Genomic DNA, 71,938 nt, shown 5'->3' on the forward strand with positions numbered 1-71,938 from the left:
AACAGGTGAGGAGAGGGAATCGGGACAGAAAAGACACGTATAAAAAGGAACAAAGTGAGAGTGCTTAGAGTCACCAGCGATCGCGCGTACCCTTAACAACAATGGAAAGAATTACAGAGCGGATACCAGAGGGAGGGAGAACGTAGGTTGGGAGAGGAAAAGGGGACGGGGGGAAGCGTGCGACAGAGATAGTTAAAGAAGGAGAGAAATGAACGGGTGAAGACGGTGGCTATTCATGCTGAAGGGGACGCAACTTGCTCTTCAGCTGGACACCGGTGTCCAAAAAATGAGATGGACAAAGTGGACGACACTGAGAAAAAGAGGCTGCAAAGCCATCAGAACTGCTGACAACTTGGGCCAAAAGTCAGATTTTGATATACAATATTTTAAGAGATGTCCGATTTGACAGAAACATCAATTATAGTTTACCATTCACTCAACGCCACCGCTAAGTTTGGTCCAATCAGGCTGAACAGTGTAACTGAATTCCAGGCAGATCTCGTCTTCATTTCAATTTAATAAACATTTATCGACTGACTGAACTACTTGTAGTCATCATGAGCCCATCATTGGGAAGAAAATAGAAGTAACTACCTGTTTTTAAAAAATTGTGATAAGGAAATACAGCAACAAAAATATGACCCTTATTCAGGCACTAACAAAAGGCCCAGCTGAAATGGGTATGTATATAATCACACTTAAACAGAATTGTAAAATACATGCGTTGCAGTAAAACCAAAATAAATCGGTGGCTTGAAAAGACGGCTAGACATTCCAGCCCGTGCATATGGCGGGTAGTGTTTTAAAATACATTTATATAGTGTTGCGGCATTATTTTGTCGTTTTAAGAGGTCCTTCGTTGTGTTTGTGCATTTATGTATAATAAAACAAGTCAACCTTATCTTCCTGACCAAAGCCCTGTACTGTACAGCTTCCATGAATCGATTCTGAAAATCCGGGCTCGGAAACTAAGATTCCACTTTGGGATTTTTAGTCGACCATGTGGATTTGCTGATTAGAATCGACCTAGAGGTCAACTAGTGAGTCAAATCAGCTGGATCAGTGCATGGTTGGAGCAAAAAACACGGCAGGTTTTAATAATTTCTGAACCTGGAGCCAAAACTTGAGTGGATTTGCTTCAGGTGGACCCTGCGATGGCCCTGGCCTGGCGTCCCACCGGAGTGATCAAATGTCCCGACTATCTTTAAGTTCCAGTAGGAGAGTCCTCCATGATTTTGGGGGGCTGTGTCCAGGACCAGCGGTGCAGATCCATTGTGCACTCAACCTCTATTTTATGAGTTATTACTCATGTTATTTATCTCTCACGGTAAGACCAGTTTGATGTGTCAAATGAGCCAATTCTGTTTGGAACATGCTGCCAAACCCTGGATGAGGACTTGAGATCAGATTTACGGACGTCCTTCTGCCGATTCCAAAGGACACAAACCCGCTACTGTGATGAGGTGACACGTCTAATTGACTTACCACCGGGCCAAAAGTAACACAGGGAATGGGATAAACCACAGGGAGAAAGTGATAAGATAGACTCAGCGTGCTCAACAAACTCCAACCTGTCTCCTTTTAAGGTATTTAAACTGGACATCTCACATTAGAAATGTGTTTTCTCTGGTTTTCCATCAATAGAAGTGAAGGCAAAGCAGATGATTATCACTGCTGGTTCATTATTTTGACGGTTGAGTTCGACAGACTATGGGTGATACATTTTTTCATGCCGTCCTGCACCTCCTGTTAGCCTCGCTTTGCCCGGTACAAGGTAGCAGCGAAGCAAGGGGGAAAAAGTCACTCGGTTTTCCCAACCAGATTTACTCAGCTGGTCCCCGGGATCAACGCTAGCGACTTCTCAGCTCTAAGCGACCTCTTTAATTGTTATGGTCGGCGATCACCATCTTAAATGTGTCATGTGCCAAGTGACAGTTTGACACTTGCTGAATGCGGCCTCGCTGTCCCATCCCATCCACCGACCTCTAACGATTACGTCCATCCTTTGGCTTTGCGCCGTGCGCAATTAAAAAAGTTGCCGAAGTGGCGTTGACATAATTTTTTTCGAAGGGAAACGTTTGAAAAAGAAAAATGTCTGCCGCTTCTGGCCTGAGTCTGTTTGTGGCTGACGGATTCTAAGCAGCTCTTGGCACGTCTGTGACCCTTGCGATTAGTGCCCCCTTTTAACACTTATAATTCACAGCCTATGAAAATATTATCACAGAGGGCCAGGTCCCCGCCTGGGGGTGGGGTGGGGGGTGGGGGTCAGGAGGTTCATTTAATGGCTCTGGGTCGGAGACGGCACGGTGCACAGGATTGGCGGGGCCCTAAATCACTTTCAGAAGGTTGAGAGCGTGTCGAAAACTCTTCTTAAGCCGAGTCCTCCTATTAGGTACGTATTACAGTTTGCAGAGTGTCCGTAACGCCCTGTCAGGCTTCACAAATTCAGCCCGATTTTGACCCGATTTTGTCGTGGCCGACAAACTTCCAGCGTCGGGCCCCAATATCAACATCAGGAACGACGAACGGGCATCTTTACCCTGTGCCGCGTGACATAATCGGTGACCATCAAGGTCTGGCATGTCAGATTTCTTTGTATTTTTCTGCCTGGTCTTGACAACTCCTACGACGCGTCCCTTGACATTGACCAATAGGACGACAGAGGGCTCTCCGGTGCACACACCTGTATGTAAACATGGCGAAGAGAAGCGGGAAGCGAGTCCGTCCGGGAGGCGCGGGCCAGAGGGTGAGGTGGAAACCAAAACCCATTCAGATTGTACGTCAGGTTGCCGACGCAGATTGTCCAAACGATCGGTCTGCACTGGAATTTTTCTTTCTTTTATTTTTATTTTCGGAACGCAACACCATCACACCCAGCGCTCCTGTAGTCATGTTTGTTGATAGTCTCTTGACCCCCACCCCCCGACAACCTATGAACTCGTGCGACGATGACTGGTCGGGGTCATACTAGTGTTGCCAGTCTCGCGTCCAAGAGACGGCCAGAATGTATGGCACTATGATCGCCTAATCTGACATGGTGACCAACGTGAAAGTCAAAAATATGTGTAGTGATCCGGCATGAAAACAGACAACAGTTTTTCGGGGTTCTGTGGGGTTCTGTGAAATGCAGCACGAGTTAGTTATTTTCTGAGTTTGCATTGAACGCGGCATTCGGCATTCTCTAATTCCTGCTCCAAATGTACATCGATACGGATCAAACTTGAGCCACAAGATGTCTGAGACGTTCCGGTTCCAGTGAGACCTCAACCATGTCTGTGTGTACTGCGGTTGCCGTGTTTCAGATACTTTTAGACCCAAAAATGCCAAGAAGATTAATAATAATAAAAATCAGAGCAAAAACAATAGGGTTCTCCAATAGGGACCCCTAATAATAATAACAACAGTATAGAAACAGTAAACAGTAAACAGTAATAGTAGATACCATTTTAATGTGGGAATTGTAACATTCTCCTGAATTGTCGTCAAAAAATTTTGATCTAACCTGCTGGAAGGGTTGTGACTCTCTAACAAATACAGAAAGGAGAAACAGTCACACACACACACACACACACACACACAGACACAGACACATACACACGCACACACGCACACACACACACACACACACACACACACACACACACACACACACACACACACACAGAGCCTGTGAACAGACTGAAATTTACTGGGAATTAGTTTGGGGATGTGAAAGTGAAAGGTTTGATAGGTGGTTCACTTCAACTGACAGTTTACACCGTGAAGTTTAAATATCAATAAATACTTTCTGTCACTCTGGAGTTTCTTTCCGCTCCCAATCCTAAAACAACAGTCTACTGTTCTGAAATAAAAGAAAAAATGAACAAAAATAATAACCACAGTTTTGGGGGGGTTTTTTTACGTTTGTCTGGAAGGCACTGTAGATTTCACAAAAACGATCTTAAAAAAACGATAGACTTTGTTTTATTACTTGATCGACTACAACAATTTTGTAGTCGAGTGAATTTTGTATTTCTGAATCATTCAATGTGTTTTTGTACCATTTTTTTGCTTGCTTAAACAGCGTAGACCTTTTTCATTGCATTGTGCTGCATAGATATTCCCATTCTGAGGTCTATAATGACAACAATTTTGTTGGATTTATTTGTTACGATAGTCCCCCCACTTCTTTTTAATATATAACATTTTGGGATTCACAATGGGTTAAAGCAAGCTAAGTGAGTAAAAATTATAATTATATTTGTATTCCAGTTGGTTTACCCTGAAAATATTTAACAAATAAATAAACCATTTTTATCTATTTTTTTAATTGAAAATGATTGGACCAGAAAATGAATCACCCATCCTATCGCCCAAACAGTGTGTTCACTGATCAGGACAGTGTCGCCCTCTGCTGGACAAAGGAGGGAAGAGAAGACATATCCTTCACCCCCCCTCTTTATATATATATATATATATATATACCTATATATATACCTACCTATATATACCTATATGCCCTATATATATATATATATAAAAAATTGGGTATATATATATATATATATATATATATATATATATATAATTGGGTTGCATTTCTTCAAACACCTGAATAGAGAGTGAGAAATTAAAAGGGCTGTACATTAACTTTGACAATCAGTCAGAGAGAAAGTAATGATGTGCATAATGGTTATAAAATCGCACAAGCATATTAGTGTATCACTAATATCGCTTTATTATTTGTGGTCTTTTGACACCATACTTTGTGAAATTGTATTCCAATGTATTATGACTGAGTTGAGGTAAGCAATTTATGTGCAACAATTGTAAAGTGTATTTTGTTGAATTTCATTTTGTAACCATTACGTATAAAGCTCAGGTATTCCGAGTAGTTAAGCAGTTTATGACTTAATATTCACAGGCCCTGAAAAATTACTTGCAGAATGTATATGGTATAATAAGTGTTCTTACAGATTAAGAAAAACTATGAGCTGATAAATGGGAAATATTTATTTGACAAGTTTGCAGTACTTATATGTATTTTAATACTTTACTTGCATTTAAGAGCATATTCTTGAAAAGGTCGATTTGGTACTTTTACTAGTCATTCGGTGTCATGGTATTTGTAGTTGTACTTCTTCCACCACTGAACAATATTTTAGATGGGGACGCTCCATCGGCTGAATGACAAGGTGTCCAGCAGATGGCGCTGTATCTTGTCAGGTAGTTTGAAAAGTAGTTTAAAATAGTTTAAAAAGAGTCAAGATTAAAAAAAAAAAAAAAAAAGGTTGGATTTGCAAAGAAATTTTGAGTGACATACAGTACATACAATTTTTGTTCCACTAGTAAAATGTTGTTTTTTCAATCCTGTGAATGCATTCAATTACATATTTTAGACAGCAGATGTGATTACTCAGGACTTGTTTATTTATAGGCCTGCTATGTATTACCCAAGCGGGTACACTTTTGAAGAGGGGCCTAAGACGAATAAGACAATTCAGCTACAGCCACTTGGCCGCCGGGCGCGGTGGAGGCGGCATCAAGGCCGGCGATGCCAGCAGGCTGGTCCAGCTGCTGAGGAGGGCCGGCTCCGTGGCGGGCATTGAGCTGGACGGTCTGGAGGTAGCGGCAGAGAGGAAGACGAAGGCGAAGATCGACGGCGTCCTGGAGGAGGCCTCTGATCCTGCCTGCGAGGAGCTGGGGCTGATGGGGGTCACTTTCCGCCACGGTGGCATCCCTCTGCGGTGCACGTCGGGACGTTTGAGGCCTTCCTTTGTGCCGGCGGCCGCCAGACTGTTCAACACAGTATTGCTATTATTAGGACCGGTGTTAATACTGTGATGCCCCTGTATAATACTGTAACGCTATCTCACCAGACGATACACGTTACAACATGGCTGTACGCATATTGATTGAATTGGTGTATTACCGGATGTCTGAAATGATGTATGAACTCCCTCCCTGCGGATCAATTACGTGTTTTTTAGTTATGGTTATTTTTGCAGCAGTAGGTCCAGGGTTGGATTCCGGCGGGTTCTTTTTCTGTGTGGGGTTTGCATGTTCTCCCCGTGCTTACATGGGGTTTCCTCCATGTAACATCAGTAAGGACCCCCCACCAAAAACACGCACAACATCGTTGCCTGACCAGCGATGGGCACTTGTATTTGGTTGCCTCGCTGTTTGCTGCCCGTGTGTGTGTGTGTGTGTGTGTGTGTGTGTGTGTGTGTGTGTGTGTGTGTGTGTGTGTGTGTGTGTGTGGGTGTGTGTGTGTGTGTGTGTGTGTGTGTGTGCGATAAAGACTCTTCTCATCCTGGAACGACGCTCATTCGGCCACTTGCAATTACGGCATCTTGGTCGCACGGGGGCGCCCCAAGCCGCGTTGTGTCGGCCGCATTGGAGCGTCCGTCAGACGCTGCGGACTTTACACCAGTGTCTCGTCGACAATACATCGGATCGCTGATCGCTGATCGCTGATCAATTAGCGAAAATGTATGCATAGTGACCAAAAAAAAATGACCGTGACGAACGACGCTGAATGAAGCCACGGGCGCGCCAGGATGTCGTCGCGCGGCACGTCCGCAACTTCTCTCACGCCGCGTCACGCCGCGTCACGTCGCGTCACGTCGCGTCACGCCACGTGCCGAGGAAACCGGGACAGGGAACCGTCGAACGAGCGCGGTGTGGAGCAGCGTAGAAAATGTAGAAAATGGAATATAATCTGCTTCACGTCTTAACATCTTACTCCTCGTGACAAACGAGCACTGTGGGTTCAACCCCGGCGTCAGTAGCATATATGTTCTGATGTATAAATATGGTTATCATGACCATTCCATGCTGACCGGCTCCAAACGTACACACACAATGCTGTTGCGTTCATACGATCCATGTCAGTCAAGAGCATCTACATTTAATAGACGACAAACTTCACATCAGCTGTCACGCCACTCCCCTTATATGTGCTCAAGATGTTCCACCGGCACTGTCCCGGCACCAACACGCCGCATTTTATTTCCTCGCCGTTTGAACTTTGGGGTTCAATCGTTCATTTTCCACTTTCGCTCCGTGTGACCGCTTGCGCGCGTCTATTGCAGCCTCACGCGGCCGCGCGCCTCCTCCCCGCTCACGGGGGCACGAGTGTCTCACCGCCACACCCCGCGCAACGGTGGCGTCCGCGCCATTGCGCGCGCGGCGGACGCGTGCCGCCGGTCGGGGCCCGCCTGCCCTGCGGCCCTTTCACAATAAGGAGCGTTACATTCCGCTGGGGTTTCATTTGGCCCTCGCTTCAATGCAAATAGAATGACGCCCCCTTAAATAAGGCACCGTTACAGCCACGTCCCGCTTTATGTCGTCAGTGTTTCATCGCATCCAAACTTCTAACGTTCACTGTCACTGAAAAAAGAAAAGAAAAGAAAAGAGGACAAATTGCTCCATCACCCCACACCCTTTCCTGTTCACCTCTCTCTTCCCGTTTATTTTTTACATGAATACTATTGTATTATTATACATGATTTTTTTCTTTTCTTTCGGTGTTTCACTGATTTTGCGTGTCGTTCCATTGGTTCTCAGCCCTGACAGTCGCAAGGATGACTTTTTTTTCCCTAGGCCTGCGGGCCTTGTTAGCATTAGCAGCGAGAAGCACGTTACTAACTTAATGCTTCATCATCCCGTCACCCCCACCCCTCGTCCCTGCAGCCGGCCGTTGCCATGGCAACCGCTGAAGGTGGCCGTGACTAGGCCCCCGTCGCAAATGGATCCTCTCGCTGCGTTCCACTGCGCTCGGAACTCGGAAAAATCGGAACTCCTCCTCGGAAAGGCGCAATGGAACGACCATTTAAGTCGGAATTTCGGTGGAGATCGCTCGGGCCCAAGTTTAACCGCGATAACACAGCCCGAGGTCACAGTAACATGACGGCGCACACCGTTAACGGTGGGCAAGGTGTCCTTTGTCGGAGTTTTTATTTGAAACCCCCCCCCACATCTAACTTAATCGAAATAGTTGTTCTGGTTTTATAAACCTACATCCTGCAGCTTGAACAATTCACAAGCTTGCCAAACGCGCACGCATTTACGGCGGGCGTCCATGTCTTCCCGAACGGAGACAGCGGTGGGGGGGGGGGGGGGGGCGGCCTCCTCGCCCTCAGCTCGGGGCCCCGGAGACTGCCGCCTGGGAACGGCCGGAGTCCGCGCTTTATCCGAACGCGTCACCCGAGCGGCGGAAGATGCGACGTCACGTCGCCGGGGCAACGGGGGCGACCGCTGGCGCGCGCCCCCGTATAAAGGCAAGGAAGCCGGAGCCGGAGCGCGCGCGCACCCAGACCGGAGCAGCAGCATCGCACGGTAAGCACGCGCCCGGGGCCCGCTCTCCCGGGGGGGGGAACCCGCGTTGGGTACGGAAACGTCGCGTTGATCGGCGCGAGTATCTCGGCAAAGAGCTTCGGCGTGGACGTTGGAACGTGTGATGGTTGAACTGAAAACGGAGCGCCGCACCGCCGCGCTCCGTGGTCGTGCACGACTCCGGTTTTTTCGTTTGCACATTAAAAACATTCAGGGAGGTTTAGGGAGGATGAGGAGGAGGATGAGGAGGAGGATGAGGAGGATGAGGATGAGGAGGAGGAGGAGGAGGAGGAGGGCGACGACGCGGCCTTCCGAGTTCCCCCCCATCCACCTTCCTCGCAGGGTTATTGCATCACCTACGCGTCAATCGGCGCCTAGATGATGCATGACGCCATCGAACGCGGGGCGAATGTCAAAAACGTCAAATAAAAATAAAAATGCGACACGGCCGCGATAACTCATTCATTCGGTGGCGCGTCGGTGGAGGCGAGAGACCCACTTTGCGGAAGTGGGTCTCGCGTTACGTAACGTTGCGCGTCCACAGCCTTGTCCTACGTTCTACGTCGCGACGTGCAAAAAACGAAATTGATTTTCACATTTATTTTTTTTTCTCCAAGGCATTTTTTTTTGTAAGATCGGAGCAAACTGTGTGACGTAATCTCTACGCCGAGAGACGTTTTTGACCGCGCCGTACAGTTAATGGAAATGACTGTGTAGACTTATTAGGCGACAATTTTTGTTTTATTAGCCTGGATGAAATCCTAATGTATATGTAAAAAAATGACAAATTTACAATACTTGTAAAAAAAAAAAAAAAAATGCGTCGTTTTTCTTCCAAATTATATTTGTTTCGTGTTCAATTTGAGCACGTCGCGTCACCGCCCGCGTGTCTCGTCGCAGCCAGAGAAGCCGGACGTCCCCAGAGCCAACAGACAGGTGCGATTTGTTGAAATGAACACCATACCACAGCGTCATAAAGTTGGAAACCCATCGTCATCCACCCCATCGGTCCACCCACACCGCCTTTGAAGGTAGCGGTGGAGGTCACTCGACGCGATGCTGCTGCGGAAGGCGAGCGATGACGTCACGCCCGACAGTGCCGCAGTTCGTGTCCGGACAGAGCGCCGCTTGGAGTCATTGGATTCATTTAAACAATTGCTTGAATTTGTTATTTGTTCAATCTCTCTCTCTCTCTCTCTCTCATAAATGCATCTTACTTTCAAGCTGAGAACACCTAAAAAAAACGTTTTGTACGTTTTTGAGCATTTTTTTAAGTTGATCCAATGAGTCCGTTTTTTCCAGTGTGCCGTTTTGTTGCCAGTTAAAACGATTTGTTGTGAGTGTCTTTATTTTTTATTTTATAATAAGGAGCCTCTTATTGGGTTTTTTTTTTTTTTATATATAAATAAAGTTGTTGTTCTTTTAACACAGGAATCAGTTTTAGAAATGGCTCCACATTCCCAAAGTATATATGATGTACAGTTTTATCACTATCTTCAAAAAAAAATGTAATTGATTATACCAGGGATAGATGATCTGTCATCTGGAAAGTACACAAGTCATTAATATATTATTATATAGCAACATTTTCTTTTGGATAACCTGGGGGCTGCGATGCGTTATTGCTCATAATCTCTGCCATGGGCTGCATAGCATGGCTTCTTACATGTGGTCGACGTAGATGCAGAGAATGTTTCATTTTGCACGACTAGGAAAGGTCATACTCACATTTCATACTGTTTGAAGGTCAAAATGGCCCAGAGCTAAGGAGATGCTGGCTATCAGGAACATGCTTTCCCTGCTAACCCACCACGCGTGAAATAGATAATGTTTTTTATAAACTAGACAACGTTTTACTTATCGGCTGTAATGTTGCCCGTTTGAAAATATTTTGTCATTATGGTGAATCTAATCATGGGGCCAAAACTTTTTCTGATTATTCAGGTGATGGTTGTCTGCACTTGAGGTAAATGGCAAAATAGTAAAATAGTTGGTACACTAGCCTATTTAAATGCTTTGCAGATTATAGGTGGACGTGGTTTAATAGTGACAAATTATGTCTAAAAATATGCGTGGGTGTCAATGTGACAGTCTTTCCATCCACAGGATGGGCTGAGCCTGTAGTCGGCACTCAGCCGGTTCAAACCTTCCACCTTTGCTATGGTAGATTAACTTCTGCATGTCTTATTATTGCAGACTAATAAAGACCAAAGCGGCAAAAGAACATCTTAAAGGCTCATTCAAGTCTAAAATCTGTCTGCTCCATATAGCCAGCACTGTAGAAGGAACCAGTTATACGTTTACGTTGTATCCTATTTGGACAAATAAGTAAAAAACATTTAAAGGCCAAGTTTTAGGTCCTATATTGGTAGTGTAGGCCTATTTAGCAGTGGCATTTTCGATAATGAATTATTCCCATAAATACAGATATCCATCCTTTTTTCAATTGTAGACCCACCTCACCCCCTACAGCCATAGAACAGACAGCTAGAAGACGCTGTGAGGGGAGAACGCAAAAGGCCGTCAGCCCAGTAGAGGAGTCCTCTCTGGTAGATAAGCCGCTGCTGTTCCAGCCGGAGGATTTCCTTAGTAGCTTGGGTGTTGGCTTCTGGCCTTGCCACCAAGGGCGAGATCCTAAGCCCTTTTTAGACCTGCTAAACAGGTTCCGTCCATGTGTTTACTCTGCAGCCAGCGACCAGTTTCCCCATTTTCACGTTTGGGTGTCTTGTCATTTGGAACCAAATATCTCTTACCGAGTTCCACCTTCATCCATGTGTCCCTCAGTATGTTGCCGCTGGATAGGGTTGATAATATCTGTGTTCTGAGTGCCGACAAGTCTCAAGAGAAAGGGAGGAAGAGAGATTGCAAGGTCATGGACCTGCAGGGCCTCGCTGGGAGGAAAGATACCTGTCAGGAACGTGCCGACACGAGCTCCATGGAGAAGTCACATGTCTGTCCCATTGGCTCCACTGCGGGTTGTTGCAGCACGCCTATGACTAATTCATTCATGGTGGTGTGTGCGTGTTTCCCCCTAACCCCCTAGAGATGCATTTCTTCAAACCCTAAGAAATAAAATGAATCATCGAATAGATGGAGCATGTAAGAGCTGGTGCGAACTTGCAAAACTGCATCTCGTACAATTTGAAAATGCACTTTGATGAGTGGACACTGTGGGTCGTCAGTCTGCCACGGTCAGCGGGAGGCTGTACACCCCGCAGTGTTGATGGAGTGTTTTTGTGGGTGGTGATGTGATGGTGTCGGACGTTTAACTGACTAGTCTAGAGCAGCAGAATGACATTGTTTGACGAAACCCGACTAGAGATACCGGGGGGGGGGGGGGGGACAAGGGGTGTGACGAGAAAGAGGAGATCAGGGGTGACACGGAGACAGAAAAGGAGACTGGGTGATTTACCGGCCGCCTGAGTGAGGGTTCCGGCACGAAGTTGGAGGACAGGGCTGGCCTCATTTAATTCTACTTCCATTTGTCATAGGTAGCTTACATTCAGTGTATAGTCACAGTTCCTTTAAACAAGGTTGTATTGTGTGTTTCAGTGAGAGGGAGCCAACAGGCAAAACAATGCCTGATCGGTTGCTCCGTCCCGACTGGTTCTGGGCTCTCAGCCAATGAACCCACAGCACCAGCACTGAATAGAAGTGAAGTAGGTGGCCATTTAGGAAATGGGAAGGACTAGAAATGGCATAAGAGAGGAAGAGGAAGACTGCACAAGTTACGGTTAGACAGTTGGGACTTTTTCACACTGCAACAACTTTCCCCTTTCAGTTTGAATTTGGACTGTTTTGGGTTGTTTTTTTTAACTCTTAATATATTCAGAAGTCGAAAGGTCACCCACCCAACAAGTGCCATATTGAATTATTTCGCCGTGTGCGTGTTGAGAGCATGAGAAGCGTGAAGTCGTTTGCGAAATGGTGCATCGCTGCAAGAGGTGGTGAAAGGAAGACGGGAGAGACAGATAACGGACAACCTCAGCTCTTCTATTTCCTCTCTTTACCAGAGCCCACCGATGCCAGATTTTCAAGTCTGGTGTCGATCATGAGCCCACCCCTTACCGATGTTTTGTACCGATGTTTTGTTCAAAAGTACGACATTTCCAGATCAGTTTGACAAACTCGAGATTGTATTAACGTTTCTATATTTGAGAACGTTTAACTCATAAGCATACAAACAAATACAGATAAACACACAGATAACTTTTTGATAGATTAAAAAAAAAAAGTGAAATGATATTAAATTAAAAAATAATTTCAAGAGTTCCAGTGAACCCATCATCACTTCCGAAACAGGTTCGTTTTCCCAGTTTCCCATGAACGCAACATTGCTTCCTGCTTGGAAAGCCATGTCTAAACGCGAGTGTGAACAAACGTGGACGGATTTATAACACCTAGTCGGACTTCTGAGCATATTTTGGGTGAGTCACTTAAAAGTAGTGTAGGTACAGGATAATTAATCAATGTTTTGTTGTTGAACATACTTATTTAATAATCGGGACACCGGCTGCATCACTGCCGATCTTGTCGTCAAAAAAGTCAAATAATGGCCAGACTCTACTCTTTACCAAATATATCCCATTCCCTGCGGTGCAGCTTGTCCTTTCCTCTCATCTCCTGTCCTCCTTTCATGTCTTCTCTGGTGAAAAGAGAATGTGAAATCGCGACGGTTTTTAACCCTCTGAGGTCGATAATTGTGCTCGCGCGATCCGCAGGTAAAAAAAAAAGTGACTCTGATTGTCAAATCTCTCCCTGCCTCCGCGTGATTTTATCATAAGCTTAGGATCGCGACTTTCCGTTTTAGAATCGTTTGATAATTACTAAATTAGGTTAGATTTGGCATTAAGTTAGACCTCGCTTTTGTTCCAACATCTATTTATCATGTCAATGGATTCGTGGCTCCGGAATCCACATCCTTTCATTCAGACCTGATGCTGCTTTGCATAATGACGCGTGCCACACTGTGACGTGTGGACAGATTGGATAAATCATTATGTCCTGATACTGAGGAAGAAAGACAGCATTTTGAATCCAGAATTGACCCAGCTGAGGACCCAATACCTGATAATGAGTAAGTAACATTTTTTTTTTTACTAGCACAAGCCAACGCCAAAATGAAAGCCAATGTTGAAATCGTTCACTAACGCTAACGTTAGCTAGCCAGAGTACTAGGTGGATGAATAGCTAGCTAAGCTAGCTAGAGACGGTTCATGGCATCCTGTTTGCCGTAACGATAACGCTGTCAAGTTAGCTAACGTTACCGGCGGTAGCTACAGGGTACAGAGATGGGTATTTTCTTTGCTAAGCAAGCTTAGCATTGTCCAGGTGATAGCTGCAAACAGAAGCCTTTATGCAGCTCTGCTCTCCACTGAGCCCTAGCCTGCGTCTCACAGCCTTTTTGTTTTTTCTTATGGTGACCGTGACAAACACAAGTTGCCACACAACAGCCAGTCCTCCTAGGCAAAGTCATCTTTCCAATGAATTTGGTATGTGTAGGTGTGCGTGCGTGCGTGCGTGCGTGCGTGCGTGCGTGCGTGTGTGTGTGTGTGTGTGTGTGTGTGAGTGCAGTCCATAAGCTGGTGAGCTGTATGTCATATGTGGCATTGCCCTGCCAGGTGTGATGTATGTAGTCTGTAGAGATATGTGTGATGTCACATTGCTATTGTCACAATATCACATTGCTTTACACTTTTTAAATTTGTTTTTACAGTATGAGAGCACCTCTACAGGCTGCCACAGAAAATCATCTTGCACCTACACCAGCTAGCAGGCCAGGACCGCAAGCTCCTACTTCTCTATATACTGTATTTATATATATTTTGTTCATGAATTCAAATGTTCATTTGACTTGAAAGTGATTGTTGGTTCTAGAGTTGCTGTTCTCCCCTAAAACCATTTTTGGGGGTTTTTGTATATAGTTTGTGTGACGTTCTCAGTAAATCTTTCAAAAGTAAAAACATTGCTTACATTTCTTGCATTGCCCCACTCCCACTCGCCTACAGCCTCATTCCTTTGAGAGTGTGCCAGAGAGAGGGCCCAGCCTGCTGCAGAGCCACACCTCTAATGGCCCCCACCAGGGGGTCGTGCATTTTCAGCTCGTGGCTCATTTCACACCTTGGGTCAAATAAAATAAAGTTGTGATAAAACCTTGTTTTTACCGATTTAGACATCAAATTTGATCAACTATTTTGACTTCATTGAACAACATGAACAACAGTTTGTTAATATATATCGTGTGTTGCTATGACAACATTTCTGGCGGCAGCACAAAATACAAAAACATACTCATTATGTCTTGTGTGTTTTAGATCTACCCAAAAGCTGCATAATGATACTGACAAAACTATTGATGGCACATCAATGTAGCTGTGGTTTTTCTTAATATAGATATATCAAGCACTTTTGGAGTAAGAGTGTGTTAAGTTGATTATGTTTAGATAAATATATGACCACATCAAAATCACAACGCTTCTCTGAATTCAGCTTGGTCTTCAGAGGGTTAATTTGTCAACCCTGTTGTCAGTCAGTATTTTTCGGCCCTCTCCGGCCGGCCCTGCCTCCACTACTGCTCAGCCCTGTAGGAGCCGCTGACCCACATACACACAGTGGCATCCTGCTTTTGAACCTGTTCAATAACACACCCCAACCACACTGCGGGGAGAAAATGGGTCACCCAGAGGGAGGGGAACAGTGGGGGGCGCTACCATCACAATAGTAGGGAGCAAAGTTTGTGATGGTTAAAAGAAAATGGAGGAAGAGAAGAGGGAGATAAATAGCATTGGAGAGAGGAATGAAGGAAAAGTAACCACAAGGAGGTGACGGAGACTGTGAATATGTGTGGTTCCTGGCTCCACTGATTGGTCAGCAGCTATGTTCTCTTGCCAACCAATAGAAGAGGTGGTTGCACTGCTAATATCTCTATTTTAAGGGCACCTATTATACTTTTCCTTATTTTCTGTCATATATATATATATACTGTATATGTTACAATGTCGGATGTTCATATTAGACGTGGCCAACGTGTCAAATAATGAGGGAAACTAATGACAGGAATCGCTGTGAACCAAACACTAAGGCTTCCGACCGTTCTGAACGATCAGGGTTCAAACGTTTTATTCTACTCTCTGCACGAGCTGACGTCAGCTTGTCACGGATTTCTTTCTACGGTCATCTGCTCCATCCGATCAGCTGTCCCATTTCCCCGAACAAAGCCAATAAAAAATGGTGTGTTAATATTGTAGAAAGTCGGCAACTGGATTGCTTATTCCTCCCCTCAAATTTGTTCAGAAGCATTTTGGTGGACTGATAAGGGGAAATCAGTGAGTAAAACAAAATCCAGAAGCCATGCTCAAACGCCATTGGCTCACAGAACTCGGGCCTTGGGAGGGTGGCTCCTCCCACAAAAAACATCCCGTTTTGGAACACTGTGGTATATAGGCATATTAGAACGTCTCAAATGCCTCTAATAGTATTTTCAGCAACAAACTTTAAAGACATGTTTTGGGGACCTCAGAGACCTATATTAACTTAACTAAAAAGGAGCATAATAGGTGTCCTTTGAGCATGATGAATAAAATATAACAATACATTTCATTTGTTATTTATAGTCAGTCATTTTCCGAGAACATCACTCCCATGCTCTAATGTTTTCTGTACTTTTTGGAAGACATTGTTCTTCCAGAATTAGTTCAATAGGACTGTTTTGTGGTACAGATAAACTTGGCTAATATTTAATAAATTGTTAAAAGTTAGAGAAGCCCAAATAGAGAGTTCGAAGTCACCAGCTTTCGACTTCCCATACACAACATGTTTGCCCTCTGCTTTGCCCTGCACAATACCTTCTTTGTAATTCTGTGTATGTGTATTGAAGGAGGAGGAAGGTGTGTGTGTGTGTGTGTGTGTGTGTGTGTGTGTGTGTGTGTGTGTGTCTGTCTGTGTGTGTGTGTGTGTGTGTGTGTGTGTGTTACCGGATCGAGGTGGTCAGAGCTTAATTTCTCGTAGCCAAGCAACGATGTGAAGGTTTAGAGATGCACCTCCGAAGGGTTGCTAAAGCAAAGTCCCACAAGCATAACAGCTCGCTTCATAAACTGTAAGCGAAAGCAACTCAGCCAAAGTGGTTCGGGTTGACGGGTGCATGTCCATTTTGTGAAACCCCAGGCTCAAACTTTAAACCTAGTTTATATGAAACGTCGTGAGCAAAGTTTTGAGAAGTGACCAGGGAAAAAGACAAGTGTAAAACAGTAAAGAATACTGACAGAAGAGAACACAAAGCCTGGTAAACAGAATGGAGTTGTGGATGACCAACTCATTGTATTTTTCCAACCCCCTCCCCATTTCACGCTCAGTGACCTTGCATAAATTGGACAGGACGTAAATTGTTTTCCCTAGCGTGAGTGAAGGAGTGTTGATAAATGGTACATGAGAAAGGAAACAGGCCATACATGCTGAGGCACACAAAATAGTGAGTTTACACTACAAACAGCCAGGCTGTGATGGAAATAACCCCCACCCGCAACAGTTCCAAATACATTCTGACTGACTTGGGGTGGGAATCCTTGCACCATAGTAGAGTTAACCAACTTGAGCAGTCAGACATATGGGATGTCCAGTGACCTTGCAGAGGAAATGCGACGGTGCAACATTTACATTTTTTCAGGCTTGCCTGTCTCCAAGCTTTCTTGGCTCACGTTACCCTAGAAACCCCCGCTAAATAACCCGTCTGTGCTTACATGCCTCTAGAGGGGAATGAATATGTTTCCCAAGGCCTGAGACCGCCAACTGTAGATCCTCCAACTTGAAACATCCCTAGCAGTAAATAACCCCAGAACCATGATTTGTGTCCCTTGCTGTCTTCCAACCAAGTAATTAAAAAGAAGTTAAGTGCAATGGTCTGACAAGATATTTCCATAACAAAAATATGGACGAGTTTACTTCAGTCGAACGGCAAATGAACTAAGGGGAACGTTGTTTTTAAACAGCATCCCGGCATGTGAATTTAGGAACGGCTTCACAAATGAAAACAAGATAGTACTCCACCTCCCGACATACAAATGTATAGTTGCAAAGGTGTCTACATAAAGAAGCATGTGGATTGGGACAAAGAGAATTCCGCTTCACCCTAATCTGGTTGTCCTCGTAGTCTATTTAAAGAGATCCCACAATGCACTGCGGCAGCTTGATAGTGCGCCTACGCTTCCGGCAAAGATGGTGCACAACCTCACACGGAGAGACGCACAGCAGGAGATTATGCTGGACTAAAGTGACAGCCAACCAGCTCCAAGGGCAATCTGCCATGCCTGTACTTACAGTACCCGCAGCTGACACACACACATTTTATCCACTTCTAAGAATATTAAAGGACTTAAAGTCTTACGGTTTAGATGTCTTAAAAAAGTCAACTCCTCATCCATACAGAAGAAGTTAGTGAGAAATATACATTTTCATTAACTCCCACAAGTTCTCTTAAAATAATACTACTAATAATAATACTAATAATTTGTAACTATAATTTTTCAAGTCAGTTTGGGAATTACATTTGTATAGTGCAGCATCCTTCTGTGGTTTGGTATCATCAAATTATGACAATTTCGATCATTATTTGGAATCCCGTCTTAATGATAATGCCCATGACTAAATAATGTCCTTAGATTTGAAGTCTGTAGTTTTAATCACATTACTGTAGTTTTGGTCTTACATCAAGACATTCAATTACCATATAGTTCAGTGTCATAAATCTCAGATGGATTATTTAACATGGGATTTTTTTATATTAAAAGCCATTGTGAGCCCTAATTTTAAGTATTCTCAGGTCTAAAATATTTTTCAAAACCCTAGGTCCTAAATTCATTCACATTTCCTAATGCAAATCCAAATAAATCAGTTCCAGAAGGTGTCATCTTTCATCCATTGGGAATAGCATTTAACTCCATAGCCCAGAGTTTAAAATACCATCTCTTGGAATAAGGTGGAATTTGTGTTTATTTGATGCTCAAACACACAAACTAACATACATATACTGTATATGCTGACACATCCACAGAAGACATCTGCTTCCTCTGTCCCCTCTTGACCTCTCCCAGACTGCTTAGGACCGTGTTCCTGCTTGCATTAGCTAGTGTCTAATGGACACACCCAAAAATACACGGTGCACAATTGAACTACTAAAAACACTTGGCAAACACCTTATCTGCTCTTGGGGCACCGGTAGCGGTATCAGATATCAGTTTTGAGCCAATACAAAATACCAAGATCCATTTTAAACGTGTCTGATATGAAGGAAATGCAACTTGGTTTTCTGTCTGTTAATACTTAGAAGTATGTTCAATGTCTCTTAATGGGTTTAAAAAAAAAAAGATTATATACAAATCATTACATTAAAATCTTGTACTGTAACCCAGTATCGTATCAGATTTTGTCGCATTGTGAGAAAGTGGTAGCGGTGTAAATCCAACGTCTATGTCTGAAATATCAGTATGCATGGATTGGATTTGTGCTGCAAGTGGGGTTTTACCACACTGCAGCCACACCAACTTATGTGGAAAAGAAGAAATTAAAAGATGGGAGGATAAAAAAAAAAGGAGAGGCAGGGAGGGAGGACAATGGAGGTGAAACCGAGCTAGCGTTCCGAGGACAGCCGTTCCAAGTGAGAGGAGGAAGGGGGGAGGGTGGAATAGTTGACCTGCAGCCAAGCTCCCTCTCGCACTGCAGTCTCTTAGGCTCTCTGTTATGTAACATCACCAACACACTTAAATCTCTCTCTCTCTCTCTCTCTCTCTCTCTCTCTCTCTCTCTCTCTCTCTCTCTGCTGTTTTCTAAACATGTTCATGCATGCAGACAAACTCTCCCCATGCCATGTCGCAGCTTGCTTATACTAAATAAGCTGTTCCACGGCCTTCTTTAAAGAAAGACGCACCCTAGCTCTTCATACTTATCCCAACACCCAAGTCCAAACTCACCAGCATGTATTGGGCTTTTTGGCCAAGGAGTGAAGAGAGGACAAATGGAAAACTCGGAAGCAGACATTTGTACATTCTAGGCAATTCAAATTTGTTATTTTCCAAGCAGGGGGAACAAGTGTTTGGTGCACATCCACAACACACACAGTTTGTCGACCAGATCAATGGCGTCTCCTGCACCAGGCTGATGATTTGTCAGGTCACTTGGTCATAGATCTTTCCATTCCAGGATGGATCCAAATGAGAATTTCTCTCCAGGAAATGTAGACATTATTGATACATGTTGGGATGCAATGTAAAATCCCATTTTAAAGAATTTAACCAAAGTTGACTAAAGACTGGAGCTTTAGTTTTCCTATGAAAAGAAAAATGTGATCCACAATTGTGTATCTTGTGGCCATAGGCAAACCATAATATTGTTCATCTATTTGGCAGGAAGTTGCTTTTGTTGTGCTGTCTGTCCGACTGATGTTCAAACAACAATGTGAACAGGAAGGGAAGGGATTCCATCCGGCGAAACATTCTGGAGACAAAATGTGTGGTGAATGTTGATCATATTCCAGCTCCATGTCAGAACAAAGACTCAAATTGCTCATTGTGACAGCGTTTTACAAGAATGAGCAGTTTATTCCTGTTCCTGTGGTATAGTCATTGTTCTACAGTGGCCAGTGCTTTGTTCGTCGCGCTATTCCTTTTAGTTCCCAAGGCACATGCGCAAAATATATCAAAACGACGACGGTTCACAAAATACTACACTGTGCAACAAAGAAAAGTCACGATGGCAGCACATTAAACATATTAGGGGATTACCCAGATAGCCCCGCACCCTGGTAGCTGCGGCAACTGGTCGGCATCATCGTGTGATGACTTGGTGATGTCACAACTGCCCTCCTATCAAGATGAGTTTGGGGGTTTATGCCAAAGGCACATACATACGCATACATACTCACAAACGTATGCACGCGCACACACACACACAGGGCGCGCACACTTTTAACAATTTCACCTGGAATTGTCTAGTTTTATCTAACGTGCTTTTGTTTGCTCTTTGCTCCAGGTGATTCAATCCCCACAGTTCAGCAGCAACCATGTCAGATCTCTGCGTTGGAATCAATGGGTACGACTTACGCTCACTCACTAGGACATTTTATTATTTTCACAAATATTTTATGTTCATCCCTATTTCCCACTTGCCAACTGTCCCACTTTCTTGAACTCATCTCTCCATGATCTCCCCGTAGCTTCGGCCGTATTGGTCGCCTGGTCCTGAGGGCCTGCCTCCAGAAAGGCATCAAGGTCGTGGCCATCAACGACCCATTCATTGACCTGCAGTACATGGTGAGAAAAGACCTGCACATTCAATCATCCATTTTTTTAAATCCTAATCGATATTTTTTTGGATAATGAGGGTAATACAAATCAGAACACAGTTATGGTCAGTAAAATAAATTGAAGCGAGCTGCAAGGTTACACAAAAATGTCAATCACACTTAAATGGTGTCAAAGACAGTAAATTTTACGTGAATAAAGATTGTTTTGAGAAGTGTCTTTCAAATGTGAAATTACATCTTTAGCAGGTTCGGTCAACTCTGCTGCTCAATGAACAATAGTAATCTTTTTTATTAACATTCTTTAAATTGGCCATAGATTAATTTATAGTGTACATTCCGTTCTTAATAGCTATAAAGCATGATGGACTTTTTACCCTGTACGGGTTAACTGAAAAATATTATTTCCCGCCCTCAGGTTTACATGTTCAAGTACGACTCCACTCACGGACGCTACAACGGCAAGGTCGCGCAGGAGGGCAACAAGCTCATCGTCGGCGACAACGCCATCTCCGTCTTCCAGTGGTGAGCATCGAAGGGATTCTGAGTGGGGTTGTCGTCGGAATGGACCCCAAATATCATGGCCATTTAAAAGATCTAGTCAGAGAAGGAGCTTCTCAAGTCCCCCGAGGTCCCCAAGTCACAATAGTAACCTTGTTTACCTTGACTTTTAGGCTAAAGTCTATTTATTTAGGACTACAATGTTTCTCCTCCCAGTTCCCAGTCAGAATCAGAATCTAATTTATTTGCTAAATGCATATGAAAGTAAAATGGATTTGATGCCAGGGATTGGGATATCAAATGAACGAAACTCCAGATAGAGGAGGACATTGAAGTTGAGACAAGAACGGCAAAATAACATTATTTAACCCGTGCCAGCAGATATATTCACTGACATAATACTTACCCATCACAGCGACGGCCCTAAATGGTCACTAGTTAAAGAGTTAAATATAGATACAGATGTGGGAATATACAGGAAACAGTGTAATTCTCTGGAGGAATCTCTGGAACATGGAATCAGTCGCTCCACTGGCCCGATGCTAATCCCATTCTGTCCACCCCCGTGCCCACTATTTGTTTAGTCCATTAAGGACTGGCGCCTCTGAACAGCGCAGGGCAAGACCAACACACACAATGCGCAGATTAAGGTTATGGATGACATAACACTTGTTTTATTAACAAGTTCACCAGGATCCCAGGAGAATGTGTTTTTATTTGTCTTGCATGGATCCCATGTGATTTTTTATTTTTATTATTTAAATAGGTTTTGTTTTTTCTAGTATGTCAGAATAACCTGCCTCTGAAGGACACCCTAGTTGGATGTACCTGTCGTTCGAGTTTAATTGTACAGTATACCATGAAGCACTTATCTTCAGAAACTGAACGTTTTGGTGTTTTTCTGTCTGTGTTTCTAGTATGAAGCCTGCGGAAATCCCCTGGGGCGATGCCGGAGCTATGTACGTCGTCGAGTCCACCGGAGTCTTCCTCAGCGTGGAGAAGGCCTCTGTATGTACCCAATACACACATAAACGTACAGAAACCTATGGTGGTAGCTAAAGGGTTGGAAAGGTTAAAAAAGGAGATGGGTGTTTTGCTTAAATACCTTACCGTACTTAAGTGTATTTTTCATAGGTAATGCATGCATTGCAGATAATAAATTAAAATGATAGAGGACTGAATGTACCATCCAGGAAAAAAAATACTCAGTCCCCAGTGTAAATGCTCCCCCAGCCTTCACTTGGATTATTGAAGGTCTAATAAAGTTAGAGCCGTACCCGATTGTCAGTGGAATTGGGTTTGGCTGTTCAATGAAAATATTGGACTATTCGGCAGACAGACATCTCTCTTTGATGGTACTGACGAGGCCAGCGATGGGCTGCCCGCAGTCGCGGCGCCACAACAGTGTTGTTATTTTAGATGTAGGTTATTTTAATTTACGTCTGCATATGGAACAGTATGGAAAGAAACCATGCGTACCGGGGACACTTTCTCCGTGACTGTCTTCCCGATCACCCCCTCTCCATGCGTTAAGCGCAGAAATTAATCTTAACAAGTCTACGAGTCGTGCCCTGTTCCTCCACGCCCCACACTGTTTTTATTTGTTTTATTTGGAGGAACGGGCTCGGCATCATGCCGTACAGAGAGCTGTGTTCGCGTCCCTGTCTGGACGCGGACAATTTAGACATATGAAAATATATTTATGATTCCCCTTATTTAAATTTCCTCATCGCAATGTCATCCCTGTGCATTTAGTAAGCTTCTATCATTTTTATCCTGTTACTGTAATGCACCCTGACTGGCCAAAAAAAAACAAGACTCGAGGTTGGGGTTGGGTTGGGCTGCTTGGGACTGTTGATTCACCTTGTCGACTTTCAGGGGACAGCCCTAAATAAAGTATACATTTCTTAAACAGAAATTCAATAAATGATTCTATTTGATTTATTTTGTGGATCATTTGGTGGATTGGTAAGTTCTGTTTAATATAATTTAGTGAAATTATTTACAAAATTATAAATACTTGGATATATAATTGTGTGTGTGTGTGTGTGTGTGTGTGTGTGTGTGTGTGTGTGTGTGTGTGTGTGTGTGTGTGTGTGTGTGTGTGTGTGTGTATGTATATATATATATATATATATATATATATATATATATATATATATATATATATATATATACACACACACACACTGGATATCCAACTTCTGACCCTCTCGCTGCGTAATATGAGATTTCTGAAATATTTTTGGCCCAGTTTCCAACATGTGTTCTCCCTTTTGTCTCCGCCCAGGCACACGTTCAGGGTGGAGCTAAGCGTGTGGTGGTCTCCGCTCCCTCACCCGACGCTCCCATGTTCGTCATGGGTGTCAACGAGGACAAATACGACCCCTCCTCCATGACTATTGTCAGGTAAAACCCATCCACCCCATGGTGGCGATATTCTAAAAAGTCATGATTGTAATTATTTGGCTTTGTTGCTTTATGACGTGGCTATTTTTCTCTCTACCCACAGTAACGCCTCTTGCACCACCAATTGCCTGGCCCCCCTGGCTAAAGTCATCCATGACAACTTTGGCATCGATGAGGCTCTCATGGTAAATAGCAATGATCAGTGACCAGGGCTGTTTCCAATTTAAAAGATTCGTTAACATTGAAAGATAACCTTAACTGCTAGAACTTGAAGGGAAGGTTCACTATCTTTCAACCAAGGCCTTATTAAAATGTTTTAAAATAGAATTTTACAATATGTGGTTGTAAAGCACGTAAACTTTACTTAACAAAGTTGTTTTCAAATAAATAGACTACAGCTACTCATTACTAAAGCAGTGGTTCCAGGCTCTCGTAAATACAAGGCTTTCAATGTGCTCAAAACCAAACTGCTTATTTTCCACATTATAATAATTTTGTTTAGGCTATTTCAGAAAAGCCAGTTCTGTTCACAGCCACCTGATGCATGCATCACTTCCCCGTCTCCCGAACCGACCCCCCAACTCTTCTCGTCCCGTGTCTCCTCTGTAGACTACAGTGCATGCCTACACAGCCACTCAGAAGACGGTGGACGGCCCCAGCGCCAAGGCCTGGCGTGACGGGCGCGGCGCCCACCAGAACATCATCCCAGCCTCCACCGGGGCCGCCAAGGCCGTGGGCAAGGTCATCCCCGAACTCAACGGGTCAGTGACTTCTAACCCCTATCGCATACCAGTGGCGATATTGCTGCTATGCCTGAAATAAAAGGTCCTCTCAGAACCAGGCAGATGGTTTGCAGTTCACATCATTGGATGTGATGTTCCAACTGTGGATTGACTTGACGTGGTTGTGGTGTCCTCCTCCCCCCCCCCCCCCCCGTCCCTCCAGTAAGCTGACAGGCATGGCCTTCAGGGTGCCTGTGGCCGACGTCTCTGTGGTAGACTTGACCTGCCGCCTGTCCCGGCCCGCGTCCTACTCTGAGATCAAGGATGCCGTGAAGAAGGCCGCGAGCGGCGACATGAAGGGGATCCTTGGCTACACTGAAGACCAGGTATGGTTTACTTTTTTCATATATGCCAGTATTTGCCACGTAGCATAGAATCACTTCGCCAAATGTGACCGTTCATCTTGGTTGGGCTCTTTCAAGGTTGTGTCCTCTGACTTCATTGGCGACACCCATTCCTCCATCTTTGATGCCGGTGCTGGAATCTCCCTCAACGACAACTTTGTCAAGCTCATTTCCTGGTGAGTGCCTTGATTTGTTTTTCTTCCCCATACCAGAGCTTCAATGTGGTTGTCATCCATAGGCTTCACATGGAATTCACATGTAGAGTATGAAAAATGAGACTTGGATAGCAATCAGTAGAGAAATGTTAAGAATAAATGAAATGATTCCATTCTGTACTTGCAATTGGCAATATATGATCCAAATGGGTTTTAATTATGGCTATAAAATGGATTTAGATAGTGTTATGAAGCTTGTACTAGTTTTGGAGGCATAAATGTTGATGTTCTTGCTGTTTATAGGTGGCGGTGTTACTTGAAAAGCCTCCAATAACACTGACACCCTCTGTCTTCTCCGTCTCAAAATTGTCCTCAGGTATGACAACGAGTTTGGCTACAGCCACCGTGTCGCCGACCTGCTGCGGTACATGCACTCCAAGGAGTAGGCACTTCCTGTCCAGAAGAGGAAGTCAAGAAAGGGACCAGCCCAACCATCCTCCCACCCCCTCTTTTACACATAGACCCACAGACAGGTCGCACCATCACAGCCCTTAGCTCTACCCCATGCATAGGCAGCAGTCACAGCGTGTTCGAGTGTTTCTCTGTTGTTTTATTTTTATTTTTTCTCTACTGATTAGATGGTCGGTTGTTGACAGTATTTGTTGTGTCCTTGTGCCCCCCTCCTCCACCATCTGGCCACCACTCTTACATAGATGGAATATATCCAGGTTTAGAAAGTCCAAGTCCCCAAAGTCAGTCGAATCTTGAGACTAATTAGCAAATCCATGTCGTTGACTCAAAACACCAGGGAGGACTTATCGTTTCTGAACCCGGCTTTTCCACCTCTGCCAATCTAGATGTGTTGTTATGGCTGATAACTATCGTAACTACTGTATCCATCCCACTATTGGTGTGTTTTAAAGGCTTATTAACCAGCGGGAGGTGGAAGCTGAGAGACAGCGCTACAGTAATGCCGCTTAGCAGTGCTGAGGATAAAGAAATAAAACTTGAAAAAAAAAAAAAAACCTTTCCGTTGTTTTGTGATATTTTCATATTCAGCTTGGGTGGTTAAGGAACTGGGGAGAAGGGCTTCTCCAGTTTGTGTTACTGGACAAAAAGTTCACAAACCATGCACTTTATCAGGATTTTATGGACTACAACTCCATTCACATTCAAGTATTTCCAACCTAAGCTGCAGCTGCCATTATGGTCAAACATGTGCCCCATGTGTAATAGATCCATATTATTTGCTTAATGCACCACTATTTGCAAGTCTGACAGATATTGACGGAGGAAGAAAGCATCCATCTGCCCAAGGAGAAAGAAACAAATCTTGTCATTTGCCTGTAGCATGATTTGTTACATCCAGGCATAATGGTCAGATTTGAATGATTTAATAATCATCATTTAAATCATTCAAATTCAAGTCTGACACGACAAGTCCACTTTGTATCTTTCTGTTTTACTCATCCATCTCTATGAAAGATGTACTTTATTTATAGAGGAACCACAGGCTGCAGCTGCCATAAGCCACCTTGTAGCCACAAATTGCAATACTAAAACCTTGACATTTGTATTAACTTATTTAAACTGAATACTACGGTCTGGCATGCTAATGTCTCCTGAAGAAAAATTAGAAACGACGTGTTTTTTGTTATACCATTGTAGGGTCAAAAAGCTCTGCTGTTTAGTTATGAAACACCGTTTTAATACAACTTACCTTTGTATAAACCACTGCATAAGCAATTGCTTCATATCTTAAAGACATCAGCCAAACATCAGATTTAACCTAAATATTTGAAAGATACTTGAATGGGGAAAATGGTCTGAGAACGACCACACCTTTTCCCACCACACCTTCACCTTTCACCTTTTCCAACTGGGTGGAAAAGAAAGGAGTGAGAGGATCATACATACTGTAGAGGGAAAGATAAATAACTTCAGAGAGAGAAAGAAAGGGAACACGGGAGATTTTAGGTGTGATTTATAAAAAACTGCAAGAGAATAGGCATCTGAGCTGCTCTGCAGTAGGAAGAAGAGGTGAAAAGGTGATGTTTACTGGCCAGCTGAGTGTAGGTGTGGCTCAAGGTGTAAGGTGTCAAGGTGTACTCCACTTGAACGTCACGGTGAACCAGGGCAGATCCCAACACCTCGTACTCGCCCTTCTTCTCCATATCGCTGGTCTTGGCTCAGAGGCGTCGGTGACAAGGTTGTTTTACCAGGTGGAACAGGCCAAGAGCCTGAGAGAGAGGCTCGGCAGGACTGTTGGCAGAACTTCCATTGACCTGGCTGGCGTTGAGACAAAAGGTTAGGCCAAATCCTAGACTAAATCACTTCTCATCTGGACTAACGGAAAGGGCCTTTCTCAGTCGTGGTTTAAAAGAGTCTCAGACTTTCCCTAGTCTAGAAAATCTGGTTTCCAGAAGGACGATAATTGCTAACCTAGGTCTGAGCGAAGTCTTCAATTAAGCCTGGCCAGAGTCAGGTTTATCCTCCAGGTCGACCCCGACAATAGAGAACATGGATTAGAGTAGTCATTGGAGTAGTACCTTAGTCTAGGACTTCCTAGTCTAGAACAAATTAATCTTAAATTAAGCAATGTCTCAGAAAAGCATTTTTTAATTGTTTAAATACGTTTTTTAATAGTTTCGTAAACGGTTGGATGGGCTTGCACCGGGACCTGGGTAACACCTGGAAGTGGTCCGGGAAGCTGCCCCCCCCGTGTTGCAGTGGTCGGAGGGACACCCGAGGAGAGGCGACTGTGGCACTTTGGAAGTCGTCTCCAAGGGCTGGCACAGCTATCTGTGCTCCGAGCGGTTGGGCTTCCTCTGCCCCACCGACAACCTGATCCTGGTGAGGGAGAACAGGACGTGGGAGGAGGCCCTGGTGTGGTTCAGAATCAGAATCAAAATCGAGTTCATTCTGTACGAGGAAATTGTCTTGGTGGTTTCGACATTGGTGTGTTTCGTCAGGCGATAACAATTTTAAAAAGCTTGACAGTCTGAGAAAGAATATTAAAATATATATATATAGTATATAAATCGTCAAAGAATTACAAACAGCAAAACACAAATAGGAAAATACATAAAAAATATACACAATATAGAAATGCAATTCTATGCACAGGACAGGTTCTTGGTATGGGTATAAATTATAAATTCAAAGGCTTTTGATTGAGTTGCATTCCAATGGTAAATACTGGAAACGACTTTCTTGAAAGAGCTGGGTTTAGAGAAAATAATATTCTCATTAGATCAGAACAGTAGACTATTGCACTATTAACATTATGATCGGCAGTTATCTACCGATGCATCACGTTTTCTGTTGAGAAATTCAAAATGTGGAATGAGAACGCCGTCGCCTCAGCTCTGGCTACATTTGAACGCTGAAGTACAGGTTTTCGGTACTGTGGGACTTCTACACATGGAAGAGTTGGCATACTAGCATATTATTTAGTACGCCAAATCAGCATTAAGTATGTCCGAAATCATAGTATGCGCAAAGAGTATGCAAAAAGTACCAGCATGACATACTAAATATTGTAAATATCTCAATCTCACTCTCTTACTCTGAAAAACGACGGTAATAATACGCACTGTGAACAGTTTGCCTCTGTGTCACGCCTTGCCCTGGCAGGTTTGGACAGGCCTGCGCTTCCTTGCGTCGCAGTGGGTGTGGAGGAACAGGAAGCAGCTGCCATGCCACGACCTCCCGCACGGCCATGCCCAGCGGCAGCGCTGTGGAGCCTTACCCCGGGAGGGCAGTGCCAGCTGGGAGCCCAGGGACTGCACGGAGAAAAGGAACTTTGTCTGGGGGGGGGGGAAAAAAAAAAAAAAAGGAAACAAATTAAATGTAATATTCGAATGGATTTTTTGTTTTGTGTGACTGTTGGCGAAAAAAAAAAAAAAAATTATTTCACAATAAGTTTGTTTGTAAGTGACTTTAGTCAAGATTCAAGAATCAAGAGGTTTATTCGTCACATACGTATACATACTTTCATACATATATATGCAGTGAAATGTCAATGAATTTATACAAATAACATTGCAGTGTGGCGATTACAGTACAGGGCTGGTTCCGGAGGCTTGATGCAAAACCCTTTCCTGCCTTTTTGGAAGCGATTAATGGATTTTAAACCCTATTTTACATTTTTTTTAATATATATATATAGGTTTATATAGGTTTATACATTTCACACGTTTTGGGTTTATTTTATATTGTCATTATTTTCTATCTGTAATTTTCATTATTTCCTTATTATTGTCTGTGTTTTGTGTGTATTGCTCTTTGGGTGCGGAACTGTGGGTGGACATTTTGTTTTCATCTGTTTGATCAATAAGCGTAACCATTTCAAACAGCAAGCGATTGTTATTTGAAGATATACCTACATATTATGTAGGTATTTGTAATATATGTTGATATTGGCTTTAATATCGTTTGTATATCATCTTGTTTCATCTTGCGACGACCTTAGCGGATCCTTTGACGATGACGCGTGGGACCCTATCGGAGCCATTTCGAGGTGGGACCACGTCCACTTCCGTTTCGGGTCCACGGCTTCTGCGTTCGACGTTATTCGACTGGAAATAAGGTAAAAAAAAAAAACCATGTCATTCCGTTTCTGAGTGGTCGCCTGTTTATTTCCGAGCCTATATCGGTGATTCATTGCCAGATGGGTGGGGTTGTAGAGCGAAACGCGTTCACGTTCGTCTTCAGATCCGGATAATCCCGTCATTAATGTCACACCCGGCAGCGTAAGTGTCAGGGGACGACGCCGCCGCCGCCGCCGCGTTCTCTGTGTCAAATCACCGCTTGACATTGACGCTTTACCCATTTCAGTTGAGATGAATTCATCCCATTGCCAGGGCGTGTGTCCGCTCATGTGTAATAATAAATCTAGTTTTGACAGATGCTCGCCTACTGCCCAGATTTTTGTAAAGCGGTGCATATCCATTCAAATCTGGTGTTCTTTACCCTTAACATGATTTTCGTGCGTGAATACATTTTAGCTGTGACTTGTTTTTTGTTTTTTTTATTATTATTATGTTTTTTTTAATCTTAGAAGTTCATGAATAAGTTACGGAGTTAAAGTTAATTGTTGGGTTCATTGCACATTGGCATTTTTTTATGGATGAATACAGTATCTATCTATCTGTCAATTCATGGGTTCTTTCCTGTCCAGCAGGGTGCCGAACCAGACATCATGACACTCTTTCACTTCGGGAACTGTTTTGCCTTGGCTTATTTTCCTTACTTCATCACATACAAGTGCAGTGGACTGTAAGTGTTGGAGGTTGTGGAGTTTTTTAAAGGCTATATCATAACAATATGGTTAAGTTGTATATCTTACAAATAATTGCGGTTCACCATTATATTGTCTATTTTTCTTGCGCCTGTCATATCATAAGCTTCCAACAGTATAATAATACATATCCACCTTATGACGCAATGACATGTATTGACGCTGAACGTCACTACATAACAATTTGGGTTTTACCATTATTTGGTCTCAACTCAACTGATGGAAACAAACCTTAAATTCACTTTATTTTTATTTATGACATGTCTAATGTTGATTTAAATTTGGATCGAAACAGGTGATTATGTAAACTTACGATTTGACAAAATAATCTCTGTCCGCACAACTAATCACGATCATCTAATAATTGTGAAGTCTCTCGTGAAGAGGTGATCATGTATTGTGGTTATGGTATGGCCTTAAATGTATAATGTAGATATTTATATGTGTTGCGCTTGTTCCACAATCTCTCCAGCTCGGAGTACAATGCTTTCTGGAGGTGTGTCCAAGCTGGAGCCACTTATCTCTTTGTCCAACTTTGTAAAGTAAGTGACAACGTAACGCGAAGTTCAATTACAAAGTCACATTTTAAAATGTGTGATTATTATTATTTATTTTTTCTCATTTTCTTACGTGTCTGTGTATTGGAGCATGTCAGCGGTGCATCTCTTGTGTCTGTTTCTGTTTTAAGATGCTGTTTCTGGCCACCTTCTTTCCCACCTGGGAAGGGGGAGCTGGGGTTTATGACTTTGTAGGGGTAAGTATGCAGCGACAGTCAGTGAATACAGTCAGTGACAGTATTTAAAATAAAATACAATTAAAAAAAATAATAATTTCATTAATGTAAATTTAAAATCCATGAAGACATGATATTTTAAGAGATCTAGACACTGTCATTTGTTTTTTATCTCTCATCTATCTGATCCAGGGATCTTACCGGCTTCTTAAGGTGCTTGTCCTCAGAAATGTTCCTGGAAGCCTGGAATACCCTGAAAATAGCCCCCTTTGTGCTCAAGTCCTTGAAAAGTCTTTGAAAAAAAACACAATCATTGAAAACCTGTGATATTCCCCCTGGTTTTGTTATTCAAAACGTAACTTAATGTAGATTTTTCAGAATCACTTTTATGACATAGATTATGGCAGAGAAATGTACTTTTAAGACACTTGTAGTAATAGATGACAATGAGATTAATAATAGATATATCGATTATTGATATACGCATAAATAATAGAGAATGAGATGAAGATTATATCATATTTAAATTAATAAAGATCATATTGAAAATGTGTTATATTTGCGTGAACCTCTTGAAAATGGAAAGAATAGTGCTTAAAAAAGTACTTGAAAGTCCTTGAATTTCATTTTTTTGATGCCAGAATGAACACAGGCATGATTTTTAATTATACAATTTTATATATATATATAAAAAAAAAAAAAAAAAACATTTAAAAAATATATGAAATAAAAATACATATTTTTGCCTTTTATCATTGCTCACCCTATTCTAATAGTACAAACAAAGCCACAATAATGTGTTTTCCCATCCGTCATCCAGGAGTTTATGAAGGCCACAGTTGACCTGGCAGACCTGTTGGGTCTTCACATGGTGATGTCCCGCAACGCTGGGAAAGGCGAATACAAGATCATGGTGGCAGCGATGGGTTGGGCTACGGCTGAACTGGTCATGTCAAGGTAATTCTGGGAATTTATTTTATCTAAGATTTTAACTTAATTTCAATCACAACCCACTGCCTTGTAAGGGCTATCCGTCCGCCTCTGTATCGTTGATCAAATGTGCAATATGTACATCTCCAAGGACATCCTTACACTTACACTGTGGGGACTTTCCAGTGATTAAAAAATGAGCACTCATTCATATTTTCCTGTGTTCTGCTTTTGAAATAAAAGCTTTGAATAAGATATTGTTCTGATTCTATGATGACCACTGAGGATCTGGTTTATCAGAATCAGTTTATCCCACCTTGTGCATTGAGATATACTAGAAATTGAATCTGTTCTGGTTAGGTTTGATGTGTAACATTGCAGACCATTAGCATAAAAAAAGCTTAATGGTCTGAAAAAATGGAGAATAAAATAGAATAAAAAGTGACGTGTAAAAAAAAAAAGAAATTGTCAGGACCAGCCGGCCATTCTAAGTGGTTGCATCTGTAGCCAAAATTACAAAAACAGAAGTAGTTTGATATATAAATATACAGTATACAAATAATAATAATACACAATAAAGAATTTACAATTAATAAATAAAAATACATGTTACGCAATCACTGATTTCTATGCATATAACCAAGTTCAACACCAGTGAGTGGAAGGAATTCTCAATACAGCTATGCATTCTGCCCTTTGTTTATGTAGTCTGCGAACGTTGAATTTCATCCCAAATAATTTTCCCGAACAAGGCCAGCTTGCCGACCCACCTCTTCATTGTCCCCTGGAAAATACTTTGACTTTTTCCATAAACATATCACCGGTTTCATGTATCGGCCTGGCTGTAGCACAGAGCAAAGCCTCTGCATCAGTCCCAGAGCAGCAGCAGCAGCAGCAGCGTCTTGTTGCTCCTGTGCTGCTATCGCCATCCTGTGGTGCTGACAGGACATGACATTAGTAGCATCTGCTACTTCTTCAGCAGGGGTCTCAAAACTCAAATGAAGATGAAGAAAAGATCGGTCTAAGGAATTGAATGTAAAATGTAACTAATATTCCACAATAGCTACACATTTCGGCATGCATATGCACATTCACCCCAGCTCAAGGCGGTATGAACGGAATTTGAAGTGGTCTCTACCTCCGTCTCTCGTTTAGGTGTCTACCTCTCTGGGTGGGAGCCCGAGGAATTGAGTTCGACTGGAAATACATCCAGATGAGCTTCGACTCCAACATTAGTTTGGTGAGTTTTATCCTATTGTCTGGAGCTTGTTTTAGAATTTGCCTGTGCTGGAGTATTATTTTCCAAAAAATGAAAGCACCCTAAACCACAAGGAAAAACTGAACTAATAATAATCATGTCCGCCTTTTAAAGAACCCATGTGTCTATGTGCTGCAGGTGCATTATATCGCCATGGCGTCGGTGGTGTGGATGTTCACGCGCTACGACCTCCCGAAAAGCTTCCGGCTGCCGGTCACTGTGCTCCTAGGCCTCAGCGTCTACAAGGCTTTCCTAATGGAGTAAGTGCTTTTCACACGTACAAGCAAATACAGAAGGACCGATTCCCCTTTGTCAATGCAGGTACACATTCTGAATCTGAATCTGAAACTTAAAATAATTCCATAATTCCATATAATTGTATAAAACATAACTGACCTATAATCCACCGGAGACATCAAACCTTCTTCTATGGTTCAAAAAAGATGAAAATGAATTGGCATTTCTATGATATTGGACATGTTTGACATGACTTTGTGGGTTTTATAAGGTTTTTTAATATATATTTTTTTCTTTTGAAGGTTTTCCACAATACGGACACCCTATTTTGGCCTCCCCTTTTTACATTTTAAACTATACTCCCTTTAAAGTACTTCATAAGGTTGGGGAAAAAATTAGCTACAGGTACTCCTCACTTAACAACCTACCTGTTTAATGACCGTTCGGACTTACGACCAGCTCTCTGACCAGTCTGTGTTGTACGCTGCGTACAATACCACGATGTGCACAGCGTCTCAGCGTCTAGCATCTCATCGTGCATCACCCTTCATATACTACAGTATATACACTATATATATTATATGCACACGATATACACGATATACACTGTATACATCTCATCACCGTTCTCAGTTTCATTCCCTCAGTCCGTCAGTATTCACTACACTAGCGTTCACAATGGCCACACCCCCTTACCGTGAAATAACACGGGTCCTCGCTTATCAACCAGTTCGCTAAAGGACCTGGTCCTAGGAACGGAACTCGGTTGTTATGTGAGGAGTACCTGTATAACATTTGTCCACTTGTAATACTCATCATCAGAATTATAAGGTGCCCATTTTGGTGAACAAAATAAAATGTATGAGTCGAGGCACTGATGATGAAAGAAATGATCGCAATCATCAAAGGAAGATTTACAGAATATTCAGACGTCGATTTCTGAATATCAAATTCACAAGTTCACTCCCAGTGTTGAACTTAAACAAAACCCTGGAGGGGGACACGGCATCAAGAGATTCGATCGACAGTCTGAGCAGCAAGGAGCCTTGAATCGAGCCCTGGGAGCTCAACCAGAGTTTAGAGCGCATGTTCTGGGAGGGTCATAGTGAACCATATCGCATGGAGAGTATCAGCGCCTTTTGTCTATTTTTTTATTTTTATTTTTTTATTACACACATATTTGTCTATTTTGAGGATTATTACAACTCCTGTACCTCCCTTTGTCTTGTCTCCTTAGGTTGTTCGTCCACCTGTTCCTGCTGGGCAGCTGGACGGCATTGCTGGTGAAAGCCGTCCTGACGGGAGCCATCTCTCTCTGCTCGCTGTTCCTCTTCGTCACACTGGTCCACAGCAACTAGAGGAAGAAGAGCCCGCATTGTTCCCACCGAGTCTGAGAGTCAAACCAGCCTTGTCACCGGGCATCACTCCCACGTGCAACAAGTCCACACCAGAGACTACTGAACACTGTTAACTTGTTAAAAGAAAAAAAAACAACAGATCATTTTATCAGTCTTGGTTATGGAAACGGGCTCAGGATCCCAACTGGTCATATATGCCAATTATTACTCAAAATGGACTTTTATTTCAGCCACAGATGCCACAGTCCATTCCACTCTCATAGTATAAGCTATTTTATACTTCCAATAACATATAAAAACGACCTGGTGTTTTTTAGGGTATCATTCAACTATACTGGACCCAGACTGGACTCGAGACACAAAGCTGCAGTGTGACTTTTTTTCTTTTTTTGTAAGCATTTGTATTATGGTTTGATTTCCTAGGTTGTGTCGACGTAGTTTAGCGAAACTGACTTTTGTATCGCTTCAAAAATTGAAGCAGGTAACTAATTAAATTATTTCAGTCTTATAAATAACTTTTATAACTTTTTGTTTTTGTTTTTCTATTTGTAGCTCACACCAGCCGTCATGTGTGATTTGCCGTATGGAATCCAATCCTCGATGTGGAAGTAAAAAAGTAAAAATAAAAAAGGGGTCAAAATGTCTATTATTATGCACGTTTGGTTTATCTCCCAAAAGCCAAAACAGCATACTTGCAGGATATTGGAAGTGGCGGGGGTACAAAAACATTAAACTATGCTGAGACTTTAGAGATATTCCTGCACATTTGAATAATTAAGTAATGCTTTTGTGAAATAAACTTTAGCAAGGCATTATGGACTTTTCGACTGGGGTGTGATTATTTTTTTATTTTATTTTTTTTTCTGTTATGTAACTACAGTGGGGCAAAAAAGTATTTAGTCAGCCACCAATTGTGCAAGTTCTCCCACTTAAAAAGATGAGAGAGGCCTGTAATTTTCATCATAGGTTCACTTTGACTATAAGAGACAGAATGGGGGGAAAGAATACAGGAAATCACATTGTAGGATTTTTAATAAATTAATTGGTAAATTCCTCGGTAAAATAAGTATTTGGTCACCTACAAACAAGCAAGATTTCTGGCTTTCACAGACCTGTAACTTTTCTTTAAGAGGCTCCTCTGTCCTCCACTCTTTACCTGTATTAATGGCACCTGTTTGAACTCATTATCAGTATAAAAGACACCTGTCCACAACCTCAAACAGTCACACTCCAAACTCCACTATGGCCAAGACCAAAGAGCTGTCAAAGGACGCCAGAAACAAAATTGTAGACCTGCACCAGGCTGGGAAGACTGAATCTGCAATAGGTCAGCAGCTTGTTGAAGAAATCAACTGTGGGAGCAATTATTAGAAAATGGAAGACATACAAGACCACTGATAATCTCCCTCGATCTGGGGCTCCACGCAAGATCTCACCCTGTGGGGTCAAAATGATCACAAGAACGGTGAGCAAACATCCCAGAACCACACGGGGGGACCTAGTGAATGACCTGCAGAGAGCTGGGACCAAAGTAACAAAGGCTACCATCAGTAACACACTACGCCGCCAGGGACTCAAATCCTGCAGTGCCAGACGTGTCCAGGCCCGTCTGAAGTTTGCTAGAGAGCATTTGGATGATCCAGAAGAGGATTGGGAGAATGTCATATGGTCAGATGAAACCAAAATATAAGTTTTTGGTAAAAACTCAACTTGTCATGTTTGGAGGAGAAAGAAGGCTGAGTTGCATCCAAAGAACACCATACCTACTGTGAAGCATGGGGGTGGAAACATCATGCTTTGGGGCTGTTTTTCTGCAAAGGGACCAGGACGACTGATCAGTGCAAAGGAAAGAATGAATGGAGCCATGTATCGTGAGATTTTGAGTGAAAACCTCCTTCCATCAGCAAGGGCATTGAAGATGAAACGTGGCTGGGTCTTTCAGCATGACAATGATCCCAAACACACCGCCCAGGCAAAGAAGGAGTGGCTTCGTAAGAAGCATTTCAAAGTCCTAGAGTGGCCTAGCCAGTCTCCAGATCTCAACCCCATAGAAAATCTTTGGAGGGAGTTGAAAGTCCGTGTTGCCCAGCGACAGCCCCAAAACATCACTGCTCTAGAGGAGATCTGCATGGAGGAATGGGCCAAAATACCAGCAACAGTGTGTGAAAACCTTGTGAAGACGTACAGAAAACGTTTGACCTCTGTCATTGCAAACAAAGAGTATATAACAAAGTATTGAGATGAACTTTTGTTATTGACCAAATACTTATTTTCCACCATAATTTCCAAATAAATTCTTTAAAAATCAGACAATGTGATTTTCTGGATTTTTTTTCTCATTTTGTCCCTCATAGTTGAGGTTTACCTATGATGAAAATAACAGGCCTCTCTCATCTTTTTAAGTGGGAGAACTTGCACAATTGGTGGCTGACTAAATACTTTTTTGCCCCACTGTAATTAAGGTGTCTATTAACTACTGTCTTGAAATGTTTTTGCTAGAAAAGTGACATATTTTTTGGAGGCCCTGGCCCCCTTGTTGGCTTTATTCTTGGATCAATAAAGGCTTAGATATCAAAGTAGCAAGTCACAGGTAATTATGGAAATATTTGGGGTCCAGCACAAAGTGCGGGAAGCCCTATTGTTTTTGTTCAGATTCAGGGCAGTTCAGAAAAAACGTTGCCAGTCTACCAGAAGTAGCCGAATTCTGTATTCCTTGGGAGCTCAGAGAATTGTAACTCGTGTCGGTAGGAAGTAACGCTGCATTCCATGGGAACTGGGAAAATTAGTTTGAACTGATGCTGTGTTCCATGGGAACTTGGCTCGATAGTGATGCTGCATTTCACAGGAACACAGAAAACTAATTTGTGTCTAACGTGACTAGCCTGGACCCCCTTGCCTGCAATATTGCCTGCAGCTATATTTATTATTAGGGGTCCAGCCCCGAAGGGTCGTTCAGGTCCTTCGTCAGCATCGGGGCATTCTGAGGGTGGACTGGGAACAGGACTGGCCAGAACCCAATTTGTTGTTTCATCTTCTTTACCAACCCTTATCACCACCTCCAACATCTGGCCTCATGTCCCATCAAGGCTTGACTGAGTTCCCTTTGTGAATAATGATTCAATGTCCTCGTGCTCCTACTCAAGTGGCAGGAGGTTGCAATTCACAACCCTTTCATGCCGACTGCTGGTGATCTTGATATGGTAGGTATGACACCTCGGGTCTCTTGCAACCACCACGTATGGGAGAGACTACCACTTGTTCACCAAGTTCCTGCATCCTCCTTCACCCTTGTTGGACAGCAGAACTTGATCTCCCTCCTCGATGTCATGGCCTTTTGTCCTTGTTACGGCCCCAGCCATAGTTTTATTGTCTTGTTTTGTATGTTTCGTTTTGTTTTTAATTTTGTCTTTGTCTTTGTTGTTTATGTACCTGGGCAGAAAGAAAACCTTATATTTCTGTTACGTCCTCCTACCACTAGACAGGGGTGTAACAGTCCTCCTGTTGTACACCTCAGCCTGGTGCTGCTGGCTTGTGATGACATTGACCTGGGCAGATGATAATACCTCCCTGCGATCCTCCATCAACTTAAAGACATATTTGTAGTAGTCGATGAAGAAGCGTTGTAGAACATCACGTCGACTGGGAGTCTAGGGATTCTTCCAACCATTAAGTACAATGGAGCGTAGCCTGTTGACTCATGGGCCATTCAGTTGTAGGCAAAAGTCAATGTCAGTGTCCAGTTGAAGCATTCAACAGCAGCATTGACCATGGGGTGATACCCCATTGTCCTCGACTTCTTCACTCCAGCGATCAGCAACTCTTAAATCAACTGACTTCCAAAGTTGGCTCCTTGATCGGAGTGCTTCGCTGACTGATCGTGACAGTGAAAGGCATAAGCCATCTTTGTGAAGTGATCACTTATGACCAGAACATCCAAGTTCCTTCCATTTGGGACTTCAGCCGACCAAAAGTCAACAGAAACCATCTCAAGACGGCTTGTTATTTTTATACTTTCGAGAGGGGCTCTACCTTTTGGTCCTGATGTTTTACTCACAAAGCAGCGCCTGCAGGACTTGACATATTCCCGGACATCTTGTTTCATGCCAGCCCAGAAGAATCTCTGTTTTGTCAGGTACAGGGTTCTATACTGTCCTCTGTGCCCAGCCTCATTGTGAAAGCCTTGCAGAGCTTGATTTACCAGTGCTTCAGTGATGACTTACTGGTAGCGCCTCTTCCCAGTCAACAAGTCTCTGAGCACTCTGTACAGGATGCCGTCCAACATCTTTAGCTTGTCCCGCTGCTTTAGTGTTTTCTGGACTGTGAGAGTCTCCTTGAAACGTTCTCTCCTAAATGGTGTCTTGTCATGCATTGGATTACTCTTGCTCGTACAGCGTCTCCCTGTTGCTTGTCCTGGAGCTCTTCGAGGGATAATACAGGTAATGCACTTTGGCCTAGTTGAGTGAGCTTTTGTACATCACGTGTCAACCAGGAGATCATTCTTCCTTTCGATCCCTTCTCCCACTCAATCTGGCTACCAGTACGTGCTCAAGCCGAAGACATATGGAGTCATCTGGAATCTGCTGTGCTTCTTCGAGTATGGCTCCATATGGCTCTGCCATGAGTCTCCCGCTGACTTGCGTCTTGATAAACAGTTGTCTGCTCAGGGCATCTGCGACGACATTCCTACTGCCTGGAATATATTGGATGCTAAAGTTGTATGGCGCCAACTTCGCCACCCATCCTGTTCACAAGCATTCAGCTTTGGCTTTGTGAGAATTTAAGTTAGCAGGTTATTATTTGTCCACACAGTAAAGGAGTGTCCCTTCAGCCAGTGACTGCATTTGTCGCACGCAGACCATTTGAGAGCGAGGAATTTGAGGCGATGGGCTAGTTACTTCTGGTCTTGCACGGTCAGGGATTTACTTGCGAAAGTAATGGGATGTGCCTTGCTCCTTATGGGACTTGAGAAATTACAGTACCCAATCCATCCAATGAGGCGTCTGTTGAGGGGACGAATGGGGGACTGAAGTTAGGATGAGCTAGCACTGCAGAGCTCAGCAGAGCAGCTTTCAGCTGGTTGAATGCGTTACTCTGCTCTTGAGTCCAATCGCCTGGACTGAGTCTCTTGAAGTGTGTAGCATGTCTTGCGTTGGTCTTGCCCGTTGCAGCGGCAGTCAGGGAGAGCAGTAGCTTATTACAGGGTTATTACATTTCACTGCATATATGTATGAAAGTATGTATATGCATGTGACGAATAAACCTCTTGAATCTTTGCCATGCTGGAGCAGTTTTGTATGAACCTCTGGTAGTACATCACCATACCGAGGAAAGACTCGATCCTCTTTGCTGAAGGTGTGACTCCATCAGGTCTACCTCACTCATGGGAGCGATGGCTTGCACTTTCTCAGGGTCAGTGGCAACTCCGTTCTCATCAATGATGTGACAAAAGAACTTGACGCTTCGCCAAAGGTATGACAGTTCTGAACCAACTTCAATCCATGTTTCCTATTGTGGTGGCTTCTTCATTTGGGGCAAGGACTAGCACGGGGGTGCCCAATACGTCAATCGCGATCGGCCGGTAGATCGCAAAGGGAGTGCGGGTAGCCATTGGTGCGCCATTCAAAAAAATAAAATAAATAATAATACAATTTTAACCGTTTGGACCAACATGTTGAATGAGCTTAATTTAGAGCTGCAAGGAAAAGACAAAACTGTGGTCAACATGATCAGTTCAGTTAGTGCTTTCAAACAAAAAAGTCAACTTCTGTCCTCAAAGCTGCAGCGCCATCATTATGGGAACTTTCAAAACCTCGCTTCAGAGATAGAGAGTGGAGAGCCAAGGGAGGGCAGGGAGGGGAGGGGTGCGAGGAGCGATCCGACGGCCGCTTGCAACTTGACAGTTTGCGGTACACAGAGCAGATTGGAAATTGTCTGTCAGACTTTGACAAACGGTTTCAAGACTTTCCTTTACTCAAGCCAATCGCTACATTTGTGTGCTGCCCATTTAGGGAAGATATTGAGGTTGATTCACTCGCATCAAAAATTGCAAGACTGTTTCACGTGAACTGATCTGCAGTGGAGGATGAGATGTTGACACTACAGGCTGACATTCAGCTCAAGTCCAGGGCTCATGGACAGTTCGGGAACTTACTCACAGAGGAAAATTACCCAAACATGAGGAAATGTGCCACCTCCTTGACTGTATTATTGGGCTCTATTATTTTCGTGAGTCAGCCTTTTCCCACATGAAGATTATTGAGTCGAAATACTGTTCCACCATGACGGATGATCATTTGGAAGCCTGCTTGAGGCTGGTTACCAGAAGCTACTGTCCGGACTATGCAACCCTGGCCGACTCCATTCAGTGCAAGTCATCAGAGTGCTTGCAAAAAATAAATAAATAAAAAATAAAAAATAAAAGTTGCTCACAAGCCAAACAATTGTGGGCACCCCTGATCTGGAGGGAAGTTGCAATGTCCCAGCAGCTCTCAACAAAACAAAGGGGAGTAATAACAATCAAATATAAAATACGAAAATAAAATATATAAAAGAATGTAGCAATATGTGGAAAAGGTGAAATATGCAATAGAAATTCACAGTTAACTGTACACTACTAAAAAATACATTTAAAATATGGCAGGATAATGTAAAATAAACCTGAAAAAATTTAAAGCCGTATAGAACTGAAGAAAAAATGCTCCAGATGCATTTTAAAGGTTGTTTATTAACAACCATTTGGGATAAAACGCACGGTAGCGACATTCTATCATGAACCCAGCGGCACAGATCCACTGGATGAATTAATGAAATTTGTTTACTACCGCCGACTTACAAACCAGCTAGCTTTAGCCTCCTTGCTACAACGTAAATGTTGCAAAAACAAAAATGTTGTTACAGAAACGTTAACGTGTTTATTTCTCGGCTATTTGCGCCTGCACTGCAATCACACATTAAAATGCAGACATCGTTGAAAGTTTATATGATGAAATGTTGGCCTGATTTTAAATTGTCAAACCCTCTCCAAGTTTAAATGGTAATATCGATTATTATTATTATCATTATTATTATTATTATTATTATTATTATTATTATTATTATTAATAATATTATTATTATTGTTGTTGTTGTTATTATTATTAATAGTTCTAATAATAATAATATAATCATTATTATTATTATTTTTATAGAAGGAGTTCTAATAATAATACTAATAATAATATGATGTGATAGTAAATAATAACATATATTAGCAATATTAAAAAATATGAATTACTATCATGTATTGCAAATATGAGTTAATATTAGAAAGATTTTGTAATGGTGATAATATGTAGTAATAGTAGTATTAATAATACAAAATATAGAATATATATTGTTTTTTTGCTGTTGGACTTCTTATTGTATGTATATATTGTGAAGTGAGTGTACATTCCCCTCTTGTTACTCTGTATTTTATGCTTCCCCATTACTAGAAAGGTACCCGGTACTAGAAACCTAATAAAATGGCCAGTGATGAGGGGAATAGCCCCACATAGCCCCTGCACCCCTAGGGCAGCAGCCCCTTGTGATTTCTTTGTGATGTCATAGCTCTCCTCCAGAATCGTTTCAAGCGCCAGTGAAAAGGCGCTTTGGGAGTCGGCGGACGAGTTTGAGCCGCTCTATATGAAGGCCTTCAGCGACATGTCGTCCCAGCTCCACATCACCCCTGCCACGTCCTACAACAGCTTTGAGAACGTGATGGACGAGGTGTTTCGTGACGGGATCAACTGGGGACGCATCGTGGGCCTGTTTGCCTTTGGAGATGCCCTCGGCGTGGATTGAACAAAACAACAAACAAAGTAACCTTGTTGCCTTAACATTTTGAGTAGGGACTTTGCTATTTCAACAAATTCATTTAAATTGGTTTCTATTCTGCAAACACAAAAAAAAAAAGAAACCAACCTGGTTTCAGTTGGGCTGGTTTTAGTTTGGACCAGTTTGGGCTGGTGTCAGTTGGGCCGGTTTGGGTTTTGGCCGGTTTGGCCTGCCCAACTGACAAGCAGTCCACCAGGGGAATGCTTGGTACTCCCGGTGGCCAGTCCGCCCCTGCTTCTGACGCAAGTGGATGCATAAATCGTTATGTGTCAAAAATGTATTACGAATGTAACCGCAATTAAAACAACTTTTGATTTCGTCATATAGACAAAAAGCAAATTTCCCGAAAAAATAGTGTGATAGAAAGGCTGAGAACCAAACTCAATCCTCACAGCCAGTAAGTGGTGATGTGTGCAGACCAATAAACTATGAATTTATAATCACAAAAAAAAAAAAAAAGAATTTGTTAAATTTGAAAGTTTTAAGTTCTTTGTTCTGTCCTTCTTGTCACTGTCCAAATGAAATACACAAACACCCAAACTGACAAACTAATGTTGTGCACGGGTTGAATCAAGATGTTTAGCACACGCCAGTAGCCTTGTTCTCTTTTGACTCTTTGAGCAAAACATTTTGAGTTCCAAGTTGAGTGCCAACGTTCCTTGACATTCAAAGTTGTTCAAGCGTTTTTGCTGAAGTTAGTTTAACCAAATCAAAAACATGAATTTCACATGAATCAAGTGCTGTATGACACTCAACACACATGCACTGTGGAGACTGCTGCTGGCTATGTCAAACTATATTTCATTCTAATCATCTTTTCTCTGTCCGTCTCGTGATCATCATGACAGGGCCGCTTTGCGGAGGTTTTCGGGCGGAGACGCGGTTGCCAAAGCCAGGAGGTGGAAGCAGAATTTTAGAAGACGGACGCTGGTCGGGGTCGTGCTACTCACGGCAGCACTATTCGACGTGGTCATTGTGAAGAATCGGCATTCGAGCAGAGGACAATGATTATATTATTCTATTTTACATACGTTTTGTAATAAATATTTATTGATCATCATTATTATTTAATAATTAATAATTTATTTTTATATTTTGGAATGCCGTTTGTACAGTTTTTTGCATGCTTCAAATAAATATATTTGAGAAATGTCGTTTTTGATATCCTCTTTGATCTGCAATACTAATTTTTAGAAGAGGAAGAACACAAGTACAGAAGGTTTACATTTGGTGATGAGGTGACGTCTCTGAACTGCTACAATTCAAGTTCAAGAGATTATAATACGGTCATACATATCTGCAGTGAAATGTCTCTTTGGGACTCTGCAATTTCTCTAGTTGTTAATGTGCCTTATTACTTAATGGAAGAAATGTTTTTTTTTCCCTTTAAATTAACTTAACCACACCATTGCTCTGTATGTTTAATTATTCTATTATTAATGTCAGAATCCAGATCCAGAATTGTGATTGTGGCGCCGCCCCTTGCGACTGCCTGCGCGAGCACCTCGTATCGGTTACGCACATTTTAGTATTTTGGTATTTTTAGAGCTTATAAACTATATTCTTACATTAAGGTGTTGATAATGTACTGCATCATTTCTATAAACTTTATATTAAGATATTCAATTCTGAAAAAATAATTACTATCTTATAACTTGAAATTTACATATACTGTAAGTGGGGGGGGGGGGTAAAAGATCAAAAAAGAAAGGTACAATGCTTTTTTTAAAGAATACATTTTATTTTTTTATTTTACTTTTACATTGCTGGTGGAGCTCGGGTTGACCCCTCCGCCTATACACCGCTCGTACTTGGCCCCTACTTGGCTTGTACTCCCATAATGTGCTGGGGCCAATTCTGAGCCTCCCGCCGGATATGATACAAAGCCGTGTCGGAGTGCGACTGCAGCCAATCAAATTAGTTCCAGCTCAAGCAATTGAGCAGTAATTTTTCTGCCAGAGGGTTAGCGATGGCTGATATACAGTATGTACCAATGCACCTACAATAACTCAGTCAAATGTGGGAGGAATTGTCCATTAGGGCTTCTAAAGTGCCATCTTTTTTGCATTTAACTGTGACTTCTCCACTGCTTTATAGAGCAAAAAAGTATCCTAAAATTGCAATTTGTCTTCAATTGAGCCCATTTTTGCCGGTGCAATTGCTGCAACTAACAATGCATTGCTGCCTGCCTGCAGCTATATTTTATTTTTTAGATTTGTTTTAAGTTTTTTCTTTTAGCGATTTTCAAAGCATGCATCATGTGAAATAATAAGAATTACCTTTATTTGTATAGCTTTTTATACACAACATGCAACCCAAGTGCTTAAAGTAAGACCATCCAATTGCAACAATAAAAGCAAAGCAAACATGAAAAGAATAAAATAAATTTAAAACAGGGTAAGAATAAGCTAATTAAAGAAAACATACAAAAATTGCATTAAAATAAAAATAAAAATCAAACAAGCAAAATTGTCTCCTCTGCTTATTATATAACGTCCCAAATGCTGAGCCCACGCTTTAAAACATCATGACAGAGCACTAGTGCGGACCGACAGCGCATCTTTAAGAAAGGCTCAGTCTTCTCTTTCATTTATGGTTTTTATTTTATTGTCAGTGGTGAATAGTATGTGTTGCGCAATATGTTATGATATGTTTGCTGCATATCCACTTGATCTGATTAGTATAACAATGCTGCTTGGCCAGATGCCTCTGCTAATCTAATAGGATCATCTCCAGCCTCTCCAGATGCAGATAGCTTAGTGTTTAGGTTATAAAGAAAAATACAAGATTATAGAATACAGATACAGAATACAGATTTTACAGTTGTGTTTTTTCCCCCGTAACCCTTTCTTCATCTCTCTCTCACTCACTCACTCACTCACTCACTCACTCACTCACTCACTCACTCACTCTCTCACTCACTCACTCACTCACTCACTCACTCACTCTCTCACTCACTCACTCACTCACTCACACACAACTCAGGCTACAAAACTCCATGAGAGTTATTCTCATTATGAAGGCGACAAAATGTAACCTCATCTCCACATGGGCCATTGGATACCCTGCTATTTTTGGGAGGAGCCAATCCTTATGACAACTCATTCTCAGCTCGTCCAAAGGCAAAAGTAAGTAGCCATCGGCCTGTTTCACCTCAATAAAACCAGACCACGGTGCACAGCAGACTCCTGTCCTCTGTCTGGCGAAGGTAAGGGCTCCCGTTTTTCATTTGTTATTGTTGTTATAGCTTTTATTATAATATTATGTATTACTTGATTATCATATATATTACTAATAGAGAGAGATTTTATATACTGTAACACTGCATCAGCTCATGGAATTTTATGACCAACTATGTTTAATCATTTGTTTGTAAGTGAAAAATCAAGCTTGTGGTCACCTATTTGGAATTAACTTAAATCCTAGTGTTTTTTAAGCATGTCTTTGCGCTTGTGTGTTTAGGAATGATGTGTTTCATCAGACCGTTGACATTCATATATTTCAGTGTACAGCTCCAACCAGCACGTTTTATGCAACATGCATAAAACATCTAACTCATAAGCACCAGAGAGGAGGCATCAGAGACTGACTTCATCCCCCAGATCCTCCCTGACCTCCGCCGACAGCGATGTCGTCCTCAGGCCGCTACATGCTCTACCACGGGCTCCTACTGCCGACAGTGGTACACACGGAGCAGAGCCTGAGCTACGCCCGGGATTTCTCTGTCCAAGACACGGACGTGTTTGCGGTAACGTACCCCAAGTCAGGTATGTGTCTAATAAAGACTGCTTTCATCATAAGTGACCCTACTCACAGCCCCCTCAGTTCTTGACGAGTCACTGTTAAAAGAGTTGTTCGATCTTACAGCTCGTCGTTCATTTGATTCAGTTGGTGTAATTCACAGTGAGCGAGGAAGGACTTCTGATGAGCGATGAATGAGAGTCAGAAGAGTTGGGTCGGTTGGGTCAGGGGAGGAAAATGAGTTGCAGTCAGGGTTAGAGGAAGCAACTGAGACAACTGAGATGTTTAAAACAATACAAATAACAGCAAGACCAATAAAAACAGAATAAACAGCAGACAACACAATAAAAACAATAAAACAGTGAGAAAATATGGTGTGTCAAACTGAGCAATACTTCGGATCAATAATATGCCATTAAAATAAAAAATAAAAATATTGTTATCATTATTATTATTATAATTATTATTATTATTATTATAATTATTATTATTATTGTTAATAATAATAATAATAATAATAATAATAATAATAATAATAATAATAATAATAATAAGATAAAAGAAGACAAGCTAATTTTTTATAGACAGTTTGACATTTGGAATGTATGCTTCACAAAAACTAAGCCATCTTAACAAAGTCAAATAAAGTCATTATTGACCTTCATGTTCTTTTTTTTCCTTCTTTTTTGTTTAACTTTGGTAATGTCAGTCACCATAGTGTTTTTGGTGTTCCTGAAGGGGCCACCTGTAAGAAGTTGTTAGTGGATGGTGGAAATATCTGTCGTTAAGTGGGTCATTTTGTATTTTACCAGCTAGTCGTGCACGACAGACATTGCAATAGTTACTGTAACATCCAGGTTAGGGTTCACTGCATAATTTGTCACTTCTAGCGTGACATTGATGCGGCAGTTCTATTTATCCTTGAGTTGGAATCAAAGACAACTTTGGAAATTGTGGTCTTCAGCGTCAGTGTTGAAACCTTCCTGACTTCCCCCACACTCGTTGCACACATGCTTGTTTGTCAAACTAGTGGATGCTATTCTGCCCACTATTTCTTACTGTTCCTCTTCCGGGAGTTTCGCGTCACTTTTAATATTTGTAACTTCTACGTCTAATCTTGGTAGAATGATCATGTTCTTCCTACCTGTGAGATACACAGTCACCCTGATGTTGGATCGTCAGCATCTTCATTGTGTATGATTTAATTTGGTCTTCCCAAAATCTGAACTTCATTACTATCATCATGTCACCGACGTAGCACTCCAGTAATTCCTTGTTTTCTCCACAAACATTGACTATTTTGGTTGCCAACCCCATCTTGATGACTTTATCATGTATTTATCCAACCTGATAACATCATTGATAGTTCTATTGTTGTTCACAAACAAATGTTGCTGTAATTTAGGTTAAGCACTTCATTGAAAGCGGTGTTAAACCACAATATCTGCCGAGTATATGAATACACAATTTGACCGACGACTTAGTGGTGCGGGGGCTGCAACACAAGTTGTAAGCCAAAAACCTACGTACATACCATAAGAACAATGTAAATAATAATAACTTGTTATTTTTTTAATTATTCACTTATTCATTACACTTATCATTAGACAACTCATTTTTAAATTGTTTCTGTGATTTTTAGTCATTGTATTGTCATATTGAAAGGACACATTAATTGCAACATAGAACATAATATATACAACAGTATATACACAATATACAACAGAAACAGTAATATACAGCGTTAACAGTAATAAGCTCACCTTTTTGTAATTACAACTAATATACAGACTTACGTAAGCTATTGTTCACTATTCTCAAATGTACTGGTGCTTTGTCTTTCACATATTTGGCGAATCTGTAATGCATCTCTGGTGAAAACACTACAATGTGAAATGAATCAGATGAAGTTTGGATGCACAAGTTGAATACTCATGTAGCCCAATTTTTGTTTCTTGCGCGTGGATCGACAACTACATACCACAATCCCTGCTTGATAACTGTACATGTATTACCAGAAATCCTTAACAAGCATGCGTCATTATTTAACAGTGATTTCTTAATTGCTCTATCAATTGCCATAAATATTTTATACAACACAGTAATAGTGATCTACACCAATGCAGCCAGTAAACATTATTTGGATATTTTAATGTTGTGCTAAACATTGTTTTTATTATTGCAATATAATCTCTCCCTGCAACATTATATTTTATTCTACCAGACTTTTTCATATCCTAATAAAGATGAGTTACTTTAATAAAAACATTGTCTAGGTCATTTTGTGTCCATGTGCAAACATTCTTGATCTTGTTTTTAAGTACTGCTGTTAAATTGACAGCGGCACGCTGCTTATTTCTGGAGTCTCCAAACTGTGAATCATCTATGAGCCCCTGTGAGCCTCTTAATACAGATACTTATGGGGAAACAACATTTATATTTAAAGGCTTCCTATGTACATTATCGTTTTTCATAGATATCATTTCAATATTTGTATTTTTTTTTTCCTGAGTTTTTTTTTTTTAATTTCTTTTTCATAGCTGTTTTCACAGTTTTTTTCTGTAATATTTTATTTTAGAAGCTCGTGACTGACCTCTAAGGCTGAATGTTTAGACAATTGCTTTGTTGCTTTATTGCCTTAGACTTCTGGCTATTTTTCGTCATCTGGAACCGTAATAGACACAAACTTTGCAATTATTTTCATATTATTTTAAACAGTCATAATAAATACATGTGATTTAACAATCATGATTTCAAAAAATGTTAGTTTTAGTTAGCACTATATGGAATTTCTTCTAACAATCTATTGGAAAAAAATAGTTAAATAGATTACTTTCCTATATTGTAATACACACAACATTTATTGATCATTAACATTAATTTGGAATTTGAACTTTTATGGAAGGGCTCGTCACGATTTAATGCCTTCTCCCTTTTCGTCACATTTTGCTGTGGAAGCTGCATGTACATGAAGTTACTTTAAAACAACTGGACTACTCTTTTTTTGCCTTTAAACCAAACCTTGTCATTGTTATCATTTACCTTGTTTGTGTAAATAGAGCTCTAGTCACAGTTGACGTTTGGTCCCGTGTGGGGCAATAATGTTGTATTTTGAGATACTTATGAAGCAAAGCGCAGTTACGTAATTTTAATGGTGACGCCCTTCTGTGGATTCAATTTCCAAATGGTTATGGTTCCATGTATCCGAAAAGTGTTGGCGTCTTTCTGTGACTAAATACAATTTCATGGGTTTTAGTTTTCCGTCACCTTCCTAGTAAATGAATGCGTCACTCATTCCCACAGTTGAGGTGGACTTGACTCAACGTGGTCACGATTTTCTGTGGATTAATGTTTTTTTGTGTCCAAGTTTTTCAACGCGATTGCATGAAACCGGAAAACGGTTGATGTATTTTTACATGATTATTTACAATTTTCAGGATACAATTTTTCCAATTCGTTCCGAGGATATGAACTCATCTTGCACTCCCTCGATTTTCTTTCTTACTGCTTCCGCGAGTCCAGCAAAGTAAGGAGAACCACAATACAATGTCTTCATTTACAAATAGACCAAATAGATAAAATATCAATCGAGCATCCCCACACACATCTACCTAAACTACCTAACATCTATATAAACACACATATACGCCTAGTTTGAAACCTTTAACCACTACAGAACGATGGAGTCTACACCACGCACTGTGCACAATGTGAATGAACATTCAGAACCAGAACCTGCACATTCATAGCAAATTAGATGATGATGTCACAAAGCGTTTTACGTTTTCAAAAGTTGGTGTGTTGGTGAAGCATGAAAATTTGGTCAGATTTAGTCAGTTTTTTCCCTATTTTCTGCTCTGTAGGTGGATCGATTTGGATGAAACTTGAACAAGGACATGTCCGTGACTTCCTGGTTCTAACAACACCTCAATTGTGTCCGTAGCTCTAGCGGTCATCCTGTTCCCTAGCCCGAAAAATTCAGAGAATGATAAAAATCGGAACAATTGCAATAAATAATAATATATTATATATAACTTATAATAATAATAATAATATTATTAATAAAAAATAAATAACACTGATTAAATACCAATAAAATACCTGAAAAATGAAAGAAAATGCAGATAAACGAACCTCCCAGTCTTTTGGTCCTGGTTTGGTTGTGGTTCACCTCAATCCTTTTAATTATCAATAATTGCACCAGAGGAGCCAGGACCACCTCTGCCTACAAGCTACAACGAAAGCTATAAGGCGTGAACCTCCCTCCGAGATTTCAAATTTTCCCACCCTGCCGCACGGTGGGCCCCCCACCCCTCACGCAGCACCCGGTGGGACGGAGAATATTTTTCTCTTCCTCTGGGTGTGATTGTCTCTGAAATCCACCTGCAACATGGCAAGCGACAAGTCATTCCTTTACCGAGGACTGCTGTTGTCTCACAAGGCTCACACACTTGATAGTTTAACGTTTGCACAGAATGACAATTTTTACAACCATGACGTTGGGTTACCCGTCCAAAGTCATGCAAGCACGAACGTTGTTTGTTTGTAGAATTGTATCAGCCCTGATAGAGCAAATGTTTTTTATTTTCACTAAATGCAGTGTCAAAAATATACAGGAATCAATTGTTTCTGTTCTTCTGTTTAAGAGTGAGAAAAGTGTCTCTATGTGTGTATGTGATGGTTCCTCAGCCTTGCTAGAGATAGAACTAATTCAATAATAATAATAATAACGATAATAATAATAATAATAATAATAATAATAATAATAATAATAATAATAATAATAATAATAATAATAAAAAATATAGCTGCAGGCAGCAATACATGGGGTCCAGTTTATCCATTTAAGGTACGTGTTCTCATATGTCACAATTTATGCCACATTAGATCGATCAGTTCTAAATAACAGTTCTTAAATAGCTGAGCTACAGTCCTAATATTGTCTGTAAAGTGGAAGAATTTGCAAGAGGAATTGTTTTATTAAACAGTTGTCCAAAACAGCTGGACAAAATAATCAAACAAATATCACAGTATTTATACAGATCACACGTCAAATAATGACTTTATCTTATTAAAATGTCAATCTTAAGGGAAACAAATGAATGAAAATGGACAACTTGTATGAAATTGTCAGAGTAAGCAGTGTTTATAAACATTGTGCTATATGTAGTTGATTAACTAAAAAAAACTATGTTTTGGAACTGAATTTTGATAACGACAGCTGGACAGTTCTGATGTATTTGTATTACTCACCTTCACTTTCCTTTTTATACCATTTTGTCCAGCTAAGTGGTTTTTTTTTAGCTGTAATTTATCATGTTTTTGGCTTTTCTTGTATTATTTTCTTCAGGTCGACCCTCTTCTTTTTTTTGTCCTTTGAATTAGGGCGTGACTTCACAACAGTCCAAAGTAGCGTAATGTAGTATCTTCTTTGATTGTCCTGTTACTGTTGTAGTTATTCTTTCTGATGTCTTAAATTTGGTCAATTGTGAAAGGAGTCTCTTCTTTTTTATGGACATGGCCAAGTTCTGTTTCTTCCATTGTACCTCAAATGTCACTTCAGTATTTCTCTGTTTATACTGTTGTGTAATCTTGTATTTTACATGTTCATTTGTTATTCTTTTTGGTCGTCCGTTGTTGTCTTTCTGAAGTGTGTCATCAAGAATAATTCTTGAACAGGATAATTCATGTCATTTCTGTATTTGTGTTTCTTCTCTTGTATAATCATCCGTATTTTATGTCCCTTTTGTTGTTCTTTCTGGCGGGTGATTGGATTATTTTGTGTATGAGTAGTTAATAGAGAATAGTGAATAGTTATGTGACCTTGAGGACTGGATTAATGGCTTCTTTGTTTTCTTAGACTTTCGGCTATTTTTCGGCATCTGGAACAATAATAAAAAAACAAACTTTGTAATTACTTTTCATAAAGATAATAATAAATACATTTTATTTTAAAAGTATAATGAATACATTATGTTATTATCACCACTTTAATGTAATTTTTCTGTTAATAATGTACAATTGGAGAATTCAGTTGAATAGATTACTTGTCTATATTGTAATGCAGACAATATTTATGGAACTTTAACATTAATTTGTCATAAAAATAATTATGGAAGAACTTGTCAATACCTAACACTTTCTGTCGTTTCATTCAAATCTGCTGTGTTCAGCTGTAGTAAACTGTTTATACATGACGTTTCTTTAAAACAACCATTTATGTTTACTTCAATCCATTGTTATAACTTTCCTTGTGGTGTGTAAGTACATCTGGAGTCTCAGTGACGGAAAGGGACTTTGTGTCTCGTGGATGTCAGTGATGACGTATTTACGCATGTTTATGTGTTTACGGAGATTTACAATCACAATCGAACTAACGTCATTTTGTTGTTGACATTTTTACTTTTAAAACATTTTCAATAAATTATGTTTCCATGAAATATGAAAAACTTTGTGGTATTGCTGTGAGTAATTATTATTGCACAGCGGCTCCGATGGTTCAGCCAGAGGCACCACCCTCCGCAGAGCTCTCCTGTCCTGAGCGGTGCTGTTTCCAAACCAGGCGGAGGTGTTGCCTGTCAGGGTGCTCTCAACAGCTCCAGAGTAGGAGGATTAGGCAGCTGAAGAAATTCAGCTGCCTAATCCTGCTACTGCTAAGATGATAAAGGCGCTGTCTTGCCTTCCTCACCAGAGTGTCAATGTGAGTTGTCCATTTCAGATCCTCCGTAATGTGAACTCCCAGGTATTTGCATACCCTGTCCACAGTAAACCCATTAATCCATAGTAGCGTATACGTCCTCGGTTGTGGTGCCCTCCTAAAGCCAAGTAAATGCATAGTTTGTAATCTCTAACCACTACAGAGCGACAGAGCCTACACCACACACTGGACACGGTCCAATGGACATTCTGAATCACAACTTGACATTTATAGTAAATACTATGATGATGTCATAAAGTATCTTACTGTAAATCACATCTCATTGATTTTGTTAATGAATAGTGCCATGGCAGTCAAGCAGGACCAGCTGAATATTTGGGGTCAAAGTTGTTCGGTTTTTCACTTATATCTGCTCCGTATGTGGATCGATTTGGATGAAACTTAAACCAGAGATGCTTGTGAGATACCGGTTTGAACGACACCTTAACCGTGTTGGTAGCTTATTATTATTGTGTTCCAGATAGTTTTAGCCGGATTGGACATAATTTGGCGTTAAATGCATTTGCCGCCATCTGTGATATCGATCAAATTTGGTCGGTTTTTCACTCACTCACTTTTTTTTGTGCTTTTTATGTGGATCGCTTTGGATGAAACTTCAACCAGCTCAAACAAGACGTCAACTGTTGTTTCAGAAATTAAAGTGTCACTTTAATCTGCAGTTTGTCAATCGGATGGTCTTAAATAAAGAGGCGGACAGACGCTGGTTTTTACTTGTACAAGGGTCGGGTCAGAGATGTGCTCTTGTGCAGCTCTCTGAGTCAAACAGTTTATTTTAAGGGAGTCAGAGAATATATGGTAAGTTTGGCGTCACAGATTTATAGGTATTCCAGATAAGGTCTCGACACGGTCTTCTTGCTCTTGCAGCTGCATCGGTGGGAAGAGGCCAAAAAGACTATACTCCCACTTATACGGTTTGGAAAACCATGGGAAAATAAGAAGTATGTGACTGAGGACATATGAGGTTGTGTACTTCATTATGTGTGTGCATATATATTTATGTGATTACATAGATTTAAATATATTGTTACACCGTGTTCGTAGCTTCTGCCGTTGTTTTCCCGATAGTTTTAGATTTCAAAATTCAGAGAATTTTCGGAAACTATGGGCTGGACCTCTAATAATAATAATAATAATAATAATAATTATAATAATAATAATGATAATAATAATAATAATAATAATAATAATAATAATAATTTTGAGTTTTAATTAAGTGAAATATACTTTAAAGTCAGAATTTCTAAGACTTGCTAGGAATGCAAAAGTTTTGAAAATGCCATATGATGCACCAGCTTCCTATTCACTAATCAGTCATTAGAGAAACCCCTACCAAATTTTGAGAAAGAATCAATAAAAAAGTTACAATAATGAATAAAAACAAAACAATTTGATTGTATAAAATGCAGCAAATAAAGTCAAGTGGAATGGTAATGAAAGCGGCGTAATGTAGTTGAAAGCCTAATATAATGCGCATTGATGTCAGTCTGGGTCTGGGAGTTTTCCAGTGTAACTTGGTGTTCTGTTCCTCAGGCACCACCTGGATGCAGGAGATCCTCCCGCTGGTGCTGAATGGGGGGGATCTGACCCCAGTCCTAACCATCCCAAACTGGGACCGGGTTCCTTGGCTGGGGACGATCAAGATGGCGCGGGTGTCGGAGCACCTGCCGTCTCCACGGGCACTGGTCTCGCACCTTCCCTACCACCTCCTGCCCCGGTCCTTCCACTCCTCCAAAGCCAAGGTGGGGCGGATAGAAGGTTGAGCTCTCAACATTAAAACACAACTTCCCAAAGAACGTGGTCTTTGGGGAAGACCATTTATTCATGTGTTTCCCGTCCTGAAGGTGATCTACGTGACACGGAACCCCAAGGATGTCATGGTGTCATCCTTCCACTTCCACAAGATGGCCAGTTTTCTGGACGACCCCGGAACCTTCCAGGAGTTCATGGACAAGTTTCTGGCGGGCGAAGGTCAGCCTTCAAACCACATCACATTCTATTCCACTAGTTGAGTGTAGCAGAAGAACCAATTGCATTTTTTCACAATTTGGTCTTACTGCGGTGTCTGCAGTGATGTTTGGAAAGTGGACGGAGCACTTGAAGAGCTGGAGACACCATGAGTTGGGAGACAGAATACTCTACATCACGTATGAAGAAATGGTCCAGGTAATATGGTTCAAGTCTATTGATGTTGAATGATTAATCTGCGATTTATCCAAGTATTGGTAAAAGGCCAGATTGAAAAGTGAGGCCAAAGGTGTTGTGATGCTCTCTAGTGGCTGGTTTCAGAACAACACTTAACCAGCTCCATTCTATCTCCACTGATCAACCACAACATTAAAACCACCACTTATAACCACTAATATTGTGTAGATCCCCCTTGTGCCGCCAAAACACTCTGCCCGTTGGGGCATGGACTTCACAAGACCTCTGAAGGTGTCCTGTGGTATCTGGCACCAAGACGTTAGCAGCAGATCCTTTAAATCCTGTAAGTTGTGAGGTGGGGCCCCCATGGATCGGCTTGTTGTTCCAGCACATCCCACAGATTCTCGATCAGATCAGACTGTAGCCCCTGACTATCCACATGATGTAGAAGAAAATGTGATCATCAGATCAGGCCACTTTTTGCAGGTTTTACCATTGTCCAGTTCTGACGATCACGTGCCTATTGCAGGTGCTTTCGGTGGTGGACAGGGGTCAGCATGGGCACTCTGATCGGTCTGTGGCTTCGCAGCCCCATATGCAGCAAACTGCGATGCACTGTGTGTTCTGACACCTTTCTATCATAGCAGCATCAACTATTTCAGTATTTTGTGCGACAGTAGCTCTTCTGTGGGATCAGACCAGACGAGCAGGACTTCGCTCCCCACGCGCATCAATGAGCCCATAGGCACCCATGACCCTGTCGCCGGTTCACCGGTTGTCCTTCCTTGGACCACTTTTGGTAGTTACTATTTTTCCTGCTTCCAAATGATCAACTTCAAGAACTGACTGTTCACTTGCTGCCTAATATATCCCACCTCTTGACAGGTGCCATTGGAACGACATGATAAATGTTATTCACTTAGACTGTCAGTGGTTTTAATGTTGTGGCTGATCGGTGTAGATTCTATCATAAATGATTCATAAATTAAGGGATTTTGGGCCAAACTGAAGTTAAAACCAAAAGTCCAATAACTGTTCCCTCTAACTTCCTTCACGCTTCATCTCTAACTTATCTTAAGTTATTGAAATTTTCAGAGAGCAATTTTGGGAAGTGTTTGGTGTTACTGTCGGTGTATTCTGTGCATAATGGTTTCAATAGGTTTTTCAATAGGGAATTATGTTGGGGATCTTGTTGATATTATCTTTTTTTATTTTAATTTTTTTTAAGTCCCAATGTGTCATTGTGAGCGCTGTCCATCATGTAGGTCTGAATCTGGAGTACTTTTGGTTCCCACGGGGTCTCCATAAAAATGGAGTTCAGGATGGATGATTTTGGTTAAAATGTACGTTCTTTCATGCATTGAATGGGTTGCAGACACTTTTTCTGTAACTTGTTCAAATGAAAAGTAGTAATGTTCAAAGATCAGTGTTTAACTGATTAACCAATTAACCAATTCACCAGTCTTAGTAACTTTTGGAACCTCTAGATTTCCACGGCTATATACGTATGGTGACCAGACATCCTGGTTTGTCCGGCATTGTCCCGGTTTCGAGCTGTGTTTCCCGAGTCCCGACAGATATCTGTAAAACACTAAAATATCCGGATTTTCAACATTCACGACTGAATTGTCCCATCGGCAACTCTTCTGTGCGTCCCCGTGCTTCGTTACATTATTGAACGAAACAACAAAAAAGGCAAAGTGCATAATACTTCTTCACAGCCCTGCATCTTTTTGTGAATTGTCCCTCTGGTCAAAGGAGCTTTTCCTGCTTCACAGCCCCTTATTCCTGTGGCTTCTGCTATTCTATTTCGCAGGATTTGCGCGGAGCTCTGAGGCGATTGTCGTCGTTCCTGGGCAGTAATCTCAGCGAAGAAGTCATTGAGAGGATAGCGGAGCATTGTTGCTTTAAAAACATGAAAACCAACTGCATGTCCAACCACTCGCTGGTCCCTCAGGATCTCATGGACCTTGACAAGTCTCCGTTCCTCAGGAAAGGTAAAGAAATCTCTGAGGCCACCAGGACCTTCTACAAGTTATTTAGTCTCAGATTTAAGTGTCACCTTGGGTCTTTAATTAAGACTCTTTGTGTGTGTGTGTGTGTGTGTGTGTGCGTGCGTGCGTGCGTGCGTGCGTGCGTGCGTGCGTGCGTGCGTTCGTTCGTATGTGTGTGTGTGTGTGTGTGTAAGGTGTGGTGGGGGACTGGAAGAACCACTTCAGCCCGGAGCAGGAAGCCAGGTTCTCGGCCGTTATCGATGCAGAGATGGAGGGAGAGGCCTGCTCCTTCCCCTGAGACCTACACTGACCAAACAGCTGCGAGGAGAGAGAAGGACCCCAAATGCAGAATAAAGAGAAATGAGAATATGTGACAAGAGTTTGTAAAGATACAATAATTTATCTAGAAATCAAATCTAAAGCCTCCTTCACACCATATCCGTAATCGCGTCCGACAGTTAGATACCCTCTAGTGGATGGACTGTGTCTGAGTTTCACATCCAAAATATGTTGGCTGGACATTTGGAGACCTCACTTACTGTATACAAAAAGTGATTTATTGACAGTGAATATGTTGCCATCTAAGGATAATATTAATAACGTCATTATTTTATATACATGGCTTATTTACTTGGTTTTAAGTCCAGTTCCATCAAAATAAACGGACTTCCAGGTTTGTTCTTGGCGTTTGTCGGATTTGGTGTGAAGCCGGCTTTAACCTTTATTTCAGCCATCACTAACATTACACTTATGCATTGGACAATATGGAAAATATTTGTAAATGGTCAAATCCGAAAAAAAGAGTCTAATGAAAAAAAGAAGTCGATTCTGCAATAAGCAGACCTTTCAAGCCCTCATCACCAATAGGAGACAAATTAGATTTTACTATAATTTTTTCATAATTGTTTGTTATGACCCCAAAATTCCTTTGGAGGACATACATTGCTGCAGTGGACTACTGTGTGTGTGTGTGTGTGTGTGTGTGTGTGTGTGTGTGTGATAGCAGACAGCACAGTGCCTGCAGCGAGGACATCCACCTCGCTGCCTTGTGCCCACTGGGTCTGCCTTTGGGTGCCCACAGGATGCCTGCTTTCTTTGATGCCCTCCTAACACACACATACACCTGCGTGTACGCACGCACGCACACACACACTCACACGCACGCACACACACACACACACACGCACGCACACACACACACACACACACACACACGCACACACACACACACACACACACACACACGCACACACACACACACACACACACACACACACACATAAAAAATATCCTGTTATAAAGAGGCCCCTGATATAAGACTAGTTTTCAAGTAAAACTCCCTTTAATATTTAAGACCTTCTACAGTATGAGAATACATGTATACTAGTTTTCCCATCAACACTCATTTAGTGAACACTGTGTGATGTGTGATAAACTGCATGAAATTAAAATTTGATGGTATGTTATCACTGAAACAGAATAAATTATAACACCGTGCACTGGTGCAGTCTTTCTAAAATCCCATTTATTCTATTTGTGAACCCCCATGTACGATGCATTCTTCATGTCAAGCCCACGGCCTCCCAGGGGCACTAGAGGCCGCCCTTCCCTCATCCACTGCTCCTCCTTCCGGCAAACTCCACACACACTCATCATCTCATCATCATCAACCATTGTATTTATTCTCCGGCTCCCCAGTCACTCATTGCCAGATCGTCAGCTAACTTACCCAAGGTCAGAGCTCTCCTGGCTCCTTCCTAGTCTGTATAATCCAAGAATCTTGTACTTGTCTTCACCTGCCTGTCTCCTCTCCTCGTTCAAGTCTTTCCGTCCTGCTTTGTCCAGCCTGGTTCTCCGTCCCTCCACCTGGATCCCTCCTTCCCAGTCCTCACCGGTCCTGTCCTGTCTTGCTCAACATGGTCTGATAGTCCCGCCGGCCCAGACCGGTTCCAACCCGACTGGACCTCTACTGTCGTCACTGCTGTGTCTCCGAATGAAACTCCTTTGTTTACCCCTGTCTGCCTACTGTCTCTGTGTCGTGCATTTGAGTCCCTCCTAGCCTTGATCGTAACACTTCAGTGATATCCACTACTAAACGTCTCTCCCTCCTCCTGAGGATGATGTAACCCAGTATATAATGAAAGGAACAATCATATAAATACAAAGTAAATACACACAAATTTTATAAATAGTGCCGTTACCCCTACAGTAGCTCTTATCAGAATCAGTTTTATTTGCCAAGTACATTTACAAATATGAGGTGAGGTTTTTGTGCCTTTCTCCAGACAATATCAGCATAAAAAAAGTTTGAATATCGAACATCGAATATATTCTAATAGCCAAAAAACACATAAAACTATGGAAGCCCATTTCAAACCAGGGACAAGAAAATCTAGAAATAAAAAATGATCTCAGTAATTATCAGTATCTCATCATTATGACTTACTGAGTCAAAATGATAAGCTACTTTAGTCATAATTATGAAATACTTAAGTCATAATTTTGAGATACTACAATAAGTCATATAATTATTACTTCTTACTCATAAAACTAGGCTAGACTTGTTATGTTTATGTAGACTTATGATTGACTAGAAGTCTGTTAATCTTATACTGTATTACATTATGTCATTAAACAATATATAGATACAAATCTATCTATGAATAAAGCTGGGCTTAGTGGACTGCTGCCATTAGGAGCTGGTCATTCAATGAATTAGAAAAATGGATCACATTGAACATTATTTTAAACGTGGCTTTACAAACAATTAAATACTTGATTTATAAGTCATAATTATAAGATACTCGTTAGATGTTTTTTTTCTGGATTTTCTTTTTGTCCCTCATCGAAAATAGAAAAAGTCAAATATATCAAAATATACAGAACATAGACAATGGGTTATGTACAGTACAATTGTGATTTCCAAGCTATACGAGTTGCAAATTCCAATCATTTTTCTAAAAGCGGGAAGTAAAAAAAACGACCAAACTAATGGTAAAATATCCCAATAACCACACAATAAGACATTTTTTCTCCCGCTAATCCGGGACGTTAAAACTCTCTCGTTGAAAGCGAGCGTCCCACCCTTTCCTTTTTCTTAAAATGTTGGTCAAAGGGCCATGGACACATGCCCGCTCCCCCGTGCCCGGTCACGCCCCACCCAGGCAGGCACGACAGGAAGCTTGTTGGCGTTATCAGCTGCCACAGCGGCCTCCACTGGCACGCGCCGACCCTGGGCCAGTCACGCAGAGGAGGAGAGGTGCGCATCATCTCCCTGCATCCCGTGGGGAATCCTGCTCCTGCTCCTGCTGCAGCCCGAGAGGTTGGGAGGAGGGGAGGAAGGAGGCAGAAAATAGTCGGGGTCCCACCCAAATTATTGGCTGAAACATGGAGGTGCAGCCACCTGAGGTCTAAATAAACACCGGGCCGTTCTGAACTCTAAGATACACCTTTGCGACACCGGGCGGAGAAGAGACCACGCTGTGTTCGTTTATGAGCTAAAGCAGCTGTGTTGTCAATTTTCACGTAACTTACAATGAGGCGTGTGTGTGTGTGTGTGTGTGTGTGTGTGTGTGTGTGTGTGTGTTGGGGGGGGTCTTTTTTTGGAGGCTTTCGCTGTGTCGGTGACAACAATGACGAGTAAACCTAAGCAATAGATGAACAAATAAGCTCCCAAATATATACAAATTTTTCAAGAATGTCACATAGGTCAACAACAGCAAATTGAAGGCATTATGGAGGATGTCCGACGTCAACAGAAGGTCTGTTGGAGAAATTTAAATAAAAATGACTCGTACATCTGCTGCAGTTTGGTTTTGACACGGTGGCTGAAGCCTATTGTTCCCTGTCTGCTGCTTATCTGTTTTTCAGAACGGACAGAACACAGAGCGGTCACAGCTCAAGGTGTGTGTGTGTGTGTGCGTATGTGTGTGTGTATGTGTGTGTGTGTGTGTGTGTGTGTGTGTGTGTGTATGTGTGTGTGGGTGTGTGTGTGTGTGTGTGTATGTGTGTGTACGTGTGTGTATGTGTGTGTGTGTGTGTGTGTGTGTGTGTGCGCGCGCAGAGATGTCAGCAGCAGTATTAACCAGGGATTAAAACTTCCCAGCACAATGCCAGAGCAAAGGAAAATATGGAATGACAATATGACAAAGAGCTAAATAGGCTATAACAGACATAATCGGCCACTAAGTGCAAGTTGGCTGGTGCTTTAATGACGTTCTTGGTTCTCGTCACTCGGTTTAAAAGATTTGTGAAGTTTTCTCTTTGTTCGTTTGACTATGTTGGTCTGTTGTTTGCAACCCAAGACCCTGTCTCAGTGAATTGCCTGTTCGCTGGGGCTGCAGTTACCGAGTCGAACAAACAAACAAACAAGCAAGCGAGGCTTGGATGTCGAGACTCGGTTCTTGACGAGTCACTCGGTGAAAAGATTTGTTACCATTTTTTTCACCTTTTTGTTTGTTTGATGGAATTAACTAACTAACCAACCAGCGAACAAACGAACGAAAGGAACAGAACAAACAGAACGAACAAATGAACGGATGTGTATGTGTGTGTGCGTGCGTGCGTGGGTGTGTGTGTGTGTGTGTGTGTGTGTGTGTGTGTGTGTAAAGTGAGATTCCAACATGATTTGTATGCACTCCATGCGGGTGGTGTGTCCCCCCCCGCCTCTTAAACTGGAGATAGTGCACTCTGATCTGCTCCAACCAAATAGTGAATCAAACATCCGGAAAGCGACGAGGAGGGTGGCAGAGACGAGAACGGAGACGTGTAAACAGGATGCAGTGTTTCCATGTCCTCTGCTGTGATCCTGCATGGACGGCTGGATTAGATATCAGAGAATGAGATGAACCCTTCTGTGCCATCAAGTGCTCCTTAAAGCTCTGAGTGGATGTTTTGCTTTTGTTTTTAAATTTAAAGGAAAACAAGTCCCTGTTCAATTGAAGTGGAATTGAAAAATAACGGAGCATATTTCCATCCCCTGGGGATCCTGCCGCCTCCCTTGTTGTAGAGATAGGCAAGTTGAGTAAGGAGCGGGGAGAAGCGAGGGGAAACGAGAGGGAGGGGGGAACGGATGCCTATGCGGGTGCTGTGCAGGGAGACAGTGTGCGAAAAGTTAAACTCAACAGAAACGAATTGAAGACGCTGTTGGGGTGATTCAGTGGTAGCCGCCAGCAGACGTCAATGCAGGGAGTAAGGCTTCTCCAAACCGAGCGAGCCCCGAGAGCGAGTGCCGGGAGGTATTTCCAAAGACAGAGAAGTAATGGGGAAGGCGTTGTGGAGGTAGATGTTGGAGGAGGAGGAGGAGGAGGAAAGGATGGGAGGGGAGAGCAAGAGCCAGGGAGAGAGATGCCTGGGAGAGATTGTCTGTCTGTCTGTTAGTCTCATTCTCTCTCTCTCTCTCTCTCTCTCTCTCTCTCTAAGGGGGTAAAATGTACAAAGGAGGAAGTCTGGGCTACAAAGGGAGCTGTACTTATAGTGAACAGCTGTCTCCAACCTGGTGAAGAAACCGACAGATCCCTGCGTACCTAGTTGTCTCTGAAGATGTTTATACTTATACTATTCATTACTGACCTGTGATTTTCCTGTGGTTTGTCTCTATTTTTGTTGTTTTTTTGGTTCCTTCGTAATCGAGTTTCTGCCGTTGTGACATGACTTACAGAAAATAAAGGAACCATACAAGTCAAAGTCTTTCTCTCTCTCTCTCTCTCTCTCTCTCTCTTTTTCTAAAAGTCTCTCTCTCTCTCTCTCTCTCATCCTCCCTCAGCCCCCCTAACCCATCTCTTGTCTCCCACCTCTCCCCAAGCCCGCTGTTTTCTTCTCTGGACTCCCTGCTGTATAAAACCTCCCATCTCTCCCTGCGGCGATCACAGTGAGGAAGACCGAGCAACATCCCCCAGATCGGATCAGAGAAAGACTGTTTGGAATCCTTGGTATATCCCGTGCGTTTTTATTTGACATGCCGCTTTTTTAAATGTGGTGATCCTTAATATAGATAAAGGACAAAACCAAAGACAAATTGAGATAACAGGTGTTTCAAAGGTGAAGACCATGGGCCAATCAGCTCTCATTTTGAGAATAACGGCGTTGCTGATGCTGGTGGCAGCATCGGGAACAGGTAAGTTTCAAAATTATATCCCATGCATTAAATAGCGCAGGAATACATTTCTAATTACACTTGAATTACATTTGCTCTTTAATAGACAGTTGGTTGGTTAAAGGTTAACTGCTGGATTTGTAGGGGGTAAGACAACCTTTTTGACCAATCCCGATGTTGACTTTTAAAAAGAGTGGGTTGTCTTTGCAAAGTCATTGCAAACCGTTAAATGTCATTATTTTATGGCCAAAGAAAGTCAGGGATGAAATTGACACCAATTATTGTAATATCTGAATTGTAAAAATCGAAATTAGCGAAAATAAAAATCACCATATCAATTGATTATGTACTGAGCAATGTATGACTTAGAAAAGTAGATTTCTTATAATTTTTACAACATTTTTGGTTTTAATTGTGAACGTGGACATAAACTTGCAAAGAATGTTTGAGAAGCAGTGTCATAATTGTAGGTAGCACATATAATAAATCTGTTAAGATTATTAAGAGTTTAATTTCAGAATTAATTAATTCATTAATAAAGAGTACTGGTAAAGTTGAGGGCTATTGTGGTACAAATGCTGACAGGAAGTCATGGCGTCTTTTTCGGTGCTGCACACTCTTTCTTCCCTGTATTAGAGCAAATCGCTCTCTAATCCAGTCCTGCCCTCTGTCTCAACCCCTCATCCCTCCTTTTCCTCTCATCTCTCTATACCCAGACGCCAAAATGGAGATCATTTGCAGGAAGTCCGACTTGTTGGTGGGAGTTGACCACCTGCTCATTTGTAAAGGTGAGACCCATATTTAAATGTGTCTACATGCTTAAGCAGAGGAATGTATTACATTATCAGTCCTTTTTTAAAATCTCTTTCTATGCTTTACAACTGCAGTGTCAGAACATTATATATTCATTCTGAAATATAAAATATAACATGAAATGCAATGGAATATTAGAAATATGCAAAGACAATTAAATATTATATATAAGGCTATAGCTACAGCTATATTATATTATTTTTATATTGTGGCGAACTTGACATAAAGAGGCAATTGAGCAATTTTTCCAAATGATGACCTTTATTCCGATTCACAATAACGAGAAACAACGAAATATTTTCCCTATTGCATGTGGTGAAATTCCCGGCAGAACACCCCCAGACGCTCTAATATATAGTTTCTTAAAATATATATACACACTGAATATATATGCCTCTATATATACACACACACTGTATATATACTGTATATATCACATTATATTATAAGTGTATTATTTCTGCTGCCCTCCATCATCTTACACCATTCCTGAACATCTTCCCTCCATCCATCTAGCTGGCGGAGAGGGGAATATAACCTGGCGGAAAGACGGCGAGGACATCAGCTACAAAGAGAACGTGTCCAAGATGGACAAGTCGTGGTCCAAACTGTCCATTAAGAAGGCCCAGATGGAGGACGCGGGGAAGTACACCTGCCTGTGTGACTTCGAGAGCGGACACATGGACCAGACAGATGCATACGTCTACGTTTACGGTGAGACGAGACGCCTAAACACATTATATACATTATCTCAATCACAATCTCATGCAAACATACTCAGGCCAGATGTGCAGTATCAGCACAAAACACAGTGCTTGAAATGGAATCGACCATGGAGGAATCAAAAAAATGTCAATAACAAAATGAAATACATAAATAAATATCAATATATTTGATACTTATTGTCTTCTATAATTTTTCTATCATCCGTCTTTTTTTTCTTCTGTCATTCTATCTTTTTCTTATGTATTTGATCTGATGGAGGCCATTGTATGTACAGTTAAATGGGTAAATGAAGATAAGGGAATAAAACAATAATATGAGATGAATCTAGAAGTAGGTCAATAAAAACATTTATAATTCCACTTATACATATTCACATGAATAATGAAAAACAGAATAACTAAAAATGTACCAATACATGATATAGTTGTTCTGTTTGTATATAATTATTTTTAATTTAATTTCACTATTATTGGGATTGCTATCACATTTAGCAATTCAAATATAACTGTAGTATCTGAGACATGAACAAATAAAGCTACTATACTGTAGAGAATGAAATACTGATTTTGCTATGAATCATGGCTTATTAGATGAATGAATGGATCCTTAAATCTCACTCCTTTTTTAGAGGGCCCATCGTTTGGCGCAACCAAGGTGTACCATGAGTTCCTGCAGGGCCAGGAGGGCGTGGTGCCCTGCATAGTGTCTGGCCAGCCCACGGTGGACGTCCTGTGGTTCAGAGACCAGCTAGAGATCCCTTCTCATGGTAGGAGCAACACCGAGGCCCGGTGCTTCACTGCGCTACGGCACCAAGCAACAAGCTAACAGGGTGATTTTATCATTTAAAAATAATATCGTATATACACTGCCTGCATTGGCTCGTCGATTTGCTTGTTGAGAGAAAAGTGACCAGCACTGTGACCATTCAGCAAAGCTCATGCAAATGCAGAGGTGTAATTTAAATGAACGTTTCAATGGACGTTTCAGTTGCAAAGCTTGTAATGTTTGGCAGCGCACCTACTTTCCCCTCTTTGCTCAGCATTGCCTAGCTGCTTAGCTGGCTGCCTGACTGGCTGCCTGACTGGCTGCCTGACTGGCTGCCTGACTTGCTGCCTACAGAGCTGAAAAGTGGCTATAAAGTAGCTGGCAGGGTGGCTGGCTGGCTGGGTGGCTGGCCGGCTGGGTGGCTGGCCGGCTGGGTGGCAGGCTGGATACCGAAAGACAGAAAAAACTGAAAGACAGAAAGACGGATAGAGCTACGGAACTTGTAATCAAGATAAGCCTCGGCATGAATGCAACATTTGCTCTGCTAGAGATAGATCTGAGCAAAAGTCGCTGGCCCGAGCACAAGCATCTTGAAGCATCCTTCACAGAGCTGTGTATATTGAGTTGGCATGATCCTCACTTTGTCTTCATGAAAGAAACTCTAGTTGCAGATACGAGCGTAGTTACTACTGTTACCGCTGGATAAAACCAAATGAAAACTGCGCTTTTCGGAGCATTTCCCCCCATGTAGAAGAAGCTCTGCAATGCTTCAGCCGCCTCTCGCTCTCGCTGCCGATCCCAAAGACTTGGTGGAAATAACTTTGTCTTTCTATGTGTGTGTATGTGTGTGTGTGTGTGTCTTTGCCCCTCCTTTTTCTCCGTCTGTCTCTTTTTTTCTGTCGGATCGCTCTCTCTCTCTCTCTGTCTGCCCTTTACCCTCAGCAGAGAGAAAGCGTTTGCGTCAGACGCCGGACAATTCGCTCCACATCAGGGACATAAAGAGGGAGGACGTGGGGACGTACACGTGTCAGGCCAGGATCAGAGGGAGACCCATCATCAAGCGGCTCTCCGTCTCCGTGGTCGTCAATGGTGAGTGTCTGAGTGGCTTCACGCAGGGAGCTGGGATAAGTGCATGAAAGTCTGACTGTCGCCCCCTGCTGGCTGGTGGCAGAACCCATTTCAACTACGTATTTACCAATGTAAGTCAGTGGGGACCAGGACCAACTTTTGAGCAACATGGAATGATGATGATATTTTCATGTTGCGTGGAAATATCAAAAATTCTGGATTCTAAGTGCAGGTTCAGGTTCACATTCATAATATCTGTGAGCCTTTTTTAGGCATGTATCTTCATGGAGTCCACACGGATATTTAAACAGCTTAATCTCATTCCCGTAGCTCTGCCTACCGTGCACCTGAGACAGAAGGTAAAGGAAGTGATGGCTGGACCAAAGACAAATGTTTCTTTAATTTGTCTGGTGGATGGCCTGCCTCATCCCAACATCTCCTGGACCATGTAAGACTCTCTGCCTGCTACTGTACATATTAGGGGATAAAGGAAAATCATTTCTTGAAATAAATGATGTAATTGTAACAGCAGGCCATTTGGACTTTGAAAAAGCAGATGCTCCTCTCCCTCTGACACCCACAATGAGACAATGATCTTGAAAATTCCAACCAATTTACCAGTTGGAACGGGCCAAGAGAGCAGACACAGCCATCTCTGGCCTTTGTCTCCAGAACCCTAACCCTGCTGTGAACAGTAAGGGACGCCAGCCAAAATGGCTGGACCAGTGAACAATGGCCATTGGCACAGAAGATTTACATGACCTGAACTCTCTTTTCCCTCAAAGGCAGATGGGACAGAAAATGTTTCTTAATCAATGTGTAACCACTTTAACATCCTTCTTTAGGTGGTTGTGCAAAGAACAATACCAGTCTCGACTTTGGGAGATGTATAATAACGAAGTTATACGTTAAAGCCTGTCTTTCCATTTTAGTGAGCTTGGACGTCCCCTAGCGGCTTCCTTTCATGTATTCGTATTTATTCCTTATTCCAAGATTTTATTGTTTGGCTTATGGGTTCATCCTCTCGCATTTCAAAGATTCATTCATCCCAAAGAATAATTTTTCGTATGTGTTTATGTTCTTGCAACTCATTCATTCACGTGAACGATTTTGTCTTATTTTATTTCAAGATATGCCTGACAAACATGAACGTAATACAGTGATTGAAAGAGACGGGTTGTAAGGTTCCGATTATAGAACAGGGATTTGAACGCCTCAAGACGAAGAGGAACGCTCGCCTCTGCAGCAAACTAACAGAATTCCCCGACCAGTGGGAAAACGCTCACAAAGCCCTCGACCAATGGCCGTCAATGGAAGTCACTTCAGGTTGCGCCCCCTCGGAGGAGAAAAAACCCCTGGAACACGACACGACTCGTCAGCTCCTTTGTCCCCAAGGATAAAGTTTACCGGAAGGACTTACTTTCACTTTTTACCCGGCGCAAGCCGCCAGGCCTATTTTTGAAATGATGTTGGTTTGGCACGGCGATAATCTATTTATTTTATTATTCAGTTTACAATACCTATACATAATTCATATTTATATTATAGTTTAGTTTTGGCGCCACCAGATTTTTGCAAAAACCTGGAAAAACGACATTAAATTGATGGTTGCAGGGGCGGCAGTAGTCGGTCCTCAGTTCTCAGGGAAGCGGTTCTTTTACATTTCAGAAAGTCCCACACAATATATCAGATAAATACACAACTAATTCTTAATCAAACAATGAATGTTAATTTTTAATAACAGAGTTCTACAATATGGTCAAAAGGTTGAGGTGGAAAAACTAAGTTAAAGTATGTCAAAACACAAGTACACATCTGGGGAATGAAATGGTGGTTGCTATGAAAAGAGGGAGATTGACTGAGAGGGATTGTATTGAAATGCACTTTAAGGCGCAACTACTTATTGTAAGCTGAATAATAAAATGGAGTGACAGTCGCTGGGCCAAACCAACATCACTTCTCCAGTTCGTCTTGTCTGGATCACCGTATCAGCTCCGATGAGTCTTTGGCCTTTGTAACTGGATCGGCTCGGGATTTTGGGTCCTAGAACGTTGAGGTGCGACTCACGTGCTCTGCAGGAGTTATTCCGGGCTTGGCATGTAGAACAGAAGAACAATCTTTAATCGTCACACAGCACACCACACTACAACACATGCACGCACGCACACACACACACACACATTCGTGGACGCTCCCGACGAGCGTCCATCGCTGGTCAGACGATGATGTGTGCATGTTTTTGGGGAGGTCCTTACTGACGTTAGGTGGAGGAAACCCCATGTGAGCATGGGGAGAACATGCAAACTCCACACAGAAAGGCTCCTATTTGGGAGATAACCCGCCCGGAGCACGGTGCCAACAGCGCCCCAGGCGGGAATCGAACCCAGGACCTTCTTGCTGTGAGGCAGTACAATGCACTGCGCCACCGTGCAACTACTTGGTGCTACTACTACTATTAGTAGCACCAAGCCACCCACCACGCCACCCAAGCACTCGTAGTGCTTGGGTGGCGTGTCGGCGGATCTGGTGCGTTTGTTCAACGCAGGTAAAGTGACTCGGTTCAAAAGAGGGTTTCTTCAAGTCGGAAACGGTGGTTCCCCAATCAGGTTTAAGGGAGGGTAAAAGGGAGAAATGCTTTCCAGGTGCAATGCGCTCCTGAGGGTCTCAGGAAACGTGGTTTCAAAAGAACAAAGAAAAGACAGGCGGCTTGCCACAGCGCCAGGTAAAAAGGGAAAGTAAGACCTTCGGATAAACTTCATAGTCGCGAGAGAGCGAGAACCTTGGGGGCAAAGGAGCTGACGGGTGGTCGTGTTCCAGGGGTTTTATGTCCTCTGAGGGAGCGCAACCCGGAGTGACTTCCTTCGACGGCCATTGGTCAAGAGTGTTCGTGGGAGGTTTCCCATTGGTCAGGGAATTCTACCCTATTCAATAATCTGAACCTTACAACCGGTCTCTTTCAATCTCTACATAACGTTCATGTTTGTCAAATACATCTTAAATTAAAAGAGGAGAAAATCTGACTCGTGAATCCATCTTTGGCTTTCTAGAATCTGACAACACATACATGAATAAATCTTTGGAATGCTAGAGCATAAATCTGAAAAATGAATCTTTGGGGTGCAAAAAGGAAATAGTACACGTCAATACGTTTTTTAACTGCGCGGATAAAATTTCACACAGAATGAACGTTTGAAATGCAAGAGGATGAGCCCATAAGCCAAGGTATACATGAAAGGGAATCTGTGCTTTGGGTAACACCAACGGTAGCTGCTAGGGGGGGCGTCCAAGCTCAGCAAAATGGAAAGACAGCTTCAACAAATGACATTGTTATTACACATCTCCCAAAGTCGGGAGTGGTATCGTTCTTTGCACAACCACCTAAGGAATGCTCATAAAGTGGTTACACATTGATTAAGAAAAATGTTCTATCCAATTTCCTTTATAGGTAAAAGAGACATGTAAATCGTCTGGTCATGTCAATTTTCTGTGTGCAAATCGGCATTGTGCCATTTTGGCTGGGGTCACAGCAGGGGAAGGGTTCTGGAGGCAAAGGTCAGAGATGGCTGTGTCTGCTCTCTTGGCCAGTTCCAGATGTTAAATTTGTTTGATCTTCCAAGATCATTGTCTTACTGTGGGCATCAGAGGGAGGGGAGCATATTCATATTCATAATCATATTCATATTCCAAGTCCAGGCAGCCTCGCGTTATCACCTTTATCACCTTTGCTTCTGTTGTGGAGAATCATTCCGTCTGGCCCTCTCCCCCACAGACCTCTTTCTCTCTCCATTACTTCCAGGCTATAAAAAGAAGCCTCCTCCTCTTCACCCATTCTGTTCTTATTGAAGGTTTTAATAGTCACACTAACTAGAATGCAGTTATTTTCAGTCTTGTCTATTTCCTTTGGTTTTGGGACCTTGTTATAGGCCAGTGACCTTTGACCCCAAGCATCATCAGTTCAACTCGGACCGCAGCAAGCTGACCATATGGTCCGTGGCCAGGGCGGACCATGGGGAGTACAACTGCACGGCCGCCAATAAGATCGGCGAGAGCAGCGACACCTTCATGCTTCATGTCTCCGGTCGGTGTCGTCCTGTTTAGTGCAGTAGTCTCACTCAGAAATTGTGTTTCTGGTTCTGGAGTTTAAAGTCATTCTAGAACCGGCCACTAAAGGGCAGCAGGGAGCCCTACCTCCTGTTGGCTTCATTTTCACACACCTGGCCTTAACCCTGGACAGCATACTGATACTGTTTAAACTCTCTGTGGTTGTTTGTGTGTGTGTGTGTGTGTGTGTGTGCGCGTGTGCGTGTGCGTGTGTGTGTGTGTGTGTGTGTGTGTGTACATTACAGAGGCTCCGAGAGTGTCTGTGAGCACCGAGGAGCAGAGCGTCTCGGTAGGAGAAAGTGTGTCTGTGTCCTGTAACGTATCCGGACACCCGCAGCCCCGGCTGTACTGGATCGACACACACAATGGACAGATCCTGGTCAGCACACACCCGCACGCACACACACACACACACACACACACAGACACACAGACACACACACACACACACACACACACACAAAAATCACATTTTTAATTTGGGAATGTGAAGTATGACGGTTGCTATGGGTTGCTATTGACTCTGGTTGCCTTTTTCGGAGGATCACTTCCATTCAAGTGCATAGAGAAATAGCTAAAATATAGGAAATGTACAAAAATGGGGAAAGGAGAGGAGAAAAAAAAGGGGGGAGGTTTCACACAAGATGGTTTGCGAGGTTTTCTGTGGCCGTTTCTCACCTAACAAGACTTCCAAGCCATCTTTTAACTCAAAAATGCAGACAGACTGTCAGTCAATGCGAGTGATCCCCCAAACATGGAGGCTTGCTCCAGCAATGTGACGTTAGGTTAACATTCCCTATAAGCAAGTCAAGTAATTCCTCTGGATGTTGATGTTCGGGTGTGTGTGTTCGCCGTCAGGACTCGACGTCAGGCAGGGTGAACGTCCAGGACGGAGTGTTGACCATCAGTGACGTGGTGCCCTCGGACGGCGGGCTGTTCTCCTGCATGGCTGTCAGTCCCTCTGGCAACGCGTCCCGAGGCGTGGAGTTGCACAGTAGGCACACTCCTTTTCACTGCCAACGCTCCTAGACTTAAAAAAGTGAAAGTGAAGTAAAAATAAAATGAAGACAATTCAAATACAAATTGTCAAATATATAGAAATAGCCAAAGAAATACAAAAAAACGGCAAAACCAAAATAGTCAGACATATAAAAATATATGGAAAATACAAAATTTGACACTACTCTATGCACAGGATTAATTATTATTTTATTATATTATAATTATGACCTAATAATTATATTATGTTTTATAATCTTTTTTCTCTATATATTTAAAAAAATATGTATTCCTTTATCATGTGATGTA

The 71,938-nt window shown here is 42.0% G+C and overlaps 4 protein-coding genes across 7 annotated transcripts in view; all 4 read left to right on the top strand.

The window, feature by feature from the left end:
- Positions 1-8,243: 8,243 nt before the first annotated feature.
- Positions 8,244-25,821, top strand: gapdhs (glyceraldehyde-3-phosphate dehydrogenase, spermatogenic). Its single transcript, XM_080005856.1, has 11 exons — positions 8,244-8,319; positions 20,335-20,394; positions 20,519-20,615; positions 21,024-21,130; positions 22,024-22,114; positions 23,397-23,515; positions 23,619-23,700; positions 24,125-24,276; positions 24,461-24,623; positions 24,720-24,817; positions 25,173-25,821. The coding sequence occupies exons 2-11, from the start codon at positions 20,366-20,368 to the stop codon at positions 25,240-25,242; spliced, it is 1,008 nt and encodes a 335-aa protein (XP_079861982.1). The 5' UTR covers positions 8,244-8,319; positions 20,335-20,365; the 3' UTR covers positions 25,243-25,821.
- A 3,504-nt stretch (positions 25,822-29,325) lies between these two features.
- Positions 29,326-35,258, top strand: tmem147 (transmembrane protein 147). Of its 4 annotated transcripts, none has more exons than XM_080005007.1 (9): positions 29,326-29,387; positions 29,982-30,076; positions 30,571-30,640; positions 30,787-30,852; positions 31,024-31,044; positions 31,652-31,788; positions 32,917-33,001; positions 33,158-33,279; positions 34,494-35,258. In XM_080005007.1, the coding sequence occupies exons 2-9, from the start codon at positions 30,000-30,002 to the stop codon at positions 34,612-34,614; spliced, it is 699 nt and encodes a 232-aa protein (XP_079861133.1). In that variant the 5' UTR covers positions 29,326-29,387; positions 29,982-29,999; the 3' UTR covers positions 34,615-35,258. The 4 variants fall into 4 exon arrangements, with proteins under 4 accessions (XP_079861133.1, XP_079861136.1, XP_079861134.1 ...); XM_080005008.1 differs by having other exon boundaries at positions 29,334-29,387; positions 29,979-30,076; XM_080005009.1 differs by lacking the exon at positions 29,326-29,387 and adding an exon at positions 29,486-29,550.
- Positions 35,259-45,610: 10,352 nt separating this feature from the next.
- Positions 45,611-57,361, top strand: LOC307233509 (sulfotransferase 2B1-like; the record flags this gene model as incomplete). Its single annotated transcript, XM_080004845.1, has 7 exons — positions 45,611-45,676; positions 45,974-46,235; positions 54,458-54,666; positions 54,769-54,895; positions 54,996-55,090; positions 56,886-57,066; positions 57,258-57,361. The coding sequence occupies exons 2-7, from the start codon at positions 46,097-46,099 to the stop codon at positions 57,359-57,361; spliced, it is 855 nt and encodes a 284-aa protein (XP_079860971.1). The 5' UTR covers positions 45,611-45,676; positions 45,974-46,096.
- A 2,829-nt stretch (positions 57,362-60,190) lies between these two features.
- ncam3 (neural cell adhesion molecule 3) overlaps positions 60,191-71,938 on the top strand; it is a gene marked incomplete at both ends in the record, with an annotated part of 19,674 nt that continues 7,926 nt past the window's right edge. Inside the window, 11 exons of the mRNA XM_080004846.1 lie at positions 60,191-60,346; positions 60,934-60,966; positions 63,103-63,178; positions 63,874-63,945; positions 64,487-64,684; positions 65,325-65,462; positions 66,404-66,550; positions 66,860-66,977; positions 70,453-70,607; positions 70,876-71,009; positions 71,489-71,624. Coding sequence (XP_079860972.1) covers positions 60,191-60,346; positions 60,934-60,966; positions 63,103-63,178; positions 63,874-63,945; positions 64,487-64,684; positions 65,325-65,462; positions 66,404-66,550; positions 66,860-66,977; positions 70,453-70,607; positions 70,876-71,009; positions 71,489-71,624 — 1,363 coding nt within the window. The remainder of the gene's footprint in view (positions 60,347-60,933; positions 60,967-63,102; positions 63,179-63,873; positions 63,946-64,486; positions 64,685-65,324; positions 65,463-66,403; positions 66,551-66,859; positions 66,978-70,452; positions 70,608-70,875; positions 71,010-71,488; positions 71,625-71,938) is intronic.

This window comes from Zeus faber, assembly GCF_960531495.2.
Source record: "Zeus faber genome assembly, chromosome: 8".
Lineage (NCBI taxonomy): Eukaryota > Metazoa > Chordata > Actinopteri > Zeiformes > Zeidae > Zeus > Zeus faber.

What these genes read in the sequence shown, in the direction of transcription:
- gapdhs (XM_080005856.1), top strand. Translation starts at nt 20,366, where the DNA reads ATGTCAGATCTCTGCGTTGGAATCAATGG. An exon ending in GTCATCCCCGAACTCAACGG is followed by an intron (nt 24,277 to 24,460) that starts GTCAGTGACTTC and finishes CCGTCCCTCCAG; the next exon opens with TAAGCTGACAGGCATGGCCT. An exon ending in TTTGTCAAGCTCATTTCCTG is followed by an intron (nt 24,818 to 25,172) that starts GTGAGTGCCTTG and finishes AATTGTCCTCAG; the next exon opens with GTATGACAACGAGTTTGGCT.
- tmem147 (XM_080005007.1), top strand. Translation starts at nt 30,000, where the DNA reads ATGACACTCTTTCACTTCGGGAACTGTTTTGCCTTGGCTTATTTTCCT. An exon ending in ACATACAAGTGCAGTGGACT is followed by an intron (nt 30,077 to 30,570) that starts GTAAGTGTTGGA and finishes CAATCTCTCCAG; the next exon opens with CTCGGAGTACAATGCTTTCT. An exon ending in GCTGAACTGGTCATGTCAAG is followed by an intron (nt 31,789 to 32,916) that starts GTAATTCTGGGA and finishes TCTCTCGTTTAG; the next exon opens with GTGTCTACCTCTCTGGGTGG.